Genomic DNA, 72,089 nt, shown 5'->3' with positions numbered 1-72,089 from the left:
ATATCCGAACCGTTCTTGGTGAGATGAGGTCACACTTCAGTGTTCATAAGAACCCGAGGTGACGTCACCTTAGAACAGCCCAAAACCAGTTGATTTCATGGTGAAAATGTAAGATTTGTTGGAGATGATGATGAGAAAGTGCGTAATGAAGATGGAAGTACAAGATTTAGGAAGAAAACTTACAAGAATCGTAAGAAATCGAGAGAAAAGAGCTTGAGAGTGCGTGGGTTGGATGGAGCTGTCACATCAATGAATAGTTGATGTGACAGGGGGTATTTATAGGTGAGAGAGAGAAAGGCGATGTAGGGTTACGTGGGTCAGACGGCCGTTCGATCAGGTGGCCATCCGATCGGATGGTCATCCGGTCGGATGTCCATTCGATCGAATGGTCGTTCGATCGGTTGGCTCGCGCGGGTTAGTTTTCCAACTTTCGTTTCGTGCGTTGAGCGTTACGTTGCGTTGCGTTAAGGCGAGTTGCGAGTAAGCGATGCGATAGTATTAAACAATAGTTACACAAATAACAACACATAAAAGCATACAAGTAAGTAAATTTGCGTTTAGAGTTTGCGAAGAGATTGCGCTGCGATAGAGTTGCGATTGCGTTGCGAATAACATCCCAAAACATATACAAACATGCACAGGTAAAACACTTAATAACACACAGAACACATACCAATAGTTGCGTTTCGAGTTGCGATGCGATAGCGATGACGTTTAGACTAACAAGCGATGCGATAAAATTCGTGAAATAGTATGCGTTGTAAATAAGCGTTATAAAATGTGTTGTAGAACATAGTTTAAAATATCGTTAATTAATATATCAATTATCGAGTTGAGAGTACAAGGAAATAATTAAGCGAGGAATGTCAGATCTGAATAACAACCTGACTTTGCCTTTGACTTTGACTTGTATTTTGACTTCCCTCAGAAAGTCGGGTTGTTACATCAGACCTCTTACTGGTTCAACACTTAACCATTCAGAAGTTGTCATACAGCCCCTTAGGATATTTAAAACCCCTCCTTAATATAAAAATGGTTAATGTCGTGTCAGTGTCCGTCTAGGTCTAGATAGAGTTTAGTTAACGTAATTAGCGAGTAGCGTGGTTCGATACTCGGACTTACTTTAGCTATACTGCATTGATCGGTACACTTGCTGGTTGTGTGGTTTAGATTTAGACCGAGTCTAAGTTTATAAATTTAAAGCTTAGAGTGTCTAGATTAGGGTTAATTTTAGTGTGTTTTTATTTGGCCACTTTTAGCACATCAAGCATACATAAGAAGGAGGAAGTGACAAGTGTCTTTGGCAGGAAGGGTAATTTTGTCTTTTCTCAAGTGAACTAGTTCCCCCCTTGATTTTCAAACGGCTATAAACTTTTCATGCGTTAATATTTTTTTAAATATACATCGTATTAATGTATTAATGAGCATTTCATTCTCTTTAATTCGAGCAGCCTATTGCTATAGTTTTCTTTAAAAAAAAATACAGGATTTTGAATATCTGTTACATGATTTCGTGATTTTGAATACCCAGTACCCATTATGTTATTTTTAATACCATGTACACGACTACGTGATTTTTGAATACCCATTACATAATTACACATTCAACATAAATCATTATGTGATTACACATTCAATATAAATTTGTTACGTGATTACACATTTAATAAGATTTGTTATAACTAATGTTATTACAATTATGCTTATTACGTGATTACACATTCAATAATAAGAACTTGATTATTTATGCTTTATTACGTGATTAAATCTCTAATATACAACATTATGTAATTTAGGTTGATTTTGGCTAATGTTTCGTATATAAGTTATCCTTAATACGTGATTATACCTGAAATATTAGGTATTCCATATGAAATATTATGTATTACATGTTTTGTTTTCACATAATTACGTAATCACTCAGTGGGGTTTCACACAATTACTATTATAAAATCAAGTAATCATGAAATGGGTATTCAAAATTACGTGGTCACGTAATAACACATAGTCATCTATTGTTACGTAATCACGTAATAACTTAGCGGGGTTTCACATAAAATACTATAATGAAATCATGTAATCACGTAATGAGTATTCAAAATCAAGTAGTCACGTACTAGGTATTCAAAATCACATAATCGCATAATGGGTACTAGGTATTCAAAATCCTGTAATTTTTTTTAAGAAAACTATAGCAATAGACTCCTCGAATGAAAGAGACTGAAACTTGTTAATACAGTATAATTTTAAAAAAAAATATTAACGTATTAAAAAGTTATAGTTGTTTGAAAATCAAAGGAGTATGAATTCAAGTGAGAAAAGACCAGAATACACTTTTCCATTTGTTTTTTTAGTTGTTTGAACCTCATATTTACCAAAATGTCACCACCTAATTTTGAGTCATTAATCTTGTGAGATCAATAGATTCTTCCTTACACTTCGTACGCTTCGCATTTCTCGTACAAATCTCAAAAGATGAATAGAGAAAACAATACTAACTCATAGGTTCCTAACATATGTGAAGCACTTTTTTCATAGATTTATCATAAAATTGGACGTTTAACGATGGTATGTGAATTGTATACTAATAAAACATAAAGTGAATGAACAGTAAAACATAAAGTGAATGAACAGTAGATTTGCTTTTAAGCTTTCTTTATATGTGGATAATAGTGGTTTTTTACATGTGTTATGGTTTTTTACATGTATTATGTGGTTCTTTTATATATCTTAGACCGTGGCGTATGGTGGGGCGTGGGTTGGGGGCATGGTGCGACACGTGGAGTATGTGGCACCCAAGACCGAAAGCCAATTTCAAAGGGGTATGGTGGGGCGTGGCTGGGGTGGCGTGGAAAAAAAACCAATTTCAAAGGGCTAGTGCTCTTGGCCAATGAGGTTCCGCCATGTCATGTCCGTAGCCCCGCCCAACGCTCGGGCTGAAACCCCCGCCTAAGGGGCCACGCCGAAACCCAAGCTCACCCGGGGTGGTGACGTGGGCGTTTGTACCCAACCCCCGCCCCATACCCCATACCCCATAGTCTTATGTAACTTGCGTTTGTTTTTTTATCGATGTAATTCACGTGTCAGTATTTTTTGATCATATCAAGATTTTTTTTCTCTATGGGTTGTTGTAATTAGTGTAGGTGACGTAACAAAATAAACCGATACCGATCAAATTCCCGCTGTGTTGGTATATTTTTAGTCATATCATGATTTTTTTTCTCTATTGGTTGCTATAACGAATGTGAGTACTGTAATTAAACGAACTGATACCCACCCACCGCGCAACGCGCGGATTTAATAACACTAGTTACAATAACACATCATATGAATTTACATTTAACTTTTCGGAGTAAATTCAAATAATGCAATTCTAAAAATATAAATACAGGACTTTATATATAACAATTATAATGTTGGCTGACTTTTTTGAATTTCTTATTTTTTGTTATATTTTATTATTGTAAAACTTTTAAATATATGTTGTTTTCTCTTATAACTTTTAAGATACGATATTTTAAAAAGTTTCGAGTCCGTTGTTGCGAAATGTTGATTTTTATCTATTTCTTGATATAAATTTAACGGGTAGATTATACCTTTTGTCCTTTATGTCAATACTTTTTTTCAGGCGGTGCCTTTCGGCGCAAAAATTAATAAACTATGTACTTAATGCTTCAAAATGTTGCATGTTACGTCCTTGGCTCTAACCTAGTTAAATTTTCTTGTTTCATCTGGTCACCCAATAGTATTTTAGTCTTTTTACTAAAAAATTTAAAAAATAAAACAAAACAGTTTAAAAATTATTGTTATTATTAGTTTCTACAACACTCTCTCTCTCTCTCTCACTCTACCACTCTTTTTTTGTCACACACACACTCAACCTTCTCCTAAAATCCCACCACCACCAACATCAACCAACCACCACCGTAGCCACTCGCCCACCTACCACCACCACAACAACCACCCGCCACCTACCCACCTGCCATCAAATATCCCACCTCCATCGCCCCCTTTCAATCCTCAATACCACCCACATGCAACCAACCTTAACACCACCTCCACCGTTGCCCCTAACACCACCTCCACCCACATGCAAACGAGTGATCCTGTTTTGGCAGAAGCTATTATCGTTACTGAAGAACAGTCCATCAGGATCCCAAATTCTTACGACCTGATGAGTTTTCATGAAGAAGACATCTTGGTTCTCACTCGTCACCAAATCAGAACTAACGAAAAGTATGAAGAGTGTGCTAAATCATGGACAAGTGCTGCTGCCAACATCTTGAGACATTATCTCTTTGTTGATCCTCCACCAGGTCCTCTTGATCCAAGTGTCTGATGCATCTACTTATCCAATAAACCTAGGGGGAGATTGTTAGGCCCTTAAAGGTTTATGGATAAGTGAGTTGATGGTTTAGTAGGAGTGTTGGATTGATTAAGGGTTTTGGGCTTATTTGGGTAGTGATGGTCCTAGTGTTTAGGGAGCACCCTCCCTAATCTCTTTCTATAAATAGTAAATGATGTAATAGGTATATGGTTGGTGGTTTTGGAGAATCTTCTATTAGACAACATTTTGTATGCAAGATTTGTTAATCATTGAATAGACAATCATCCTTCTTCTTCATCTCTTTGTTTCTGTTACAACTTGTTTGTGTGATTCCGCCACCTTACGAGTTGTGCGATATCATTGTGATCTTGGTTTCGGGACTTACACGGATGACCATTCGGTCGGCTGGTCATTCGATTGAGGAAGTGTACTGTAAAATGTTTGAACTTTTGAATTTTTCGTTGTAGTATAAATAAAGTCATTCGATCGGATGACCATTCGATCGAATGGCCATTCGATTGAAAGTTGATATTCTTTGAAATTTTCCAAAACTTCATGTTTTTAGCTTATAAAGCGCACAGTAAATGGATAACAAAACTTAGTATTTGTTATGAATACGGAGGAAGATATGTTGGAGAAAACTTTCTCCACATTTCATGCATCAAATATAAACTTGCAACAACAATATCGGTTGCAAAAGTTTTAAAGATATTCTTATCTAAATTCATTTCTCCTCGTAGCAGAGAAAAACAATGAGCTACTAAAGAAAAATCATCAAGCTCGTCCCACTGGATCATTAGCCATTCCAGAAGAAAATGCTGTTATTAATGATGATACTAAAGACTCAGGAAGAAAATGGGGACGAGGCCGTGGTCGTGGCCATTTAGGTAAAGGTAATGGTCGAAATTATTCCTTCAAAAGAAATAAGAACTTCCGAGGCAATTCCCATGGTCGTGGACGTGGTCGCGGTCGTGGTCGTGGTCGAAATCAAAGAACCCCCAATTACCACACTCCACAAAATACCAATCCCAACCAGTATAACAAAAGGAATGAAGCTGGTAGGTCCGAAAACAATGGCACTTCTTGTTTCAGATGTGGAAGTACAAACCATTGGTCAAAGGCTTGTCGTACACCTTCACATTTATGTGAACTTTACCAAGCCTCTCTCAAAAGAAAACAAAAGGAGATGAACCACGTGGATAATTTTAATAATATCAACGTCGAAATGAATGTCGCCGACTTTAACAATAACATGGAACTCTGAAACGAATGTTGCTAAACCATAATAATTATATGCAACAATTTATAATTTCCTTTATTATATGTATCTTTATTATGTTTCAGTAGTCTTTCTTTTCATGTAACGTTTTCAACTAATAAATAAACTTCTTATTATAAAATAATTCACAATGTCTTCGTTATACACTTATTATTATTTCTCTTTATATTTTCAAGATTAAAATGAATACCACTGGAGCACAAGAGCAGACAAATGATGCAGATATATGTATAGCGGATAGTGGAGCCACACACACTATACTTAAATCTAAGCAATATTTTTATGAGTTGAAACCAACAAAAGGAACCGTTGATACAATGTCAGGTCCTGCAAACTTGATAGAAGGAGTGGGAAAAGCTAATTTAATATTACCAAATGGTACAAAGCTCTTAATAGAGAACGCTTTATTTTCCCCAAAATCAACAAGAAACTTGTTGAGTTTCAAAAACATATATCATAACGGATATGATACTCAGTCAAGGACTGTTGATAATAAGAAATATTTACACATCATGATCAAAGACCATATATTGGAAAAACTGCCAATGCTCCACTGTGGTTTGCATTATACACACATTAATGTGCCTCAAGCACATATGGCAGTAAAGGAAAGTTCTTGTGATCCTGAGACATTTAACTTATGGCATGACAGACTAGGTCATCCAGGATATACAATGATGAAAAGAATTATTGAAAACACACATGGTCATCCACTGAAATATCAAAAGATCCCCCAATCAGATAAAATGCCTCTATGTACCTCTTGTTCACTTGGAAAACTAATTACAAGGCCTTCATCCTTAAAAGTTGATAAGGAATCACCAATGTTTCTTGAAAGAATTCAAGGTGATATATGTGGACCAATTCATCCACCATGTGGACCGTTTAGATATTTCGTGGTCTTGATAGACGCATCCAGCAGATGGTCTCATGTCTCTTTATTATCAACTCGCAATATTGCCTTTGCAAAATTTCTTGCTCAAATTATCAAACTACGAGCACATTTCCCTGATTACACTGTTAAAAGGGTGAGACTTGATAATGCTGGTGAATTTACATCACATGCTTTTAATGATTATTGCATGTCTGTGGGAATTGTTGTCGAACACCCTGTTGCTCATGTACACACACAAAATGGCTTAGCTAAATCATTGATCAAACGTTTACAGCTAATCGCTAGACCATTAATAATGAGAACAAAACTTCCTGTGTCAGTTTGGGGTCATGCAATTTTACATGCTGAATCACTGATTCGTGTGAGACCAAGTGCAATCATAAGTACTCTCCATTACAACTCATTTCTGGCAATGAGCCAGACATTTCCCACCTTAAAATTTTTGGGTGTGCAGTTTATGTTCCAATTGCACCACCACAACGCACAAAAATGGGACCTCAAAGAAGGTTGGGAATATATGTTGGATATGAAACAGCCTCCATCATACGATATCTTGAACCTTTAACAGGTGACGTATTTAAAGCCTGTTTTGATGACTATCGTTTTAACGAGGCAATGTTCCCAGCATTATGGGGAGAAAATAAAAAACGAGAAAATAATGTCTCATGGTGTGTGCCTTCATTGTCTCATCTTGATCCAAGAACAAAACAATGTGAGACAGAGGTTCAAAAGATAATACACTTGCAAAACTTTGCAAATCAATTCCCTGATGCTTTTACTGATACAAATAGAGTTACTAAATCTCATATACCAGCTACTAATGCTCCAGCTCGAGTTGAGATCCCAAGTAAGGCAATAGATAATAAGATAGCTCATGAATCTCAAAAACATTTAAAACGTGGAAGACCAATCGGTTCAAAGGATGAGAATCCACGAAAAAGAAAAGCACTTGTAAAAGAAATTGACCACAAAGAGAATGATCTTGATAAAACAGTAAATACCGAAACCTCTCATGAGAAAGATGTTGATGATACTAACAAAGAGATATCAATCAACTATGGTCATACACATATCATATGGAACCGATATGAAATGGAAAATATTGATGAGATATTTTCTTATTCTATAGCGAGTGACATCATGGGTGGAGATGATGATCCTGAACCAAAATCTGTCAATGATTGTCAAAATAGATATGACTGGGATAAATGGAAAGGCGCTATGCAAGCTGAATTAGATTCACTCAACAAACGAAAGGTTTTTGGGTCTATTGTTGTTACACCTAAGGCTGTAAAGCCTGTAGGGTACAAATGGGTTTTCATACGAAAACGAAATGAGAAAAATGAGGTTACAAGATATAAAGCGAGACTTGTAGCTCAAGGTTTTTCACAAAGGCCAGGGATTGACTATGAAGAAACATATTCTCCCGTTATGGATGCAATAACCTTTAGATACTTAATCAGCTTAAAAGTTTCTAAAAGGTTAGAAATGCGTCTTATGGATGTTGTTACAGCTTACTTATATGGATCACTTGATAGTGACATCTATATGAAAGTTCCTGAAGGATTTAAACTTCCTGAAGCGTTAAGTTCAAAACCCAAAGAAATGTATTCGATCAAATTACAAAGATCTTTATATGGGTTGAAACAATCTGGAAGGATGTGGTACAATCGTTTGAGCGACTATTTGACAAGTAAAGGTTATACAAATAATCTTATCTGTCCATGTGTCTTTATTAAGAAGACAACATCAGGATATGTGATCATAGCTGTATATGTTGATGACCTAAATATAATTGGGACGCAAAAAGAAATTCATGAAGCAATTATTCTTTTAAAGAAAGAATTTGTAATGAAAGACCTTGGAAAAACCAAATATTGTCTTGGTTTACAAATTGAACATATGAGCAATGGCATACTTGTGCATCAAACGAATTATACTGAAAAGCTGTTGAAACGTTTCAATATGGACAAGGCAAATCCTTTAAGCACTCCAATGGTCGTTAGGTCACTTAATGTCGAAAATGATCCATTTCGTCCTTGTGAGGACAACGAAGAAGTTCTCGGTCCAGAAGTACCATACCTCAGTGCAATTGGAGCACTTATGTATCTTACGAATTGTACGAGACCTGACATCTCTTTTGCAGTGAACTTGTTGGCAAGATTTAGTTCAGCTCCTACTAAAAGGCACTGGAATGGGATTAAACATATTTTTCGATATCTTCGAGTGTCATGGCCCCCGACCCGGTTTTACCCGTTTCAGGAGCCGTGGGACAGAAATCCTGCGGTATTTAATTTAGGCGACAGCGGAAGTCTTTTTTTTTAAAACAGGATCCTTCAATAATTTAAACTGCTCGTTTTATAACTGAGGGATAAAATCCCATAATTTACAATAATATGATTTCTCCGGGAAATCATTTATTTTCAAAACATGTTTCTTTTATTTATTTATACTGAGCCACTTTTCTAAGCTGGGAGTGCTTCACGGCACTTTTCTTTCTTTGCTCACATCATATCACCTGAAACATGTTTGAAAAAGGTTTTGTCAGCGGGGAAATACTGAGTGAATCATTCATTTTACTAAAATGACACATTAGTTATAATTCACAGTATTAAGAGCGATTACAATGTGTCTGATTATCAAACTAACTACCCACGGTACTTTACCACTCGACCCACTGGCCCACCTGTCCAGTGGTGTCTGTGATTATGGTCATATCACCCATTGGCTGCCCCAATGTTGAAGATTATCAAGTAATGTATACAAAACCCCACATACCGGCTGTAACTTGGTGATTACAAAGACTTAATCCCTGTAATTATAACTTTGAAAATAACTTGGAGTTTTGTAAAATAGTTGATAAAAAAGAGAATGACTCACATTGCAGATTTATGAGCAGAGTATAAGCTTTACTGATTAGCCTGCTAACCTAATTTAAATAACAATGCACACACAAACGGGATTAGTAACTAATTCAGCAGTTACATCAATTCACGAGATTAAACCCTCACAACTATTATCAAGTGCGATACTTAATAATCCAATGGATTCACAACGAATGACAGAGCATAGTCCGAATTCGAACAGCACTCAAACATTCAAGTTGAAATCACAATGAATAACAAAGTACAAGCTCAATTTGAGCAGCACTCGGACAATTGTTGGATAGTTATAATCGATCGGATGTTGAATCGTAATAGCGATCGAGTTATTACCCTGATTGCGGCAGCACCTCGTGATCGTGTGTGTGTTTAATTGTAGTGTAACAGCTATAACTCGACGTACAGACGAAATCTGTGCGACGTTTGAACAACAGAAGCTAAGTGCCAATGTTGGCTATTTATAGTGATTTTTGAGACTCGCTTACGGACCGTATGCCTAACCCCCTTACGGTCCGTAAGCTAAGCAGTCTAATTCATAGGTTGCCTAGCTCGGGTATAGCTTAGGTGACTCAAAAATCCAGCCAATCAGAACATAGCTACGTTTTATTTTAGATAATTATCAACTAGGGTTTGCCCCCCTCGAGTTTTAGGGGTCCTGATCCTAATTCCGATCGTTCTGAAAATTTTAGGGCTAGTGCAGAATTAATTGGGTGTCTCAATTAGGGTTTTCTTATTGACTAATTATCGTCCTAATTATTGATTTTAGTGGCAGTTGTTACATCCTCCCCACATTGAGAAAAATCTCGTCCTCGTGATTTACTGAAATAGATGAGGGTACTTTCGCTTCATCTCTGATTCCAGTTCCCAAGTATACTCTGGTCCTCTCCTGAATTCCCATTTGACTTTTACTAGCACTAGTCGTTTGTGTTTGAGGAACTTGATCTTCCGGTCTTCTATTTGTAAGGGTTTCTCTACGAATTTCAGCTTTTCATTTACCTCTATATCTTGAAGAGGTACTACCAGGGATTCGTCTGATAAACATTTCTTGAGATTGGATACATGAAACACATCATGTACTCCAGTCAATTCTTCTGGTAGTTGTAACCGATAAGCTACTGGTCCGATTCGTTGGATCACTGGGAATGGTCCAACATATCTTGGACTCAGTTTTCCTTTCTTACCAAATCGTATTACTCCTTTCCAAGGAGATACTTTTAATAGTACTTTGTCTCCGACTTGGAATTCTAATGGCTTGCGACGATTGTCTGCATAACTCTTCTGACGATCTCTAGCTGTCTTCAATCTTTCCTTGATTTGCGATATCTTGTCAGTAGTTTCTTGCACAATCTCTGGTCCTGATAATTGACTTTCTCCTATTTCCGCCCAACAAACGGGAGTTCTGCACTTGCGTCCATACAGTGCTTCGAATGGAGCAGCTTCGATGCTCGAATGATAACTATTGTTATAGGAGAATTCAATTAATGGTAAATGGCTATCCCAATTACCACCAAAATCAATTACACATGTTCGGAGCATGTCTTCCATTGTTTGTATCGTCCTTTCACTTTGTCCGTCCGTTTGAGGATGATATGCAGTACTTAAATTAAGTCGAGTTCCCATTGCCTCCTGGAAACTTGTCCAGAAACGGGAAGTGAAACGACTATCTCTATCCGATACAATGGAGAGTGGGACTCCATGTAAGGATACTACTTCATCTACATACAACTTGGCTAACCTTTCCATGCTAAAGGTTTCCTTCATTGGTAGAAAATGAGCTGATTTGGTTAATCGATCCACAATTACCCAAATAGCATCATTACCTTTTCTGGTTTTGGGTAACTTAGTAACAAAATCCATTGTTATGAGTTCCCATTTCCATACAGGCATTTCTAACTGTTGTAGTAGTCCTGAAGGTTTCTGATGTTCGGCTTTAACTTGTGAACAGGTTAGACACTTAGATACGTATTCGGCTATATCCTTTTTCATTCCTATCCACCAAAAATTATTTCTTAAATCTTGGTACATCTTATTATTTCCTGGATGTACAGTATACCTAGATTTATGAGATTCTTCTAAAATCTTATTTCTTAACTCTCCTTGCTTAGGTACCCAAATTCGTTTCTTGTGTAATCTCCAAATTCCATCTTTTCCTTGTTCTAATTCCTTTAGGTAACCTTTCATTCCTTCGGCATCGTCCTTGATTGCCGTTCCTTGAACTTCCTTTATTTGTTCCATTAATTCTAATTGTAGATTTAACCTAAGAGCACGGACTCGCTTTTGCTTTTCATGATACTTACGACTTAAGGCGTCTGCGACTACGTTTGCCTTTCCTTCGTGATATTGAATATCACAGTCGTAATCACTTAGGATTTCCATCCACCTTCTTTGCCTCATGTTTAACTCTTTTTGCCCAAATATATACCTTAAACTCTTATGGTCCGTATAGATAGTAAACTTACTTCCATACAGATAATGTCTCCAAATTTTAAGGGCAAAAATTATGGCTCCTAACTCTAGGTCATGAGTTGTGTAATTCTCTTCGTGCTTTTTCAATTGCCTAGAGGCATACGCAATTACCTTTTTGCGTTGCATCAACACACATCCATATCCTAATTTTGAAGCATCACAGTATACTTCAAAATCCTCGGTTCCTTCGGGTAAAGCTAAAATTGGAGCATTTGTCAATTTGTGATTTAGAATCCTAAAAGCTTCCTCTTGTCTAGATCCCCATTCAAACTTAACATCTTTACAGGTTAGTTTAGTTAAAGGTACAGCTATCTTAGAGAAATCTTTAATAAATCGTCTATAGTATCCAGCTAAGCCTAGAAAACTTCTAACTTCCATAACTGTTTGTGGAACCTTCCAATTTGTGATTGCTTCTATTTTAGAAGGATCTACGTGAATTCCTTCGCGATTCACCATATGACCTAAAAATTGCACTTCTTGTAGCCAGAATTCACACTTCGAGAATTTGGCATAAAGCTTTTCCTTTCTTAACAAAGTTAAGAGTGCATGCAAGTGCTCACAATGTTCTTCCTGACTTTTGGAATAAATAAGTATATCGTCAATGAAAACGATCACAAATTTATCCAAGTAGGGTTTACAGATCCTATTCATCATGTCCATAAATGCGGCTGGAGCATTTGTTAATCCAAAGGGCATGACTGTAAACTCATAATGACCATACCTAGTTCTGAAAGCAGTTTTAGGTATGTCCTCTTCTTGCACTTTCAACTGGTGATATCCTGATCTTAAGTCTATCTTAGAGAAATACCTAGCTCCTTACAATTGATCAAAAAGATCATCAATCCTAGGTAATGGGTATCGGTTCTTAATTGTAACTTTATTCAATTCCCTATAATCGATACACATTCTCATTGATCCATCTTTCTTTTTCACAAACAACACTGGTGCACCCCAAGGGGATGAACTAGGTTGTATAAATCCTTTGCTTAGTAATTCATCTAACTGCTTTTTTAATTCTAGCATTTCGGTAGGTGCTAATCGATAAGGTGTCTTAGCTATTGGTGTAGTACCTGGAATTAAATGAATTCTAAACTCTACTTCCCTATCAGGTGGTAAACCAGGTAATTCTTCAGGAAAAACATCTGGGTATTCTGAAACTATAGGGATGTCCTGGAGTTCCTTACTTTTAGTGTTGATGATTACAGAAATCATATACACCATTTCTTGTTTCCTTGAATAACTAGCCAATTTCATTACTGAAATGAATTTTAGTGGCTTTCGAGGTCTATCTCCTGAAATTGATATTACTTCTCCTGTGGAGGTACGAATTTCTACGGAATTCTTATCACACAGGATTCGAGCATGGTTGGTGACTAACCAATCCGTTCCTAATACTACATCAAATCCGGCTAAATTCATAGGTAATAGGTTTGCAGAAAACTTATGACTTAACAATTCTATTTCTCCTTCTTGCAAAACCTTGTCTATATTGACAGAATTTCCATCTGCCGTTTCGACAGTAAAGATCTGCCTAAGGGTAGTTAGAGGTAAGTTAAGAGCTTGGCAGAATGCAGTATTAATGAAACTTTGGTTTGCACCAGAGTCAAATAATACTTTTGCATAGACGTTATGTACTAAGAACGTACCCGCTATTACGTCTGGAATAAGTTCGGCTTCTTGAGTGGTCAATTGGAATGCACGCGCATTTTTCTTAGTTGCCCCTTCAGTTTGCTGGCCTTTATTATCTGTGGCTTTAACCAATTCAGGGCATTCTGTTTTGTAATGTCCGGTTTCTCCACAGTTATAGCAGACTATGGCTTTCTTTTTGCAATTATCTTCACTATGTCCTACTGATTTGCAAAAATTGCAGGTTATATAGCATCTTCCAAAATGCTTTCTTTTGCAATTTCTGCAGAATGGCGGGGTTGAGGATTGCCCTGTTCCTCTTCTTTTAAAGCGGTTATTATTACCCGTACGAAATCCTTGGGTAATCTTCTGAGCCAATTCCTTCTTACGGTCTTCTTCTCTTGTGCGGACTAGTTCATCGGTTAAGGTATTAGCTAATTCCACAGCATCGTCAATTGTGCGTGGTCTCGCAGCTTTAACGATGTTACGGATTTCTCCGATTAATCCCCAAATATAACGGGAAATGAGTACCGGTTCTGGCGAAGCCAGGTTAGGTACCACACTCGCATATTCGAAGAATGTCGAAGTATACCCTCGACAGTCTACTCCTATCATACGATGGCTCAGGAACTTGTTTGCCATTTGTTCCTTCTCGTATTCGGGACAGAATTTTCTTTCGACAAGACTCTTAAATTCTTCCTAATTCATCGCATAGGCCACCCTTCTTCCTTTGGCTTGTAACACCGTGTTCCACCATTCTAGCGCCCCTTCTTTGAACAAGTTTGACGCATACATCACTTGATCTTCTTCAGTACATTTGCTTATTGCAATTACTGCTTCGGTTTTCTCTTACCAACGCAGTGTTGCAGTTGCCCCTTCATTACCTGCAAATTCTGCGGGTTTACAGGCAAGAAATTCTTTGTAAGTGCAACCAGGTGTTGCAGCTTTCATTCTCTTAGGGAGTGGGGCCTGTTGCGGATCATGATCGTCATGATTGCCGCCTCCATTTATGCTGTTACTGCCGTTATCTTCCGGAGTACGTTTACTAGGAATTAATTGTGGTTCGGCAGGTTTCTGAACAACAGCCACAATTTCTGTAATAGCATTGGCTATCCCTTGAGCAATAAAGTGCTCAATATCTTGTCTAGTTATATATTGATCTTCCTGATTTTGCTCAGACTGATTTACTTCATTAACTGGTTCACTATTAGCGTTTTCCATCTGCTAATTAGTATTGATAGAAATTATTAGTGTCTAAGTATTGATAACAAAATTACAGATAAACACATAGATCAGCATAACATGCAAGCATAGCCAAAATTGTCGATGCCTCGACTTCTGTTTTGTTTTATACATTATACCTGTTTCAATACACACTGGTTATCTTACATTGTTTTATTGCCCATTTTACAAAGTCAGTTTTACTATATTAGTTATAATACAAACAAACTTTTCCAAATCCATCCTATCTTTTGGTTCACTGGCAGTTTCAGTAACGACGCTCCCTCTCGTCGTACTTCCAAGAGATCTGCTCCCCCATTTCCCGGATCCTATTCCCGGTGCCTATCAGTTCTTCACCAAACTGACGCAGTTCAGCTAAATTTTCATAGTTCATTGGCGGATTAGGGATAGGTTCTGGATCAAACTGTGGGAGAAAACTATAGGGACTATTGACTATATTTTGGAATTGCCAGTCATTGGTCCACCATTCCTCCATTTGGCCTAATGGTCGGGTGTGAACTAGTGGGTCTGGAATAGCTGGTCCTAGGTTTATTGGGAATTGGGCTGTAGCAGGATAAGAGAAGAGATTATCGTTGATAGGCTCTAGTATATCACAATTATCCAGTAGGCGGTCTATTTCGTTCTGGAATGTGATTTCCTCAGGCTGTTTAGAGCTTTCTCCGATCTCTATTCCCTTTTGCTTTAGGTCTATCCCTATTTCTGCTGGTTTGGAACTTTCTCCGATTTCTATTTCTTTTCCCTTGCTCACACTCACAGGATTTTCTATTTTAGGGAGTCTCCTAGGTTTCCTTCTGCGCACCTTTCGCCACCCTACATATCTTCTCCTCTTTTTAGGTTTTGCTTTTTCCAGCGGTGGAGCTTGGAATTCCAGAGGTTCCTCTATGTCAGCAATGTAACCAGTGAAGTTGTGGGAGACTTCAATTGGCACAGGATAGAGGTTGAGGTTCTGAAACGCCTCGTATAGCTCACTCATGCTGTGTTGCATATATGCAAAATGCACAAAATGTGAAGTTAAAACTTTGGAACAAAGTTTAAAAAATAAACATTTTTATTGCACACCAATTTGTACAACATAACAGTAAACGGAACACACTCAGATTTATTTATTTATTTATTTACTGGGAAGTACTTATTCCTAGATTTAGAGTTTAAAGATTTACATTTTCTGCTACAGTAGCGAGCAGATACAGATTTGCCCATTTTTCTTCAAAGTTATTTTCCCCTGGTGGATTACTGTTAATTTCCTGAATTTCCGGGTTAAACCTCACTCTCTTGGTTTGGGGTTTCTTTTTCTCTTGACCCTTCCTAATAATCAAATTCCTTTTCTCCAGTGTAAGTGGGTTTTCATAATTTGCCTTACGGACAAAGATTCCTTCCTCTAACTTGACAGGAGATTTGGAGGAAGAGGTTCCCGGTTCTTTGGGTGTACTATCTAATTTACGGTAGATAGCAGAAATCTTTTGTTTACCCATACTGTAATTTTAACAATTAGTCAGTTGATAAGCATATATTCACAGAATGACAAATAAAATTTTCCTAATTGTTTTTCAATAGTCTTAAATTAATTAGAACAGTGAGCTTAATCAGTAAGCTTAAAACAGTGGCTCTGATACCACCTTATTTCTGTCACGGCCCCCGACCCGGTTTTACCCGTTTCAGGAGCCGCGGGACAGAAATCCTGCGGTATTTAATTTAGGCGACAGCGGAAGTCTTTTTTTTAAAACAGGATCCTTCAATAATTTAAACTGCTCGTTTTATAACTGAGGGATAAAATCCCATAATTTACAATAATATGATTTCTCCGGGAAATCATTTATTTTCAAAACATGTTTCTTTTATTTATTTATACTGAGCCACTTTTCTAAGCTGGGAGTGCTTCACGGCACTTTTCTTTCTTTGCTCACATCATATCACCTGAAACATGTTTGAAAAAGGTTTTATCAGCGGGGAAATACTGAGTGAATCATTCATTTTACTAAAACGACACATTAGTTATAATTCACAGTATTAAGAGCGATTACAATGTTTCTGATTATCAAACCAACTACCCACGGTACTTTACCACTCGACCCACTGGCCCACCTGTCCAGTGGTGTCTGTGATTATGGTCATATCACCCATTGGCTGCCCCAATGTTGAAGATTATCAAGTAATGTATACAAAACCCCACATACCGGCTGTAACTTGGTGATTACAAAGACTTAATCCCTGTAATTATAACTTTGAAAATAACTTGGAGTTTTGTAAAATAGTTGATAAAAAAGAGAATGACTCACATTGCAGATTTACGAGCAGAGTATAAGCTTTACTGATTAGCCTGCTAACCTAATTTAAATAACAATGCACACACAAACGGGATTAGTAACTAATTCAGCAGTTACGTCAATTCACGAGATTAAACCCTCACAACTATTATCAAGTGCGATACTTAATAATCCAATGGATTCACAATGAATGACAGAGTATAGTCCGAATTCGAACAGCACTCAAACATTCAAGTTGAAATCACAATGAATAACAAAGTACAAGCTCAATTTGAGCAGCACTCGGACAATTGTTGGATAGTTATAATCGATCGGATGTTGAATCGTAATAGCGATCGAGTTATTACCCTGATTGCGGCAGCACCTCGTGATCGTGTGTGTGTTTAATTGTAGTGTAACAGCTATAACTCGACGTACAGACGGAATCTGTGCGACGTTTGAACAACAGAAGCTAAGTGCCAATGTTGGCTATTTATAGTGATTTTTGAGACTCGCTTACGGACCGTATGCCTAACCCCCTTACGGTCCGTAAGCTAAGCAGTCTAATTCATAGGTTGCCTAGCTCGGGTATAGATCAGAACATAGCTACGTTTTATTTTAGATAATTATCAACTAGGGTTTGCCCCCCTCGAGCTTTAGGGGTCCTGATCCTAATTCCGATCGTTCTGAAAATTTTAAGGCTAGTGCAGAATTAATTGGGTGTCTCAATTAGGGTTTTCTTATTGACTAATTATCTTCCTAATTATTGATTTTAGTGGCAGTTGTTACATCGAGGCACTGTTGATTTAGGCTTGTTTTATCCTAACGATTCAAAAGAAGGGTTAGTTGGTTATGCAGATGCAGGTTATTTATCTGATCCTCATAAAGCAAAATCTCAAACTGGATATGTATTTATGAACGGAGGAACCGCGATTTCATGGCGTTCTCAGAAACAAACATTTGTCGCAACATCCTCAAATCATGCTAAAGTCATTGCACTACAAGAAGCTTCAAGAGAATGTGTATGGCTAAGATCTATGTCACAACACATAGTGACTTCTTGTGGGCTAGAGAAAGATCGAAGTCCAACTCCTATCCATGAAGATAATTCCGCCTGTGTCTCTCAAATGAAAGAAGGGTATATCAAAAGTGATAGAATAAAACATATACCACCAAGATTCTTTGCATATACTCGGGACCTTATTAAAGACAATCAGGTCGAGATGAGATATGTCCAATCCAGCAATAATTCAGCCGATCTTTTCACAAAAGCACTACCTACAGCAACTTTCAGGAAACATGTTCATGACATTGGCATGCGTCATGTACGGAGAATGTGATGCCTTACAAATTGCAACTTGAGGGGGAGCTATAGACTGCACTCTTTTTTCCTTAGCTAAGGTTTTTTCCCACTGGGTTTTTCTTTAGCAAGGTTTTTAATGAGGCAGTACTTAATTACCCCAAAATTTGCAAAGTGTCATCCAGGGGGGAGTGTTATGAATATGGATGACTTGATGCGCACAGTAAATGCACAGTAAAAGCGCACAGTAAAGGAAATAATTCGAACGAATTATTATTTATAGGCCCCACCAGTTTTGTTTTTATTTCTTTTCTTTTCTATATAACGTTTTGTTTCGAAGAGAGCGACGAGATATAAAAATTGTATAGTCTACTTGTCTGTGTTTAATATTATTCAGTTATCACTCAGTTTTACAAAGAAAGGTTGATCTCAAGTGAAACTTTTTTTAGGCTAGTTTTATAACAGTATATTTATAATATAGTTCTGTGATAAATTAAAATTAGTACATGGGACCTATTGCTCTGGAGATATAATAATTATGAGACTACTAACATTTATTTATGTACCTAACATTTTTGTTTATGCATCTAATATTTATTTATGCATCTAACTTTTATTTATACGCACATACTAACATTTAATTTAGAGTTTACATTCATGAATACTAACATTTTTTCTTATTATACATCCTGATTTTATATCTTATAAAATAACATTTATGTAATACTTCATTTATTACAAATACATATATATGTATATAACGGCTATAAAACGGTAATATAACCGTTGCAAAACGGTTATAATTTACCATTATAAATTACCAATTATCAACCTCATTTTTTCCACAACAAACAGTTTTCTTTTCAAGGCTATTCAAGAAAAAAAATTCGAAGATGATTCACCCGGTTTTAATATTGGCCGGCATAATATTAATATTGTTGCCGACCTTAATGTATGAGCTTCCACCTCATCTTTTTAGTACTTATGTATTCATTTATTTGTTTATAGTTGTACCTTTGTATGTTATCTCATTTTTAATGAGTATTTAGATTTTAATATTTATCTTATTTATGTTTAGCAACAAAAAATGGCAAACATCGCAAAAATTGAATTCCCGGCTCTTAATATCACCGGAGAAAATTATATGCCGTGGACGGCACATGTTAAGCGACATCTCAAGTCAATGGGTGTTTTGGAAACGATAACGGAGTGGAACGAATGTAGCGATCAAGACAAGGCAAAAGCCGATGTCTTCCTCCATAAACACATTGATGAAATGTTGCAATTTGAATATTCAAATTTTGAGGATCCATACGTTTTATGGGAAGATTTAAAAAGCAGATTTGATAATCAAAGGGAAGTTTTACTTCCCACTGCTAGAGATGAATGGAACAATCTCAGGTTCCAAGATTTTAAAAAGGTGAATGAATACACCTCTGCTTTGTACAGGATATGCTCAACGCTCTGATTCTGTGGGCAAACTGTTACGGAGGAAGATATGTTGGAGAAAACTTTCTCCACATTTCATGCATCAAATATAAACTTGCAACAACAATATCGGTTGCAAAAGTTTCAAAGATATTCTGATCTAAATTCATTTCTCCTCGTAGCAGAGAAAAACAATGAGCTACTAATGAAAAATCATCAAGCTCGTCCCACTGGATCATTAGCCATTCCAGAAGCAAATGTTGTTATTAATGATGATACTAAAGACTCTGGAAGAAAATGGGGATGAGGGCGTGGCCGTGGCCATTTTGGTAAAGGTAATGGTCGAAATTATTCCTTCAAAAGAAATAATAACTTCCGAGGCAATTCCCATGGTCGTGGTCGTGGTCGAAATCAAAGAACCCCCAATTACCACACTCCACAAAATACCAATCCCAACCAGTATAACAAAAGGAATGAAGCTGGTAGGTCCGAAAACAATGGCACTTCTTGTTTCAGATGTGGAAGTGCAAACCATTGGTCAAAGGCTTGTCGTACACCTTCACATTTATGTGAACTTTACCAAGCCTCTCTCAAAAGAAAAGAAAAGGAGATGAACCATGTGGATAATTTTAATAATATCAACGTCGAAATGAATGTCGCCGACTTTAACAATAACATGGAACTCTGAAACGAATGTTGCTAAACCATAATAATTATATGCAACAATTATGTAATTTCCTTTATTATATGTATCTTTATTATGTTTCAGTAGTCTTTCTTTTCATGTAACGTTTTCAACTAATAAATAAACTTCTTATTATAAAATAATTCACAATGTCTTCGTTATACACTTATTATTATTTCTCTTTATATTTTCAAGATTAAAATGAATACCACTGGAGCACAAGAGCAGACAAATGATGCAGATATATGTATAGCGGATAGTGGAGCCACACACACTATACTTAAATCTAAGAAATATTTTTATGAGTTGAAACCAACAAAAGGAACCGTTGATACAATGTCAGGTCCTGCAAACTTGATAGAAGGAGTGGGAAAAGCTAATTTAATATTACCAAATGGTACAAAGCTCTTAATAGAGAATGCTTTATTTTCCCCAAAATCAACAAGAAACTTGTTGAGTTTCAAAAACATATATCATAACGGATATGATACTCAGTCTAGGACTGTTGATAATAAGAAATATTTACACATCATGAGCAAAGACCATATATTGGAAAAACTGCCAATGCTCCACTCTGGTTTGCATTATACACACATTAATATGCCTCAAGCACATATGGCAGTAAAGGAAAGTTCTTGTGATCCTGAGACATTTAACTTATGGCATGACAGACTAGGCCATCCAGGATCTACAATGATGAAAAGAATTATTGAAAACACACATGGTCATCCACTGAAATATCAAAAGATCCCCCAATCAGATAAAATGCCTCTATGTACCTCTTGTTCACTTGGAAAACTAATTACAAGGCCTTCATCCTTAAAAGTTGATAAGGAATCACCAATGTTTCTTGAAAGAATTCAAGGTAATATATGTGGACCAATTCATCCACCATGTGGACCGTTTAGATATTTCATGGTCTTGATAGACGCATCCAGCAGATGGTCTCATGTCTCTTTATTATCAACTCGCAATATTGCCTTTGCAAAATTTCTTGCTCAAATTATCAAACTACAAGCACATTTCCCTGATTACACTGTTAAAAGGGTGAGCTTGATAATGCTGGTGAATTTACATCACATGCTTTTAATGATTATTGCATGTCTGTGGGAATTGTTGTCGAACACCCTGTTGCTCATGTACACACACAAAATGGCTTAGGTAAATCATTGATCAAACGTTTACAGCTAATCGCTAGACCATTAATAATGAGAACAAAACTTCCTATGTCAGTTTGGGGTCATGCAATTTTACATGTTGAATCACTGATTCGTGTGAGACCAAGTGCAAATCATAAGTACTCTCCATTACAACTCATTTATGGCAATGAGCCAGACATTTCCCAGCTTAAAATTTTTGGGTGTGCAGTTTATGTTCCAATTGCACCACCACAACGCACAAAAATGGGACCTCAAAGAAGGTTGGGAATATATGTTGGATATGAAACAGCCTCCATCATACGATATCTTGAACCTTTAACAGGTGACGTATTTAAAGCCCGTTTTGATGACTGTCGTTTTAACGAGGCAATGTTCCCAGCATTATGGGGAGAAAATAAAAAACGAGAAAATAATGTCTCATGGTGTGTGCCTTCATTGTCTCATCTTGATCCAAGAACAAAACAATGTGAGACAGAGGTTCAAAAGATAATACACTTGCAAAACTTTGCAAATCAATTGCCTGATGCTTTTACTGATACAAATAGAGTTACTAAATCTCATATACCAGCTGCTAATGCTCCAGCTCGAGTTGAGATCCCAAGTAAGGCAATAGATAATAAGATAGCTCATGAATCTTAAAAACGTTTAAAACGTGGAAGACCAATCGGTTCAAAGGATAAGAATCCACGAAAAAGAAAAGCACTTGTAAAAGAAATTGACCACAAAGAGAATGATCTTGATAAAACAGTAAATACCGAAACCTCTCATGAGAAAGATGTTGATGATACTAACAAAGAGATATCAATCGACTATGGTCATACACATATCATATGGAACCGATATGAAATGGAAAATATTGATGAGATATTTTCTTATTCTATAGCGAGTGACATCATGGGTGGAGATGATGATCCTGAACCAAAATCTGTCAATGATTGTCAAAATAGACATGACTGGGATAAATGGAAAGGCGCTATGCAAGCTGAATTAGATTCACTCAACAAAAGAAAGGTTTTTGGGTCTATTGTTGTTACACCTAAGGCTGTAAAGCCTGTAGGGTACAAATGGGTTTTCGTACGAAAACGAAATGAGAAAAATGAGGTTACAAGATATAAAGCGAGACTTGTAGCTCAAGGTTTTTCACAAAGGCCAGGGATTGACTATGAAGAAACATATTCTCCCGTTATGGATGCAATAACCTTTAGATACTTAATCAGCTTAGCAGTTTCTAAAAGGTTAGAAATGCGTCTTATGGATGTTGTTACAGCTTACTTGTATGGATCACTTGATAGTGACATCTGTATGAAAGTTCCTGAAGGATTTAAACTTCCTGAAGCGTTAAGTTCAAAACCCAAAGAAATGTATTCGATCAAATTACAAAGATCTTTATATGGGTTGAAACAATCTGGAAGGATGTGGTACAATCGTTTGAGCGACTATTTGACAAGTAAAGGTTATACAAATAATCTTATCTGTCCATGTGTCTTTATTAAGAAGACAACATCAGGATATGTGATCATAGCTATATATGTTGATGACCTAAATATAATTGGGACGCAAAAAGAAATTCATGAAGCAATTATTCTTTTAAAGCAAATTTTTAAATGAAAGACCTTGGAAAAACCAAATATTGTCTTGGTTTACAAATTGAACATATGAGCAATGGCATACTTGTGCATCAAACGAATTATACTGAAAAGCTGTTGAAACGTTTCAATATGGACAAGGCAAATCCTTTAAGCACTTCAATGGTCGTTAGGTCACTTAATTTCGAAAATGATCCATTTCGTCCTTGTGAAGACAACGAAGAAGTTCTCGGTCCAGAAGTACCATACCTCAGTGCAATTGGAGCACTTATGTATCTTACGAATTGTACGAGGCCTGACATCTCTTTTGCAGTGAACTTGTTGGCAAGATTTAGTTCAGCTCCTACTAAAAGGCTTTTGAATGGGATTAAACATATTTTTCGATATCTTCAAGGCACTGTTGATTTAGGCTTGTTTTATCCTAACGATTCAAAAGAAGGGTTAGTTGGTTATGCAGATGCAGGTTATTTATCTGATCCTCATAAAGCAAAATCTCAAACTGGATATGTATTTATGAACGGAGGAACCACGATTTCATGGCGTTCTCAGAAACAAACACTTGTCGCAACATCCTCAAATCATGCTGAAGTCATTGCACTACATGAAGCTTCAAGAGAATGTGTATGGCTAAGATCTATGTCACAACACATAGTGACTTCTTGTGGGCTAGAGAAAGATCGAAGTCCAACTCCTATCCATGAAGATAATGCCGCCTGTGGCTCTCAAATGAAAGAAGGGTATATCAAAAGTGATAGAACAAAACATATACCACCAAGATTCTTTGCATATACTCGGGACCTTATTAAAGACAATCAAGTCGAGATGAGATATGTCCAATCCAGCAATAATTCAGCCGATCTTTTCACAAAAGCACTACCTACAGCAACTTTTAGGAAACATGTTCATGACATTGGCATGCGTCATGTACGGAGAATGTGATGCCTTACAAATTGCAACTTGAGGGGGAGCTATAGACTGCACTCTTTTTTCCTTAGCTAAGGTGTTTTCCCACTGGGTTTTTCTTTAGCAAGGTTTTTAATGAGGCAGTACTTAATTACCCCAAAATTTGCAAAGTGTCATCCAAGGGGGAGTGTTATGAATATGGATGACTTGATGCGCACAGTAAAAGCGCACAGTAAAGGAAATAATTCGAACGAATTATTATTTATAGGACCCACCAGTTTTGTTTTTATTTCTTTTCTTTTCTATATAACGTTTTGTTTCGAAGAGAACGACGATATATAAAAATTGTATAGTCTACTTGTCTGTGTTTAATATTATTCAGTTATCACTCAGTTTTACAAAGAAAGGTTGATCTCAAGTGAAAGTTTTTTTAGGCTAGTTTTATAACAGTATTTTATTTATTTTGAAATATTAATTTTTTTTTTTTTGAAAAAAGGAATAAAATATGACTGTTCTTATAACAACGATTATCCTAAAAAAAATAGTTTATTATTGACTTTCCGTTGAATCAATATAGTCAAAACAATCTGATTTTTATTTTTGTAGTAGTAGAATCACTTTTTTATTTATATAACACGAAATAATAAGTTTATTATTAACCTATAAATAAGCAACTTAATTGTGCTTAAGGTTGTTGTACCTTTAGCTTTGGAAGTTTTTCAAAAAAAATGGAATTTTCCTTTTTAACCCTAAAGTTTTAATCTTTGACAATTTAAGTTTAAAGTTTTAATCTTTGACAATTTAAGTTTAAAATTTTAATCTTTGGTAATTTAACCCATTTGATTAATTTGATTTCCCATTTGATTAATTTGATTTTACACTTCTAATTCAAAAGTTTCCATCTTATACAATTTAACCTCTTTGATTAATTTGATTTTTCACTTCTAATTCAAAAGTTTCTATCTTTTGCGATTTAACAACTTCGATTTTTTTTTACTTATGTGTTGTAATATTGGCTTTGGGGGGTTTTCAAAGAAAAAATGGTTATGCATATGGTTGTTGTAACCATGGCTTTGGGGGATTTTAAAAAAAATTGATTTTTTTCACTTTTCACCCAAAAGTATTTTATAAATTACTTTTAACCCAAAACTATTTATTTTTTTACTTTTAACACAAATTTTTTTATTTTTTGCAATCTATCCTCACAACTTTTTTTACTTTCAACTTTGGTCCTTTATAGTTTTCATTTTTCGCAATTTTTTCGCTTTATGCTTCGTTCTAAATTTTGTGACTTAACACATCGCAACGTGCGTCTTTAGTATTATAACAACACCCTGAACCGACACCCTTGATAATTTTTCCGACGCCCTAAAATTATTTAAAATATCCCAAAATGTCTTTAAATATACCCCGTATGTGAAACCCGAGCTTGAAATATAACATAACATTAAAAATAAATAAAAAACAAGAAATATTAAGTTCAGGCGGGTCGCGTAAGCTTAAGCTTACACTTACGCGAGCCGTGAGAGACTTAGAATGTGGCAAAGCCCGGTGCGGCCACGTGGCCCAACACCCGGCAGGCCTACGCATTGACTCAGCCCAGCTATATGTTTGACCAGGGTTGACGCAGGCCGCGTAACCCTTGTCTTTGTTTTACGCGAGCCGCGAGAGGCCCAGTTTTCAGCCCTATATAAGAAGGCCTCGGGATTTCATTCCGATCGTTCAACTTTCTTTTCTTACTCTCAAAATTAAATAGTAGGCATAATTCCCGGGTATTATACCCCCCTAAATAGCGAGGTTCTGCTACGATGTAAGTATTATAACCCCTGGAGACGTATTAGATACTCTGCCCGATTGATCTAGGGCTCCGTAACGGCTGTCGTGGTTCTGCCCGACGTAGTCGTTGGAATGCCGTCTCGGGGAGGGTATTACTAATGTTAAAATGGGTTATTATACTAACACACGTGCATTTGTGTAATTTATAGATTATTCCCAGGAAATCATTACTGAAAACCCTAAGACAACAATGTGAGTAATCTCCTTTTTGTAAACTGTTTTTACAAAACCTCATTTAGTTAATTATATATTACGCAGTTATTGAGTATTTGTAAGAATACAATTACAGTCGGTAAATTTGGGGTTTTGTATACAAAATTTGTTACCACCTGGTAAAGGAGTAACATGACCATAAGTCGGAACGACATTACCGTGTGGTGGTAATTGATATAACTTGGAAACAAATGTAATTGCGGATGCGCCCTCAATACTGTTCACTGTGACTTTTTATTTAAACTTGATTAAACTGGGATTCACTCACCAGTATTTCCCACTGACAAAATGATTTTAAAACGCGTTTCTGGTAATAAAATGTGAAAGCCAAATAGAACCCAGCTGGACAGCACTGAAGGCTTGGAAAAGTGGCAATAAAGTTACCTAAGAATAAAATAGATGTTTTGTTAAATAAAATAGGATTTATTCCTATAAAAGTGTATATGTTGAAAACTTGGGTTTTACCCATGTATTTAGTATTATAAAATGTGGTGGTTTACTCTGATTTAATATTTCCTAACTACGGTCCTGATGAAAATTTCCGCTGCCAAATTAGACAATAACGCGATACCACCGAAACTGACTCGCGGCCACCCGTTCCCGGGGATTAGGGATCGGGGGCTGTGACAGAAGGTGGTATCAGAGCTATGCCACTGATTCAGCCACAGAAGTGTTCTGCTGACATCAAAATTCAAAGTGTTAGGAAATAAATTACGGAAATAAGTGCATAATTGTATTTTCTTGTTATGTGTTATCTGACTATTTGTTAGTTTACAGTATGAGCGACCAAGGACCATCTGACGTGTATCGTCAATTATCTGCTTCGCCTAGAAGCGAAGGCACCTCCTCTTCTCAGCCTGCCCTCTCAAGGTACTCTGCTGATACGGAAGAAGGAATCTTTGTGTTTAAGGCTCAGTCTGAAGAGCCATTTCCTCAGAAAAAGAGGGGATGGTTCAGTAGGGGAGCACACGAGCGTAGGAAACGTATGAAAAAGTTGCGGGAACAGCGAGTGTTAGCCGCAGCCAAAAGAGAAACTGATGCCTATGCCCAGGATATGCTCAATAGGGGTATAGCCAATATCCATATCCTAGCAACCACTGTAGCTGACCCAAACCTGGAGCAAATGCTAGCACCCCAACCACAACTACCGATTCCTGACCAACCCATGGAGATAGAAAACCCTGAAAACCAAACAGAAATGCCCGATTACAACCCGGAGGAGATACCTAGGGTACCTGCACCAAATCCCCTAGACCCAAACAATTACGACCCCTGGTGGGACGATGTTAGGGACTATGTGCAACAAAACCCGATACAGGAAAATGTGCCAATGCCCAATCTAGGAGCCTACCCAGGGTTAGATCCTCAAGATCCCTATTACGTTAATGATGCATACATTAGGGAGACCTTAGAGAATCCTTACCCATACTAGGCCCCGTACCAGGAACCCGCACCTCAGATTCCAAACCCAGTCCTAGAACCTGCACCCCCAATGAGTGCCGAAAACGTACAAGAACTTAGGACTTTCGATGAGGAAATTTTAGAAAGCAGTGAGAGAATGAGACAGGTGGGAGAGCGTCTCCAATGGAAATACGACGAGCGCAATATGGATTTTTGGATGAATCCATATCAGTGAATGTGATGACAGGAACGGTAGAAATAATAATATAATAATAATAATATATGTGTGTGTGTTAGAAAAAAAACTACGGATGCATACTATTAGTATTGTAATTTTACATTTCAGTCGGTATTATAATTTTAATTTCTGTACTGGTGTAATAGATGCATAATATATGAATAGAGTAAAAGTCGCAATGCTCGACGCTTTTGACCAAAGTGCGTGTCATGTGATTGGCTATATTTAAACATTATTTGTGATATTAATAAGTGGTAAATGTTTAAAATTCTGATGGCCGACGAAGGAAATCAAGATAATCTGAATAACGATAACCAGAGTAACATTAACGTGGTTAATGAGAATCCAAACAACAATGGAAACCAAATGGATAATAGTGTCGTTCAGCACATAGTGGCACAAGGAATTATAGATGCAATGCCATTTATTATTCAAACAGTTCAAGAAGCGAATAATAAAAGTAAGCATAGCAATAAGCGACCAACTGAACCTGAACACAGCGTGAACAATGGACCCGTGCTTCAAGCACCCATTCCCAAAAGAAGAAGAACCATGCCATATGGTTGTTCTTATAAAGAATTCTGGTCCTGTAAACCAATTGAATTCTCGGGCAATGAAGGACCCATTGCAGCTCTACGATGGATAGAAAAGACTGAGGCTGTTCTAAAGATAAGCAAATGTGCTGAAGAAGATAAGATAATGTTTGCTTCGAATTTGTTTAAGAATGCAGCCCTAGAATGGTGGAACACTATCCTCCAGTCAAGGGGAAGTGATAGGGTTTATAACATGGAATGGGAAGAATTCAAAAACATGGTAGAAAGGAAATTCTGCCCTCCCAATGAAAAGGAACAGATAGCAAATAAGTTTCTGAATCTTAGAATGACCGGAGTAGACAGTAAGGGTTACACTACCACATTCTTTGAATATGCTAGGATAGTACCAACCCTTGCATCACCTGAACCGGTGTTAATCTCCCGTTACATCTGGGGATTAATTGGAGAGATTAGACATGTAGTCAAGGCAGCTAGACCCCAAACCATAGAAGAAGCTGTAGAACTAGCCAATACCTTGACTGATGAACTGGTACGAACTAGAGAAGAAGACCAGAAGAGAAACTTATCCCAAAGGCTTACTCAAGAATTCCGTTCTGGAAATTTCAACCATAGAAATGTAGGTTCTACCTCTGCACCATTCTGCAAAACCTGCAGAAAGAAGCATTCTGGAAGATGCTCTACTTACTGCAATTTCTGCAAAGCACCAGCACATAAGGAAGAAACCTGCAGAAGGAAACCAACCAATGGATTGTGCTTCAACTGTGGAGAAAAAGGTCACATCAAGCCAAATTGTCCAAAATTGGCTCCATCCGCAAACAACAAGAACCCTAAAAATGCTAGAGCATTTGTTCTAACTGCAGATGAAGCCAAGATGATCCCAGACGTCATTGCTGGTACGTTTTTAGTTAATGATATTTTTGCTAAAGTATTATTTGACTCTGGTGAAAACCAAAGTTTTATTAATACTTCGTTTTGCAAACTCCTAAATCAATCATTAACTAAACTACCACAAGAATGTCTAGTAGAAACCGCAAATGGAGAAACCGTTAGGATCTCTGAAATCTTGCAGGGAGCAAGAATAGAAATTTTTAATCAAAAATATATTGCAAACCTTTACCCAATGAATCTAACTGGATTCGATGTCGTGTTAGGAATGGATTGGTTAATAACCAATAAAGCCAATATTTTATGTGATCAAAATTCAATTCAAGTAAAATCACCAAGGGGTGAAAAGATCACAATTAAAGGAAATAAATCATCTAGATCCACTAAATTCATCTCTGTGATGAAAACTGCAAGTTATATAAGAAAAGGATCTATAGTGTATTTGATTTCTATAATCACTAACACTAAAGGAAAAGAATTAAAATACATTCCAGTCGTGTCCCAGTTTTCAGATGTCTTTCCAGAATAATTACCAGGACTACCGCCAGACAGGGAAGTTGAATTCAGAATCCATCTATTACCAGGAACAGCACCGATTGCTAAAGCACCTTATCGTTTGGCACCCGCCGAAATGCAGGAACTAAAGAAACAATTAGACGAATTGTTGGAGGAAGGATTCATACAGCCAAGCTCATCGCCATAGGGAGCACCGATATTGTTTGTTAAAAAGAAGGATGGATCATTGACTACCGTGAATTGAACAAAGTCACAATTAAGAATCGGTATCCATTACCGAGGATCGATGATCTGTTTGATCAACTTCAAGGAGCTCGATTTTTCTCTAAAATCGATTTAAGATCAGGATATCATCAATTAAAGGTACAGGAAGAGGATATTTCTAAAACCGCATTTAGAACAAGGTATGGTCATTATGAATTTATTGTCATGCCATTTGGTTTAACTAATGCCCCAGCTGCATTTATGGACATGATGAACCGAATATGTAAGTCATATTTGGATAAATTTATAATTGTCTTCATAGATGATATTCTAATTTACTCTAAAAGTAAAGAGGGGCATGCAAAGCACTTGCACTTACTTTTAAGTTTATTAAGAAAGGAAAAGCTTTACGCTAAGTTTTCAATGTGCGAGTTTTGGTTAGAGCAAGTACAATTTCTTGGACATTTAGTGAATCATGAAGGAATTCATGTAGATCCAACAAAGATCGAGGAGATTACCAAATGGAAAACCCCTGAATCACCAACCGAGGTTAGAAGTTTCTTAGGATTGGCCGGTTATTATAGAAGATTTATTCGAGATTTTTCTAGAATAGCCATTCCTTTAACTAAGTTAACCTGTAAATCTGTTAAGTTTGAATGGGGACCAAAACAAGAAGAAGCCTTTAGAATCCTTAAGCAAAGATTGACCCATGCACCCATACTAACATTACCAGAAGGAACTGAAGACTTTGTAGTCTATTGTGATGCTTCTAAATTAGGTTATGGATGCGTATTGATGCAACGTCAAAAGGTCATAGCTTACGCCTCTAGACAACTTAAGAGTCATGAAGAGAATTAATCAACCCATGATTTGGAATTAGGAGCCATAATTTTTGCCCTTAAGATCTGGAGACATTATCTTTATGGTAGTAAGTTTACCATATTCACAGATCATAAGAGCTTAAGATATGTTTTCGGGCAAAAAGAGTTGAATATGAGACAAAGACGCTGGATAGAATTGCTTAGCGATTATGATTGTGATATCCAGTATCATGCAGAAAAAGCCAACGTAGTGGCAGATGCTTTAAGTCGAAAGTATCATGAAAAGCCAAAAAGGGTACATTCTCTTAAATTAAATCTACAAGTAGATTTAAACGAACAGATTAGAAAAGCACAAGAATCAGTAATCAAGGAAGATACTGAAAAATTAAAAGGAATGATTAAGGAATTAGAACAAGGAATAGATGGAATTTGGAGATTCCATAAAAAGAGAATATGGATACCTAAATTAGGAAATTTACGTCGCCGTATATTAGAAGAAGCTCATAAATCTAAATATACGATGTATCCAGGAAATGATAAAATGTACCAGGATTTAAGGAAAAATTTCTGGTGGATAGGAATGAAAAAGGATATAGCAGCTTATGTTTCTAAATGTTTAACTTGCTCACAAGTTAAAGCTGAACATCAAAATCCCGCAGGTTTATTGCAGCAGTTACAAATGCCAGTTCGGGAATTGATAACAATGGATTTTGTTACCAAATTACCCAAAACAAGAAAAGGTAATGATACAATCTAGGTGATTGTAGATAGGCTAACTAAGTCAGCTCATTTCTTACCAATGAAGGAAACTTTTAGTATGGAACAATTAGCCAAATTGTATGTAAATGAAATTGTTTCATTACATGGAATACCTTTATCGATTGTTTCTGATAGGGATAGCCGTTTTACCTCTCATTTTTGGTCAAGTTTCCAAAAAGCAATGGGAACCAAGATGAATCTAAGCACCGCTTATCATCCTCAAACGGACGGGCAAAGTGAAAGGACAATTTAGACAATGGAAGACATGCTTAGAGCTTGTGTAATTGATTTCAGAGGTAATTGGGATGATCACTTACCTTTGATAGAATTTTCTTATAATAACAGTTATCACACAAGTATCAATGCTGCACCATTCGAAGCACTTTATGGACGAAAGTGCAGAACCCCAGTCTGTTGGGCAGAAATTGGGGAAAAGCAACTATCTGGACCTGAGATAGTACAAGAAACAACTGACAAAATCATTCAAGTCAAAAAACGACTGAAAACAGCGCGCGATAGGCAGAATAGCTACGCTGATAATAGACGTAAGCCGTTAGAATTCCAGGTAGGTGACAAAGCATTGTTAAAAGTCTCTCCTTGGAAATGAGTAGTAAGATTCATCAAAAGAGGAAAGCTAAGTCCCAGGTATATTGGACCTTTTGAGATTATTAGAAGAACATGACCTGTAGCCTTTCAGCTACAACTGCCAGAGGAAATGGCAGGAATACATGACGTATTTCATGTATCTAATCTCAAAAAGTGCCTAGCTGATGAATTACTCGTAGTACCTCTTAAGGATATAGAGGTAAATGAACAGCTTAAGTTTGTAGAGAGGCCTCTACAGATTGAAGATAGGAAAGTTAAGAATCTCAAGCACAAGAGACTAGTTTTGGTCAAAGTGAAGTGGGACTCCAAAAGAGGACCTGAATACACATGGGAGCTTGAATCAGAAATGCAAAAGAAATATCCGCACTTGTTCCAGTAGATCTCGAGGACGAGCTCTAAAACTAGGTGGGGAGGATATAACAACACCCTGAACCGACACCCTCAATAATTTTTCCAACGCCCTAAAATTATTTAAAATATCCCAAAATGTCTTTAAATATACTCCGTTTGTGAAAACCGAGCTTGAAATATAACATAACATTAAAAATAAATAAAAAAACAAGAAATATTAAGTTCAGGCGGGCCACGTAAGCTTAAGCTTACACTTACGCGGGCCGCAAGAGACTTAGAATGTGGCAAAGCCCGGTGCGGCCACGTGGCCCAACACCCGGCAGGCCTACGCATTGACTCAGCCCAGCTATACGTTTGACCAGGGTTGACGCGGGCCGCGTAACCCTTGTCTTTGTTTTACGCGGGCCGCGAGAGGCTCAGTTTTCAGCCCTATATAAGAAGACCTCGGGATTTCATTCCGATCGTTCAACTTTCTTTTCTTTCTCTCAAAATTAAATAGTAGGCATAATTCCCGGGTATTATACCCCCCCTAAATAGCGAGGTTCTGCTACGATGTAAGTATTATAACCCCTGGAGACGTATTAGATACTCTGCCCGATTGATCTAGGGTTCCGTAACGGCTGTCGTGGTTCTGCCCGACGTAGTCGTTGGAATGCCGTCTCGGGGAGGGTATTACTAATGTTAAAATGGGTTATTATACTAACACACATGCATTTGTGTAATTTATAGATTATTCCCAGGAAATCATTACTGAAAACCCTAAGACAGCAATGTGAGTAACCTCCTTTTTGTAAACTATTTTTACAAAACCTCATTTAGTTAATTATATATTACGCAGTTATTGAGTATTTGTAAGAATACAATTACAGTCGGTAAATTTGGGGTTTTGTATACAAAATTTGTTACCACCTGGTAAAGGAGTAACATGACCATAAGTCGGAACGACATTACCGTGTGGTGGTAATTGATATAACTTGAAAACAAATGTAATTGCGGATGCGCCCTCAATACTGTTCACTGTGATTTTTTATTTAAACTTGACTAAACTGGGATTCACTCACCAGTTTTTCCCACTGACAAAATGATTTTAAAACGCGTTTCAGGTAACAAAATGTGAAAGCCAAATAGAAGCCAGCTGGACAACACTGAAGGCTTGGAAAAGTGGCAATAAAGTTACCTAAAAATAAAATATATGTTTTGTTAAATAAAATAGGATTTATTCCTATAAAAGTGTGTATGTTGAAAACTTGGGTTTTACCCATGTATTTAGTATTATAAAATGTGGTGGTTTACTCTGATTTAATATTTCCTAACTACGGTCTTGATGAAAATTTCTGCTGCCAAATTAGACAATAACGCGATATACCGAAACTGGCTCGCGGCCGCCCCTTCCCGGGGATTAGGGATCGGGGGCTGTGACAAGTTTAACATTTTTACATTTCGTTCTAAATTTTGAGAGTTAACACGATGCAACGTGCGTGTGTGGGTGAACGTTTTTACATAGTCTATTTTTTTCCCGTTAGACAGGTTTAACATAACGTGCGCGTCCTAATCGACTTAGTTATGACTAAAGAATCCCCGCCGCATTACGGCGGGTCGTAATTCTAGTTATCATAAATAATTTGATTATGAAAAGCTACTAAAACTACAACATTTGCAACCATCTTAAAAAAATAATTTTCAAGTTTCTTTTTACGGTTAGTAGGCGTGGAGATGATGTCATGGGACCTGTAGTCGAATCTCCTGCGTGTTGCGACGGGAATCTGACTGGTATCGATTTGTCTTGTCATAGTCCTCGTATGCTATCGACACGGTTTTGCACTTGATATAATAACCGGAAAGGGAAAACCCAAAACTTAATAAAGTCTTGATATGATCAAAAAAAAATTCAAGCCAAATTCATAAAAATCAACATCAATAGCAATAATTAAATGAATATCAAGAGCGGAAAACACAAAATGAGTACAATACATTATCTAAAAAATAATACATATCCACGAAAGGGAAACGTGAGAGGAAAATGAATTGAAATTTAATTTAACAAATTTTTGAAACAAAGTGTTGTGTTTGATACTTAAAAGAAAACTCGTGCATTTGAAATTTATAATAAAGTGTTGTGTTTATGAGAGAAACTCTTGCATTTGAAGTTTATAAAACAATTATGTGTAAATTCTATTTTTTGGAGAATGAAAACACTATCAGTTACAACATAAAAAAAACAACTTACATTTTCAAACCATATAAAGATTTATAATAAAAAAAACACATTGCATGTTTTCATACCATATGAAGATTTATAATAGACTTGAAAATTATTTGAAAGAATATTCTTCTAAATCAAGTTTTATGTAGAGCTTTCTGTTTACTTATTTCATTTCGTATTAAAATTCATAATAACGTTATTTTAGTTGAACAATTGTATCTCTACTCTCTTTTTTTTTCCTTCAAAACCAACAGACTACGGTTTTGAAAACCATCAACACCACCATTTATAATACCATTTTCTACTGTAAAAGGTACACAAAACACACATGAAGACTTAGATTCGTATCAGTGTACACAGGACACACACATAACCATTTTAGAGAGAGATCAGACATTTAGAGAGAAATCCGAGCGGTGGCGGCGGTCGTGCAATTCAGACGGCGTTCCGGTGATGTCCAACGAAAAGTTAAGACGACTCAGGCGGACGACGAAAAGTTCCGGTCTGACGATAGTGGCAGCGACGGCTTTCAAACGAAACAGAAAATATCATCAATACCTCCGTCCCGACACAAATGGTTATATGGCAATTGATTTGAAAAAAATGCGGCGTTGGGTTTGGTTTATATTTCAGTGATGAAGAACACAACGTGGAGGGCATGGGAAGAAAATAAACAGGCACGGTGGGTTGGTTTATATATGGGTGTCGGTTCGTTCTTGCCTAAGAGATTTGTCTCCTTGTTATCCCTTGATCGCCTCGGTTTATCGACAGAAGTTTTTATCTGAATGAAGTGGATTGGATATTATTTTGTTATAACAGTCGCGTCGATTTATTGACCGAAGATGAATGTGTTTGATAAAGAAACACGCGGTGGAGAAAAAACCAAACGGTGTGAATTTGTTTTTAACAATGTTTTGTTAGATTTTAAATAAATGCAAGACGCAACCCTTTAAATGATAATATAATGTATAATGCATATAATTTTTCAAATGACACGACTTTTAAATAAAAATCATGACCCAAGTTGATAATTGTATAAGAATAATAGTCCCTGAATATAAGTTATTTACATAATAGTTCATGGGAAGGTGAAAATGTGAAATGACAAGAATGCTATGTGCAAGTCACATGCTCATACTTAACCAAAAAAATAACTATGTTAGGGCTAAATGACGTAACGTGCAAGATTTTGAAACATTCAGTACAAAACTTATCAATTTTTGCACCAAAGGACACCGGTTGAAAAACAATATTAACGTAAAGGACGAAACGTGTAATTTACCCAAATATTATTTTATTCAAAACCTAGTTGTGAATAGTAATGTACAAATATTCGAAGTAAAACGTACATGTCATCAAAGCTAAATAACAATTTATCTTTTATTTCGTATAAAGTTACACAATTTACCCTTTTCATTATTCTAATAATATAATATCACACGTTATTGAACTCTGAATGTATAGTTACAACGTATTTATTTATATCTACGTATGGATAAAATTTTTGTTCAAAGTCAAACTGGTCAAACATAAATGTTCTTTTCTTTATTGTTACCATTAGTGTAAAACAAGGTCTCGAAGGCCGAGTACTCTCCGAGTAATTGCTACAAGGTAGATTTCCGAGGCCAGAGCACTCTCCACCTAAGCCGAGTACTCCCCGAGTACTCTCAACTCCAACTAGGGAGCGTCTAGCTACTTTTGCTACCATGCTCGTTACGAACCGAACTGATATCATCCGAACAACATCGGTACTGGCATTCGTTTTATACTTTTCTCGACGTTACAGTGTAAATTTCGTTAAAAACTTAATTGTATTAGCAATGAAGTACTTTTGTGTTGTATGTTCTATCCAGTACCAGTACCGATGCCGTATCCGTATTGTGGCAAACCAAACAAATACCATCCAAACAACATTCGTACCCATACCAACATTCGTTTTTATGACTTTTTGATCGATGTAAAACATGCGTTAATTTCTATACCAAGTGTCAGTACAATAGTATTGTAACAAGCCAAACCAACACCGACCAATCGGGTGATCACTATAAAGGTTACAAAACACAACCACTTTGTTCCATGATCTCCTTTTAAAACAAAGTAATATCTCCACATACGCAATCAAATCCACCATTACGACCACTGCTGACTCTTCTTCTCCCCCAAAATCTCGCATTTTGCAGCCCTAATTCTCCAACTTCCACCATTCACAAACCCCCTAATTTCCACTACAATGAAATTCTTCAAACGGATAGCAGGATTTCTCGGATTGGGAACTCACGAAGTCAACAAAGACTCTGAAGACGAAATCGACGATGCAAACGCACACAATACTTCCAATTCTACCGATGAAATGCATCATTATGTTGATCCTAATCTTCCTCGTAAAGGTTTTAGTGTTTCCGTTCAAGTTCCGGTTGATAAAACGGTTCAAATCGGGCCGGTTTTGGTTCCGTGCCCCGCCGGTGACGGTGGCGTTCAGGTAGTTTTCTGGATCTGGTTTCAGTTTCTAGTTTTGTTGATTGGTTTATAACTTTATATTACTTGTTTATGATCCAATTTGGTGTAGGAATTGTGGAAATGATAGATTAGTGGAACCCTAGGTTAGGAAAGTGTTCTTGATTTAAGATGTTTTTTTATTAGGGTTTAGGTATGGGTTGTGAGGGTGTGATTAAGAGATTAGATGTTAATTGTTTTAGTTAGATGTTGTTGGGAGTAATGTTTGGCGGTTTTTTTTTTTTTTTTTTTTTTGAAGATGTTTGAGGCAGTTTAAAACCGACGCGCAAAGCGTAAAGAGTAAAGATGCGTGTGCGCAAGGCGTGAAGGCGTAGGAGGGAGAGAGAGATGATTTTTTGTGTAACTTTGAATATTGAATTTTAATAATCCCAACTATACGCCGTTGACCGCCAACAATCCCAACTTAAAAAATAACCATTGACAGTCCCAACTATTAACATATTGACCTTCAATGGACCCTGACTATTAGAACCTTAACGTTGTTAGTCTCTGGTCGCCGGAAAAATGTTTTTGGTCACACAAAGTTTTCTAAAGGTCTAATCTAAGGGTACAAAGAGGTTTGACCACTAAAGGCCAATATGTTAATAGTTGGGACTGCTAGTGGTTATTTTTGAAGTTGGGACTGTTGGCGGTCAATGACCAATAGTTGTGATTATTGAAATCCAATATTCCTTTTTTATCGATTCTTGTAGGTTTTTGGTATCAATTATCTGAATTTAGATATGAATAAGCACTGTATATGGTTTAATATGTGAATAACTTATAGTGTAGAAAGCTAATATGTACAATATTCTTGTGCATACGACTTTCCTGTACAAAAAGGTTAGAAAGCTATATGTACAACAGGTGCACACGACTTTCCTGAACGGCTGTACAAAAAAGCTTAGAAAGCTATATGTACATTATTCTGGTATACACAACCTTCCGGTACAAAAAGCGTGCCTTTTGTGTCAACACACAAGAAAGGCGAAACAAGCCTAGAAAACTTCACATACAACATTCTGGTGCACACAACCTTCCCATACAAAAAGCATGCCTTTTGTGTCCAGACAGAAGAAAGGCGCACTTCATGACTGTGCCTCATGCTTATTTTTGTGCTATTTGCAACTCGTGCACTTTCTGTAGGTGAAGCGCAAGCCTATGTGAGCTTTTAAGCGCACAAGGACCTCAGGCGCGCATTTTTAGAGCGAATCCTATGTGGGATCATCTTGTTTATTTGCAGGCTGAACACTAAATGACTAAACATTCTGTGATTCTTGAATGTTACATGATTACAAGCTTATTTCTTTATGGTTTCATGAGCACACTGCAAACAATGTTATGATGATAAATTCATTGTTTCAGGGTCTGCAATGGTATACACGTGGCCTAAAGATAGACGAAGACGGAGATGTTGCAGACCAGTTTCTTGAAGAGGTGTTAACTGAAACAGTAGCAGGGGATGTACCTCAGAACACATGGTCAAAGTTTGAAGTCAAATTGATCACTAAATCTGCAAAAGCTAGGAACCCGTGTCTATCCAAAGAAGGAACAGTCCAACACTATGTCAGATACCATGGACAACGGCAGCTGATTGGATGAAAAGCTTTTTTTATCTGGTTGGTTGTTTGAACATGTAATTGACTTGTGATACAAGATAATGAACTTTTGTTTCAAGGTGTTTAAAGTTCTGGCATATATTTATTTGTTTTGCTTTTGTAGTATATTAATAATCTAGATAATAGAAAATGTAGCATAAAAATTACAACAAGAACACATGAAAACAACAAAAGGGAAGGAAACTAGTGGTGTTTATGTCCATGAAGATGTCCTCCCAAAGGAAAGGTCGGTGCCGTGGTTCCGGTAATCGGGTCCATGGCACCGAACGGTTGCTGGTGGTGGCCTAAAACGTGGTGTTTACCATGTAGCTTCTCGGCGGCGTGTTGGGCTTTTTCATCATGGAGGTTCATGTTCCCCTCGGCTTCCTTGGCTTTTCTTCGCTGGTGCGCTATCTCCTTCTCCTCATGCGTTCTTGCAGTTGCTTTTTCGGCCTACGTGCAAAATCGATTAACCCAACCGAACCAAATTAAACCGAAATAATCGAGCGATACAAATTACAATTCTGTTTGGAAAACCTAATTTTTACAACTGGAAATAGTTGTAAAACCCGTAAGCTTTATAATTTGATGTATTAAACCCCATGAAAATAAAATAAGATAAAAAATGAAGAAGGATGTGTAACCACAAGGAACAAGTGGTAATAACCTTTTCTTCGACATTGGCTTTGTAGGATTCAACATGCGCCTTTGCAGCACTGGCTGCATTGCTCACCTTCTCTTTTACTGAATGCATTCTTTCTCTCTCTCTCTCTGCCTTTTTGGGTATCTTGTGCTTCAAATACGATTTTATAGAGGATGCTTTGCGTTGGAGTTTGACACGTTTCCTCCATGCAAGTATACAGCTGGTACTATAGAAAGAGGTCAATCCAAAGAGGGATAACAATCAACTCAAAACTCGATGACAAAATCTAAATCGAATGGATATTCTAAAAACTAGTATACTAAACTTGATATCTTTAAAGTTATATAAATATTATTAGAAGTCTACTCAAGTAATAATATTTTAAGTCGATGTTTGCATACGCCCATGGCATTATAGCTAGTGGCATCTTAGTGGTGAGATAAGGCTTTGTGGCCATTAGGTTCTGTGTTCGATTCTCACAAAGGGGAGTTTTCTCAGATTTATTGGGTTTCCTCCTGAATTGGTGTATAGGCATTATAGCCTAGTGGAGATGGATATGATTTATTGGGTTTTCTCCTGAATTGGTGTATAGGCATTATAGCCTAGTGGAGATGGATATGATTTATTGGGTTTCTCCTGAATTGGTGTATAGGCATTATATCCTAGTGGAGATGGATATGATTTATTGGGTTTCCTCCTGAATTGGTGTATAGGCATTCTAGCCTAGTGGAGATGGATATGATCGGGTGATTCTGCTGGTGACACGATTATACTCCAGTGGTCCGTCAATAATCCTAATTTGTCTACAGCTAACTTTTAACCATTTAAGATGATAAAGTGATATTTTATGTAAGTTTAAGATTGGATTTCGGGTACAGTACCCGCAAACTTGATGGTTTGATGATTGAATAATAGATAACTAACAGGTATAACATCGTGTTTGAGACAATTTTATAATCACACGCAGGGCCGACCCATGGGAGGAACCGCCCAGAGCCCACTCTCCCATGCGGTCTATTTTTTTAATATATATATTTTATATATGATTTTTTTAAACAAAGCATATAATTAAATTTAAAAGTTATAAATCGCACGTATGCGCGTGTACACACGTGCACATGACGTGCATGCGCGCAAACAAACACCGATTGTATGGCCACTGTAGGCCTTTAAAACACCTGTTGAGGTACCTTCATGACTCATAAGTATTTACCCATTTCAATCTACAAAATAGCTTCTTTGTAGAGATATTTAAAACAACCCATGAAAACACTAACAACGGGACAAACAAAGCACTAATAGCAAGACAAACAAAGTACCAACAGCAGGACAAAAAATCAATACATCTACCATTAGTTTTATAACAACACCATATATATTTTCTATTTTATATATCTATTTTGAATATGCCTCCAGCAAGATAGAGCGCGCAAAAAAGCCGTATAGTGCAGGAGCGCTCACATTTTTTTGGCTTACTCTTGCACTTGAATTTCAAAATCCAGCCTTTGGACCCTTGGCCCGCTTAGAAGTGGATTCAAACCACTGACACAAGGATTTTCAGTCCCTTGCTCTAACCAGTTGAGCTAAGTTGAGCTACCTGAACCACTTTCCTAATAAAAGAGCCAATTTGTTTTTATACCCATTAAGTTATTATATTTTGATGTAACTTGACAAATTTTGTAGTGAAATATATAAATGTATTTTTACTAAAAAAAGTTTTGCGTAAATTACTTTTTGAGTCCCTGTGTTTTATGTGTTTTAACCAGTTGAGTCTAAAAGCAAAAAGTTTAACGACCTGAGTCCCTATAAGCATTTTCTTTAACCATTTGAGTCCAAATTGCTAACACTGTTAAGATTATTCTGTTAACTTTTGTTAAATGACCAAATTACCCTTTTAATTAAAAAACCACTTTATTATTAAATACATATACATGTTATCTAGATCCAGATCATAAACCATCTACATCCCACCACCACACCTCAAAAACTTTCTCTCTCTCTACCTAAACCATCTCCATCCCACCACCACACCTCCACCATTAACACCACCGTCGCCACTACACCTCCACCGTCACCACCACCACTACACCGTCACCACCAAAACACCCACCACCGCTGTATCTCCACCGTCACCACCACCATTACACCTACCGATTCCCCATCTCCCACGTCTAACCCTATTTACCCCTAATTGGTTGCTGAACCCTCAATTTTCACAATTCATTCTTCTACTATCATCGACCTTATGTGATTTGTTCTTTATTTTCTCCATTGTTCTTATGCAGTTCGTTATTTATACTCCAATCGATTGTTTTTCTTCAGAAGGTTCTTCTGCAATCGTTCTTCTGGGCATTCACAGAATCAATTTTGATATGGTTTGGGTAATAAGTGTTCTTCAGTTGTGATTGTGGATAGGGGTGTTCAAAAAACTCGTGGCTCGCAGCTCGCTCGAAACTCGCTAGAAAAAAGCTCGAAGAAAGCTCGGCTCAAAATTGGCTCGGTTGTAAACGAGCCAGCTCGGCTCGTGAGCTCGTGAGCTGGCTTGATAAGGTTTACATCCTTCATTTTTTATCCCACATCGCTTAGAAAACAAAAACTAAGGGGGTATCTCCCCTATAAAAGAAGGTAAAGACAATGTACAAAGTGAATTAACTATTTATACTTGCATATTTAGCCATATAGTTAAATTAAATGGCAATTATGGCCCTTAGTCTATGAAGAAATTCATTTTTAAGAGTTTTTTAAGTAGTAAATTTTGCGGTTCTTTGTTAGTTCGAGCTAGATCGAGCCGAGCCGAGCTAGCTCGAATTCTAATCGAGTCGAGCTCGAGCCGAGCCAGCTCGAATCGAGTTCGAGCCGAGCTCAAGCTGGGTCTAGCTCGGCTCGACTCGGCTCGTTTACAGCCCTAATTGTGGATTGTATCATTGGAACGCCCACTAGGTGTTTGATGAAAGTCCAAGGATAATTATGGAAAAGAATTAGTATATTTTGGATGAAAGTTGAATGTGGATGTGTGAATATGAGTTGAATTGATGAGTGGGTAACGGGTAACATGGAGATAAAAATGATTTTAAAGTCTGCGCTTTTAAGACCCGTATGGATTGTTGGTGCTCCCTGACTTCACCACCAACGAATCATTTTTGGTCTTTATGCAAGCAGGTTGTTATGAATGATATGCATTGTGGTGTTGGGGAAGGGTTTCCTAGCAGTTGTTAAACTACCAGTGACTCAACCTTATGGCTTATACACATGTGAGTTAGATTGTTTTACCCTGTTTTATTGATGTGATTTTTGTATTTCTGTCGCAATTGAACACATTAGGATTACTTTTGCCAATTGAACTTGCATTTTTCTTTGCACCATTTCAAGATTTGTTGGATAATTTCACTTGTTTTAATCTGTATATTTGTAACCATTACACTTGATTGTAACTTTAAGAAGGGAGGTGGTGGTAGTGGGATGGTGGTAGTAGTGGGGCGGAACTGGTGGTGGAGGTGAGACGGTGGTGGTTAATGTTTGGAGGTGGCGGTAGTGCAATGGTGGTGGTAGTGGTGGAGATGATGGTGGTGGCAGTGGTGGGATGGTGGGGATTGTGTGCAGGTGTGTTTATTTACTTTTCTCTAATAATAATAATAATAATAATAATAATAATAATAATAATAATAATAATAATAATAATAATAATAATAATATAATATAGGGGTATTTTAGTCTTTTAATGAAAAACTAACGGAAAATTTAAACAGAGTTAGAAATTTTGACTCAAATGGTTAAGAAAAGTGGCTATAGGGACTCAGGGCGTTAAACATTTTGATTTTGGACTCAAGTGGTTAAAACCAATAAAACACAGGGACTCAAAAAGTAATTTACCCAAAAGTTTTAAAAGCACAAAGGTTGAAAGTTTGAAAATTCAAAGGTTGGCATATTGAAAGTATGAGAATAAGACATATATATTTGAAGAAACACTAGATAAATGGTCGGAACCGAGATATCTAGGGGGTTTGAATCCGCATAAAAGGGTTAGCTCTCTCTCGGTTGATTCAGTTGCTGTCGAATTTCTTCTCCGGTGATTCTGCAAAACAGAGCACCGTTAGCCTCGCCAAGGGGAGAAGAGGGTTTTCTCCTTGACCCGACTCCGGTGTGAGAATAAGTATCGGTAATGGAGAAGATAAAGTTTGTGAGAAGTGAGAGTGATCTGAGTTTATACCTGAACAGTTCTCGTATTTATAACCGTGAGTTTGGGAGGGAAAACCTGTTATTGAGAAGATAACGGAAGATGTTAACGCCGTAGCGGTTATATTTTCTCCCCTTAAGTTCTTTAATCCACGTTAAGTTGCTTCGATCCGATGTGAATGCACACGGATCGTGATGTTGATCTATGGCTGGGGTATTGCCACGTGGAAAGTGATTTAAGTGGAGATCATTCTCCAATTGCATGCCTTTGTTGTGATTTCAGGGATGATTGTGGTAATGACACGTGTCCAGACGGTTATTGTCACACCCCGAAATATCAGAGCTGGCGTGACTGGACCGGTATCTTCATTGCACAGCGGAAGCAAATAAGTTAAGACTTCTAGAAAGTGAACGCCGCTAAGTACTCGAATTCCCATAGGTTCTCCTATTCCAACCGTTCCATAGTTTTGAAAATGCAACCTGAGAAAGAACATGCGAAAAAGTCAACACAAAGTTGAGCGAGTTCATAGTTTGTTTTGAAAAGATTTAAAATAAATCTTTTTGGTAACCGGTTTAAAAGTTGTTGAGAAAATATAGTAAAATCATTTTCTCGGCATGATATATGAAAACTGTGAGTCTAGCCCACGAGAGACTTTGTAAGCAGGACCAACACGTCCTCTTACTTGTACATAAGTTGAAAACGTTATCAAAGTTTGTAAATACATGTATTATGAGTTTGCGTCAAATGAATATTAAAAACATTTGAAAGTTATAGTGTTGTAAGTTGGTATGTAAAGCGTCTATGAACATGTTGATCATTAATGTTTCGCGAGGACATTAATATATGCGACGACATAGGAGGTACTCAACCCGCGTAGGCAATTTAAGTGTCGAACTCTCGACGCTGGACACAACAGCACTCTAAGTGGTCACCCATGGACCGTGAGTGGGGCTCGCCCGTACCCATTAGATCTAACCTTTGTTCCTTGGTCCTCAAAAGGATTAATGGCACCTCAGTTACAGCCTATGCTCACATGATCTAAGAGTTCATTCCATAACTTAATCATACCCTAGTTTGACATGTATTTCCCCCGAAAGTTGTAAACCGAAACGTTGAAAGAAAAGGGGGACATGATCTCACTGAGTTGTCTCGTTTTTCGTACGCAGGCCAACCCAGTCCCGTTGTTGTAACTAGGACACTCTCGTCACTAGTCATGAAAATCATGCATGTTTTGTAAAACCGGTATGTTTAGTATAAATCGTTCGTAAACCATTCAAGTTCGTTGAAAATCATTTGCAACATGGTTTATAAATATGTGTTTTCGTTCATCGAAATAGTGTTTTCTTTTGCAAAAACTTGCATGTCTTTCCACCCCCGAAAACATTTATAAAAATGTAAAACCGTAAAAAGTGGGGGTTATGAACTCACCTTGACATTCCTGTGCAAAGCTAGCTTAGTATGATTGCGTGATGTCGTTCCAAGAACATGAACTCGCTAGCGTGCAATTACGACATTCCTACGAAGGAATATTTATAAGTTTCTAAATAAACGACATAGTTAAACTACGTGTCCGAGCTCTACCGAATCGTTAACTAAACGATTCTAGGGTGTTATTATTTCGGACTTAGAATAACCAATCTATGGTTATTTGATCCCGTTCATGATCAGGATAAAACTAAGTCGCGAAATAAATTAGTTCCCGAAGGGTGTAGTATGTATATGTTTATATATACATGTATAGACATAGCTATATTAATGAAGTCGTATTAGTCATTGTACATAGAAATACGTAGAGAGACAACGATATGTGCCGTGTTCGGTTTAGACGTTTGTAACGAATAATTTTTATGACAATATTCGAAGTCCCGACATTTGAAATAAATATAAACATCATATTTATTTTATATAAGTATTCAAAGTTTCGAATTATCGACGTTTTAAAAAAAATGAATATAGAAAATTATATCTACCTTTTTAAAAGCTTACGGACTAACGTCATTTGTAATAAATATAAACGGTTATATTTGTTTTGTATGAGTATACGAATGTGCGACGGTTGAAATAAATATAAACAATTATATTTGTTTTGTCATAGGATCGAATTTCGTTAATTAGTATCTCGTTTTTATAACTCGTGAAATGTCGCCAAAATAAATATGCTTTATTTTTATCTTTAAAAGAAATACTCTAATCTTCGATAAGTGTCGGATTTTTACGAAAATCGGGCAGAGTTTCCTCTGTTTTTCGAATAACCCGACAATAAAAGTCGTCATATTTTGTCAAAACTCAACATTAAACAAATCACAATTATATATATCTTTCGCAAAATATAACGACCACTAAAATAAGTAAACTAGAGTACGACGGTTCAAGCTCGGTTCGCGTAGACTAAAAAAAATCTAACGAATCCATATATAAAGTCTAACGCATCGTTAAAACTTTACCGGGTCTTGACTGACTACCATTGACCAAGTTTGACCATTTTGACTGTCGTTGACCGAGTTGACTCGGTTTGACCGAGTTGACTCGGTTTGACCGAGTCAACTGAAACCGAAGCTGACCCGTCTGACCGAACCGCGAGACCCAGACTAAGACCGGGCCGAAGCTGAGGTTTGACCAGCTTTGACTCGAAACGAAACTGTTGACCCGAACCGATCTGGACCGTAACTCAAATCACCACCAAACTTGAAATTGAACCAACTTGAATCTGACCCAAAACGAATCTGCACAGATATCGAACCACGACCCGAACCCGAAGTGAAACCTGAACGTAACAGAATTGTCTTGAACCACCATGAACAAGAGCTGGCCTGAACTATCCGGACCTGAATCTCCCATACCGCGGCTGACCCGAGACCCGAACTCCACCGACATCAACCCGAATCGAACAATGAGACCCGTGCTCCGAACCACCGCCATAACCGCCACTGCCATCGCCTGTCTTTACTGCCGCCGTGAAAGTCGATCATCCGCCGACAGTCACCGGCCGGCTCCACCGCCGCCGCCGGTTGTGCTTCGTCGTCGCCCCGTTCTCTCTTTCCTTTCCTGTAGCTTCTTCTTTCAATCCCCCTTCTCTTTTTCTGTTCTTGTCGTCTGGCACCACCCACCACAGCGCCGTCACCTGTGGTGATGGTGGTGGTGTTGTTGTCGCTGCTCTAGCCCGCCACCACCAAGAATGGTGGTGGTCGGCCGATAATCGAGAGGGGGGGTGTTGTAGGTTGCAGGTGACATGGAGGGGGAGGGGTTGTCGTCGACTGGAACAACCGCCACCGGCCGGTGCATCACCGGTCCGACATCGAGCAGAGAGAGATGAGAGGTCAGTGATGTGTGGTCTGAGTGGACTCAAGATGAAGATGGAGACCATGTTCTGTGCTTTTATTTGTCTGTGTATTGTTTAGAGAATTAGGGTTTTCATATGAAGGAGAAGTAAGGGATATGAGGGCAGTAGTGTGCGTATGTATGGATCTGAGTTTTTAAAAGAAGATAAGGTTATCACTACCTTTATATAGGTAGGGTTTGCTTAGTGGGCTTTGGGCTTGGGCCCAAGGCGCACAAGCCCAATCTCTGTGTTTAAGTGGCCCATAATATTCCCGAAGCCCATATGCACTCCCGAACTCCGTAATATGTCGTAGACTAAAATGTTTGAGCCGAAACCCTCAAAAATTACGTCGGAAAGTATAATTGAGGCGCTCGATCGTAGGTTGCGTTGAAATCGCGTAAAACGTGTCGTTCATCATTTCTTGTCCGTTTTGCGATCCGTTTTCAACTACGGATAGACAAATTTAAAAGCGACGCTAAATATATCAATATATATTAACAATTTGATATCGAGACGAAATTTGAATCCGGTACTTCCGTTTCGTTGTCGGTGCGTTCCTGTTGTCACGTTTCCGCTCACGTTTGCATTTTGTATCTTTCAAAAGCATGAAAATTTCTCTAAACGAAATCCATAGTTTTAAATTATACGTATAGGATTTGTATTTTTCGGCGTTGTCAGCATTTCGTACAGTTTCAGTTCGTTATCACTTAATTTTCGCATTTTTCCCCAAAATCCTTATATCCGCATTGTAACGTCTGATTAGCGTTCCTAGGTATTCCAATAGCCTAATTTAGTTAATCTGCCTTAATCACTCTTTCATATCGTCTTAAACGTTTGTTAATCGCGTAATTAAAAGGCGTTAATTACCGGTTGTCACATTCTCCCCCTGTTGCAGAAATTTCGTCCTCGAAATTTAGTCTATGTTATCTCCTCAGAGTCGTGATATAAATATATACTTTCGATGTCGTGTCGTTCGCAGGTAAGTCCGACAATACCAAAGTGAATGACCGCATAATAGAATCAAGACTTATTCGAAATACGTGAGTGTAAAGACATTCTGCATCAATAAGAACCCAACGGTTCAACTGAGTTTGTTCCAGAAATCGATGTCAAGTGAACGGAGCGTAGTGATACTATCACCAATGCAATCAAGTTTACGGGGGTCTAACAAAGGAGGAATTTCGACCAATAGAATTTCAAATGAACATTCACAAATTGCAAATCAATTTTTGAAACAACAGAATTTACTACCAACGGAATCTTGTGTTGGTTGTTGTATAAATGAAACTCGAATTCAACAAACTCAAATAAATAGCATCATAAAAATGATTTATCAACCCTCGAACAATTAAATGAATAAAATCAACGTGTTGCAAGGATACACCGAAATGAAATACAACCGAACTTGGTGTGTCATCGTCTTAATACATAGTTGCATTAAGACTACTTAAATGATATGTCAAACGAAAAGCATATATAGTTTCGCATGAGACGGCTGATCGTGATTAGCACAAGCTACAAGTGTATACCGACGCCACAAGGTGTTATAGTGAATGAAACAATTCAATAATAACGGTGATCGAACAAGTATCACCTGTGTTTTGCATGAAACGCTCGATTATGATTAGCCCAAGCTACAAGTTTATACCGACACCACAAGGTGTCGTAGTTATTAAAATAATTCAATAATAGAGGTGATCAAACAAATATCACCGTGGTTGAAATCGACTGAAGGCTCAACGACGTAAATTTGAATGCCCGTTTCAACAAATCTCATAGGATTTTCAATTGATCATGAAATAAATAAACAATGTTTTCGAGCGAAGATGAAAAGCAATGAATATCACAAAATGTTCGCTCGGTGGTGAAAGAACCATTAAGAGGTACACCGGAATATAATATGAATTTGTGTACCATTGTCTTAACACACGATTGAGTTAAGACTGCTTTAATATGATAAATCGAAGTGGATTTAAAATAATTAAAGAAATAACAATTAAATCCTTGCATGAGACGTATAAACGAGATTAGCGCAAGCTTCAAATTAGTGAAAACACCACCGCAAGGTGTCGAAATCAACAAATGATTCAATGAGGTCGAAGATCAAACAAGCATGTTATGGTTCTAAGCGAATGAAGTGCTTGTTAGGATTATTTCGAATATGAGGACACAAGTCCATCATATGTGGCCCTGAATTGAATATGCACTGCGAGTAAGTTCAAACAATTGAACTTGGTTTAGACACATTCCAACAATGAATGCATGTATCAATAAGAAAGTTTCGACATTGTTACAATGAAAAGCCATATATACCACACAAAAGAAACTGAGTTTTCCAAGAGATCCGTTGACTCGATACCAAGGAGTCAACACTTAACAATAACGGGGTCATTTAGATCACAATGCAATAATTGGATGTAGCGAAATGGTATTTGTACTTGGATAAAGCAACAATTTAGAGTGAAGCCACCGATGGTCTTCACGAATCAATTTAACCGCATGTGTAACAAACAAAACATGCGTAACATACGTATTTGTCAATGAGCGAAGCAATCGAGTGTTCGCTATTATGAAATAAAATTCTCGTGATGCAATGACCATTAGGGGGAGTAGAAATGCGAAAATCTACTCGTTATATGCAAAAGTCAGAATTTCAATAAAAGAAATTTAAGGACTTTACCTGGAACTTCGCGTGATAACCGTTTGTTAGTTGACATTACCATGGAATGTCGAACATAGCGTAATCACCATTAATGAAGTGGGGGGATGCAGAGACATGTGACTTCTCTTGCAGCGCCAATAGTTGTGAGTCTCATTAGACTAAGTACCAATCGTTGTGGAATCTTGTTTAAACGTACCTCAGCGTGATTCGTGTCGTTTGCAGGGTCACGTGGCAAAGTGCCGCATTGCGGTCGGTAGTTCTCCCGTTGCTGGGATTAGCATTGTCGTTATCGTGCTCAATCATGTTTTCCAAAGGCCTTGCCTTGAAAGTTGTGTGTGATGTACTTCGACGTCCGCTGACGTATAGTTTATGTTTCATGCATACTTGTGCACTAGCGTTTCGTTCCGCGTAGAATGTGATGTGCTCCAACATCCGTTGACGTATAATTTAAGTTTCATGTATTCTTGTGCGCTAGTGTTTCGTCCCGTGTAGGTTACCTGCTCGGGTAAGTAAGATAGCATAGACGACATAATATAATGGCATTTGCCCGAGTTAACAATCATGGTTCCTACGTAAGGACCTTTAATGAATTTCGGCATAAGTTTTCCAAAGGTCCTGAATGCATGTTATCAAAACCCTCAAGGTTTTTCTTACTGTGTGTAATCGTTTCATGTACCGGGTATCAAACACAACACTTGTCTATGTTTAAAAACAAAACTGTTGATTCATTGTTTTCGGCAACGGTTGGAACCCATATTCGAGTCCTAGGCGTTCTGTATGTGCTCAAGTCTTAATCATCTAAGTCCCCACAGGAAAGTGAGGTTAAAGCCTAGGTATCTCTACAGAAACCTAATTCGCTGAAACCTATAGCTCTGATACCAATCTGTCACACCCCGAAATATCAGAGCTGGCGTGACTGGACCGGTATCTTCATTGCACAGCGGAAGCAAATAAGTTAAGACTTCTAGAAAGTGAACGCCGCTAAGTACTCGAATTCCCATAGGTTCTCCTATTCCAACCGTTCCATAGTTTTGAAAATGCAACCTGAGAAAGAACATGCGAAAAAGTCAACACAAAGTTGAGCGAGTTCATAGTTTGTTTTGAAAAGATTTAAAATAAATCTTTTTGGTAACCGGTTTAAAAGTTGTTGAGAAAATATAGTAAAATCATTTTCTCGGCATGATATATGAAAACTGTGAGTCTAGCCCACGAGAGACTTTGTAAGCAGGACCAACACGTCCTCTTACTTGTACATAAGTTGAAAACGTTATCAAAGTTTGTAAATACATGTATTATGAGTTTGCGTCAAATGAATATTAAAAACATTTGAAAGTTATAGTGTTGTAAGTTGGTATGTAAAGCGTCTATGAACATGTTGATCATTAATGTTTCGCGAGGACATTAATATATGCGACGACATAGGAGGTACTCAACCCGCGTAGGCAATTTAAGTGTCGAACTCTCGACGCTGGACACAACAGCACTCTAAGTGGTCACCCATGGACCGTGAGTGGGGCTCGCCCGTACCCATTAGATCTAACCTTTGTTCCTTGGTCCTCAAAAGGATTAATGGCACCTCAGTTACAGCCTATGCTCACATGATCTAAGAGTTCATTCCATAACTTAATCATACCCTAGTTTGACATGTATTTCCCCCGAAAGTTGTAAACCGAAACGTTGAAAGAAAAGGGGGACATGATCTCACTGAGTTGTCTCGTTTTTCGTACGCAGGCCAACCCAGTCCCGTTGTTGTAACTAGGACACTCTCGTCACTAGTCATGAAAATCATGCATGTTTTGTAAAACCGGTATGTTTAGTATAAATCGTTCGTAAACCATTCAAGTTCGTTGAAAATCATTTGCAACATGGTTTATAAATATGTGTTTTCGTTCATCGAAATAGTGTTTTCTTTTGCAAAAACTTGCATGTCTTTCCACCCCCGAAAACATTTATAAAAATGTAAAACCGTAAAAAGTGGGGGTTATGAACTCACCTTGACATTCCTGTGCAAAGCTAGCTTAGTATGATTGCGTGATGTCGTTCCAAGAACATGAACTCGCTAGCGTGCAATTACGACATTCCTACGAAGGAATATTTATAAGTTTCTAAATAAACGACATAGTTAAACTACGTGTCCGAGCTCTACCGAATCGTTAACTAAACGATTCTAGGGTGTTATTATTTCGGACTTAGAATAACCAATCTATGGTTATTTGATCCCGTTCATGATCAGGATAAAACTAAGTCGCGAAATAAATTAGTTCCCGAAGGGTGTAGTATGTATATGTTTATATATACATGTATAGACATAGCTATATTAATGAAGTCGTATTAGTCATTGTACATAGAAATACGTAGAGAGACAACGATATGTGCCGTGTTCGGTTTAGACGTTTGTAACGAATAATTTTTATGACAATATTCGAAGTCCCGACATTTGAAATAAATATAAACATCATATTTATTTTATATAAGTATTCAAAGTTTCGAATTATCGACGTTTTAAAAAAAATGAATATAGAAAATTATATCTACCTTTTTAAAAGCTTACGGACTAACGTCATTTGTAATAAATATAAACGGTTATATTTGTTTTGTATGAGTATACGAATGTGCGACGGTTGAAATAAATATAAACAATTATATTTGTTTTGTCATAGGATCGAATTTCGTTAATTAGTATCTCGTTTTTATAACTCGTGAAATGTCGCCAAAATAAATATGCTTTATTTTTATCTTTAAAAGAAATACTCTAATCTTCGATAAGTGTCGGATTTTTACGAAAATCGGGCAGAGTTTCCTCTGTTTTTCGAATAACCCGACAATAAAAGTCGTCATATTTTGTCAAAACTCAACATTAAACAAATCACAATTATATATATCTTTCGCAAAATATAACGACCACTAAAATAAGTAAACTAGAGTACGACGGTTCAAGCTCGGTTCGCGTAGACTAAAAAAAATCTAACGAATCCATATATAAAGTCTAACGCATCGTTAAAACTTTACCGGGTCTTGACTGACTACCGTTGACCAAGTTTGACCATTTTGACTGTCGTTGACCGAGTTGACTCGGTTTGACCGAGTTGACTCGGTTTGACCGAGTCAACTGAAACCGAAGCTGACCCGTCTGACCGAACCGCGAGACCCAGACTAAGACCGGGCCGAAGCTGAGGTTTGACCAGCTTTGACTCGAAACGAAACTGTTGACCCGAACCGATCTGGACCGTAACTCAAATCACCACCAAACTTGAAATTGAACCAACTTGAATCTGACCCAAAACGAATCTGCACAGATATCGAACCACGACCCGAACCCGAAGTGAAACCTGAACGTAACAGAATTGTCTTGAACCACCATGAACAAGAGCTGGCCTGAACTATCCGGACCTGAATCTCCCATACCGCGGCTGACCCGAGACCCGAACTCCACCGACATCAACCCGAATCGAACAATGAGACCCGTGCTCCGAACCACCGCCATAACCGCCACTGCCATCGCCTGTCTTTACTGCCGCCGTGAAAGTCGATCATCCGCCGACAGTCACCGGCCGGCTCCACCGCCGCCGCCGGTTGTGCTTCGTCGTCGCCCCGTTCTCTCTTTCCTTTCCTGTAGCTTCTTCTTTCAATCCCCCTTCTCTTTTTCTGTTCTTGTCGTCTGGCACCACCCACCACAGCGCCGTCACCTGTGGTGATGGTGGTGGTGTTGTTGTCGCTGCTCTAGCCCGCCACCACCAAGAATGGTGGTGGTCGGCCGATAATCGAGAGGGGGGGTGTTGTAGGTTGCAGGTGACATGGAGGGGGAGGGGTTGTCGTCGACTGGAACAACCGCCACCGGCCGGTGCATCACCGGTCCGACATCGAGCAGAGAGAGATGAGAGGTCAGTGATGTGTGGTCTGAGTGGACTCAAGATGAAGATGGAGACCATGTTCTGTGCTTTTATTTGTCTGTGTATTGTTTAGAGAATTAGGGTTTTCATATGAAGGAGAAGTAAGGGATATGAGGGCAGTAGTGTGCGTATGTATGGATCTGAGTTTTTAAAAGAAGATAAGGTTATCACTACCTTTATATAGGTAGGGTTTGCTTAGTGGGCTTTGGGCTTGGGCCCAAGGCGCACAAGCCCAATCTCTGTGTTTAAGTGGCCCATAATATTCCCGAAGCCCATATGCACTCCCGAACTCCGTAATATGTCGTAGACTAAAATGTTTGAGCCGAAACCCTCAAAAATTACGTCGGAAAGTATAATTGAGGCGCTCGATCGTAGGTTGCGTTGAAATCGCGTAAAACGTGTCGTTCATCATTTCTTGTTCGTTTTGCGATCCGTTTTCAACTACGGATAGACAAATTTAAAAGCGACGCTAAATATATCAATATATATTAACAATTTGATATCGAGACGAAATTTGAATCCGGTACTTCCGTTTCGTTGTCGGTGCGTTCCTGTTGTCACGTTTCCGCTCACGTTTGCATTTTGTATCTTTCAAAAGCATGAAAATTTCTCTAAACGAAATCCATAGTTTTAAATTATACGTATAGGATTTGTATTTTTCGGCGTTGTCAGCATTTCGTACAGTTTCAGTTCGTTATCACTTAATTTTCGCATTTTTCCCCAAAATCCTTATATCCGCATTGTAACGTCTGATTAGCGTTCCTAGGTATTCCAATAGCCTAATTTAGTTAATCTGCCTTAATCACTCTTTCATATCGTCTTAAACGTTTGTTAATCGCGTAATTAAAAGGCGTTAATTACCGGTTGTCACAGTTATAACCGTCTGGGTGGTGCACGATCATATTCTTTCTAGAAGATTACTGCTGTAATATAGTGTGACACCTTACTGTGTGTACACAGCTGCATAAATCCCAAGTCTGGGTAAAGTGATATCCAAGTTTGGATATTTGGGCGGAAGTATTGATCTTTAGGATTTTAATCCTTTGCTGATGGAGGAAGGCGCAAGGACTTTATGCTTTCCTTTGGGCGCGCGACCATAGCTTGTTGATTACTCTCTCCCTTTTGTAAGACCAATGTGCGGCCGCGCAGGGTTAAAAGGTTGAAAGTCTAATTTGTGGTATGGTCTCAAATCCTTTTTGTGAGGTTTTTGGGACCTTACCCCTTCAAGTCCCCCCAGTCTAGTGTTGTACTTATGCAAATAAGTGGAGCACTGGACTTAGGAGAGAGAAATGTTTTTTGGGCGCGAAAAATAAGAAATCTTCTGTGAGAAGATTGAATTTTTTGTAAAGATTTTTTATGGAAAATCTTTGATTTGACAACCTGTCACTGTCAGTTGTTTTTTACTGTTCGTGCTTTACACGCGCGCGTGTAAACGCGTGTGTGTTCTGACATTTCTTTTTTCTGTTGCTTGGGGAACTGTGATACCCGGAACAGTCGCTGTGACGGTTACCGATGCTATTTATTGCGATAAGTATATATAATGTTTGGGTAACTTCTTTGTCATCATTGTTTTGTTGATACCTTTCCCCTTCCTTTCTTCTTTAATTGAAAATCCACTATTCCCTTCTTATGTCAACCGGAGCACACCAAGAAGGTCTTGCTGAAGAGACGTCGACTGAACTTCCACCGTTGAAGTGGTCCAGAACGTCTTTTGATGGCTTGGTTCAGAATTTCAAATTTCCAGAAAGTTGGGGTGCCCTGTACCCTGAAGAGGGGCAGACGGCGGCAGATGCTCCGGCTGGGTATATTACCCTCTTTTGAGATTTTTTCTGCGATGGTAACTTTCGTTTGCCTGTTACCAAGTTTTTTCTTGAAATCCTTGAGTTTTATAACTTGCATATCTCCCAACTTCACCCTATTGGTATGGTTAGGGTTCGACATATTGAATTTGTGTGTCGGACGATGTATGTTGAACCGACCGTCCCTCGATTTAGGGTTTTTCATCAAATGCATTGCACCCAAGGGTTCTATTCTTTCATTCATAGGGTTTCTGCTAAGAAGATTTTACTGCATCCCCCAAAGTCTTTTCATGATTGGAAGCAAAAATTCTTTTTTATCAAGGCCGGAGTGATTCCGATGAAGATGGTTCTAAGGGGGAAGGATGATGTTCCGATTGAAACTCTTCAAACCCCCGTTAGTGAGAGCTGGTATCAGGATTCGAAAGATGTGCCTAATATTGTGCTGCCGGAGAAAGCTCTTGTTGGAGCCGGTATGAGTTTGAACTGGAAAATGGAGCGTGACGACAAACCTGTGTATACAGAGAATGGTCATAGTAAGTTTGGGATTCTTCTCTCTTTTTTTTTTTTTGACCTGTTGCTTTCTTCGAATGTAGTTGTTTCTTTGTATGTCGTTGCCTTTAAGAGGGAAGGCGGCCGAATGGGTACAATCAAGAAAAAACCAGAAGAAGAACTTTGGTACCACCGCATTGTGGGAAATTTTGTTCTTCCGCGGGATGCGGATTTATCTGTTCACTCTGCTGCTGGTGCTGGTAAGTTACTTTTGTATCTGTTTCTTGTTCTTGCGCGTTGTGGGTAAATTCTTTATTCTATGCCTTTGTAGGTGAGTTGTCAAATTTGGGCATAGGCCCTGAGAAGAAAAGACGCGTGACGACGAGCAATGTTGCGCCGAAGAAGAGTGATGTTGAGAAGACTCAATCTTCTAAAGCTAAAAATGTTGGGGAGAAGAAAGGTATGCACCATTCTTCTGACAAGTGTGATTATGTGGTGGTTTCTGATACTTTGGAGGGTCTTGCGCCTGCAGTTACTACTAGGCGACCGAAACCAGAACCAAAGGACTCTGCTGACATTCCCCCATCTAACCCAGATGATCCAATTGATTTGGAATCCAGCCCTGAGCATTTGGTGCAAAGGGGAAAAAGGAAACAAACTGATACTGACGCGGAGGGTCAACCTCCTAAAAAAGTTCAGAGGAAGAAAATTACCCGAAGAGGGAATCTTGATGCTTTTGTTACGGAATCTGTTCCTGGTAAGTAGCATCTTCCCTTGTTTTCTTTATGTGGGGTAGATTCTTATGGATTTTTATTTTTACAGAAATTCCTGTTGCTCCAATTCCCACGAACTTGCAATCCGTGGTGAATGAAGAACTTCCTCCTACCCCTCCACATGCTTCTGTCGCTGATCTGTTGAACCCTACAGAGGGTGTAGACGATGGTGTGGGGAAAACTGTTGAAGTTGAGAAGCCTGCTGATGTTGACTTAGGTGTGGTTAATGATGCTGATAATCCCCCGACCCCTGAGGTGGTTGTTCAAGACCTGGGGGAAGGGGCAACTGAGAAAACTCCTACTCCTTCCCCTTCGGACACTATGCCGGAGCATACTGAGAAGGTGACAGTTGAAGAGCAAGATTCGTCTGCTGATGTTAGTAAACAATCTCCCATCCGCCCAGAGGAAACTTTGGGAGATTATTACTATCGGACCTATACGGAGAAGGATGCTGCTGACCCTCACGCCCCCGTTTGGAATTTAAAGAAAGGTGATACTTTCGCAGATTGGCATGTGTGCCAAGATTGGTTGCAGGGGATACTTCCGCCTGGGGAGGTCAAGTTTCAGGAAAACCGGTCTTATGAGCAGACCTTCCAGTCTTATTTTGCTGAGACTGCTTCTCATGTCTCTACCACCCACCGTATTGTTCGTGAGTGGTACAATATGCATAAAGAGCAGAAATCTTTTATGGCGGCTCAGAAGAAGTTCGCCAAAGATGAGAAACGTGTGGCTCAGTTAATGGCTAAATTAGAAGCTGACCAAGCCAAGTTTGAAACTGAGCGCAAGACTGAGGAATGGTCTGTTGCTGGCTGGAAAAGAAAGGCGGAAGCTGAAGCTGCCCTTCTCTCTGAGGAACGTAAAAATTGGAGGAAGATTTGTGAAAAAGATAATGCTGAGAAAGCAAACCTTCGTAACATTGTTAATAACCTCAAGGATGAAGTTGAAAAATTAAAGAACCAGGATGCGGAGGTAGAAAAATTGAAGAAAGAAAAAGCGGATATGGAAGCTGCACTGGCGGAAGCACGTTCGCATAGGGAACGGAGCGAGCAACGGGAGGTACAAGCTTTAACCACTCTTGCCATTAGAGATAAAGAACTAGAGGAACTTACTGCTTTGGTTTCTGATCAGGAACAATTGAAAAAAAGACCTGGAGCTCGCGCATTCCGAAAATACTGAAACCTCCCGCCGTTTAACTGAGGTTGAAGAGAAACTGGAAAATTCAGAAACGGCGCGGGTCACATCGGAAAGTGAGCTTGACCCTTTAAAGAATGATATGGCCTGGCTGAAGGATCGTGGGATTGCTTGTGTAAGTTTCTTTTCCCTTTTTTGTTTGCGAAACCACATATGCGCTTTTTTATTTGATGTTTATTTTCGCTTGATTTCATAGGTTGCTGAGTCTGTGTTGAATTCTAAGGAACTGGATAAAACTGTTGCGAATTTGGTGGTTGCTGCGCGGCGAGATGGGTACGCGCAAGGTTACGCGGAATGCTCCCAGCATGTGAATAGCGCGCTGAAGGTTACCTGGGATGATAGCAAGTCTGTTACCTTTGGCGTAGATATTGCCGCCGCGCTTGGTTCTCTGAAAACAGAGTTTAACAATTTGCAACTTCCAGTTATGGAATTGATAAACGTGGCGCTGCAATCGGATGATCCCGTGGCGCAGCTTAAAGAAATCTTCCCTGATGAGGGTGAAGATTTAGAGTAGGATGAAATTGTTTTGAACAATTTGTTTGTTGTTTTTTTTTGTGGGATGTAAATCCTTATTTTGTCGATGCGCTGTTGCGCAAGAATTCGAAACACTGCTGTGCTTGAATCTCTTTAGGGCGTATTTGTACGCTGAATATAGTATGTTTCTATTTGTTTTGTTATGTGACTTTACAATATTTTGCATGAGTACAATTACTTTTATTTGAGTAAGGCGAATGAAGTTGGTATGAAGCTCATGTGTGAATTTATGGTCGTTTGTGATGTGATCACTGACCACGCATGGAGCTTATTTTATACTACCATAATGTTTTTGCGCTTACTAAAAAGAAATTGCATGCATTTTGTAAACACAAAAATAATAGAAACTTTGTAATTTTATTCATGGATAAAGCTCAAAGGCGTTACAATTTTTTTTTTTTATAATTAGATGGAACTTAACTTACTCCCTGATAATTCCTCCGCATTTGATAAGTCACGTCTTTTCTGCGGGAAACTTATAGGGTCCTTTAAGTTTTGGCCCGTTTGCTTGAGCTTTCTTCTCCCCGGGTAATCTGCTTAATCTCCCTGCGCATATTCTGGAGTAAATGCGTAAGTTCTCCATTTTTGAGAGCTTTCTCTATTTCCGTGCGCAGGGATATGCAGTTGTTCGTGGTGTGCCCGTTGTCTTTATGATATTCGCAGTACTGCGCCGGGTCTTGACCACGTTTACTCTTCATCGGGATCGGAGGTTTGAACTGGTAGTCCTCAGTACTCAGAACCTCTGCTGGGGTCTTTGTTAGGGGAGTCCACTGCCTCTCCCTATTTTCGTGCTTGTTTTCTCTTTGTCCAGAGAGCTTGTTAATTGTTGTGCGGGCATCTTCAGAGGAACGGCTTCTTGATGACTCACGCCATGATTTTTTGAACCTTCTCTCACCGGTTGCGCTTAAATCTGTGGGTCTGTTGTGTGGTGGTGGTGGCCTGTTTGTAGTAAGATTTTTCTCGGTCTGCGCATAAACTTTGGCCGCCGCCATTATCTTTTCCCAACTTTTGGGAAGGCCCTCTGTTCCAGATAATACTTTTACCATGTCGTCACATCTAACCGCGTACTTAAACTGAGCACGGATTAGTTGTTCGTGAACACCACCAATCTCCAACACTTCCTTATTGTATCTGGTAATAAAATCCTCCAGATTCTCATCATCGCGACGCCAGATGTTCATGACGTCGGATGTATCACGCATGGACCGCCTTTGCTGGCTGAAGTGTGTTAAAAACTTTTGGCGCAGGTCTTTCCATGACTCGATTTGCCCCGTCGGTAGGTTGTCAAACCAGATTCGCGCTGGGCCAGTTAGTGTTTGTACAAACAAATGACACCATAGCGGAAGAGTCCAACCGCCAACCAACCCTGCACTGGTGAAGATTCTCAGATGATCATCGGGGTCAGTTAACCCATTGAATTTCCCGACGTTAGAAGGTAATTTTGCCCTTTCCAATGGAGCCAGAGCTATCTCCAGTATAAACTTCGAGTTTTCCGCTGCTTCTGCAGGGCGGTAAACTAAGTCATAATTATGCTCTGCCTCAGGGTTATAAAACCGCTCGAGGCCTGGACTTAGAGTTTGGCTGTAGTCTGCTGAATACGCTAGTGTTTGCACTCAAACGATATGTTTGATCTGATTCATCGGTGTGAGTGTCCCATTGGGACCCCAACCTATCATGAACCGACTGCCTTTGACGAGGGTGTGGTTCATGGTATTGTCTCTTGTAGCTGCTTGTACCATCATAAGTTGATTCTTCTCGCTGGGAAGCATGAGCTCTAGATCTCGGCCTTCGTGATTGGGTCACAGGAGCAGTTTGAGCACACAACTGTGTGTATACTGCATTTAATGCCCCTTGGGACCGGACATACCATGATATCGGAGTTTCTCCCGGTGGTAAAATTGATTGAGCAGGATTTGTGGGTAACATTCCTGGAGTAACAGGATCGTTTGCTCCATTGGATTGGACCTCATTATCGTCTGAGGTCTCCTCTACAATCCCTTCTACTAGTAAATTGTTTCCGACATTTGGTCGAGGACCAGGTTGTCGGTGAGAAGAAGAATTTTCTGCCATGTGTAAAAACAGAAAAATGGAATGAACTGAATCGAAACGAGGAAGAAACTAGAAAAACTGAGAAAACGGTGGGCGCCAATGAAGAAACACTAGATAAATGGTCGGAACCGAGATATCTAGGGGGTTTGAATCCGCATAAAAGGGTTAGCTCTCTCTCGGTTGATTCAGTTGCTGTCGAATTTCTTCTCTGGTGATTCTGCAAAACAGAGCACCGTTAGCCTCGCCAAGGGGAGAAGAGGGTTCTCTCCTTGACCCGACTCCGGTGTGAGAATAAGTATCGGTAATGGAGAAGATAAAGTTTGTGAGAAGTGAGAGTGATCTGAGTTTATACCTGAACAGTTCTCGTATTTATAACCGTGAGTTTGGGAGGGAAAATCTGTTATTGAGAAGATAACGGAAGATGCTAACGCCGTAGGGGTTATATTTTCTCCCGTTAAGTTCTTTAATCCACGTTAAGTTGCTTCGATCCGATGTGAATGCACACGGATCGTGATGTTGATCTATGGCTGGGGTATTGCCACGTGGAAAGTGATTTAAGTGGAGATCATTCTCCAATTGCATGCCTTTGTTGTGATTTCAGGGATGATTGTGGCAATGACACGTGTCCAGACGGTTATAACCGTCTGGGTGGTGCACGATCATATTCTTTCTAGAAGATTACTGCTGTAATCTAGTGTGACACCTTACTGTGTGTACACAGCTGCATAAATCCCAAGTCTGGGTAAAGTGATATCCAAGTTTGGATATTTGGGCGGAAGTATTGATCTTTAGGATTTTAATCCTTTGCTGATGGAGGAAGGCGCAAGGACTTTATGCTTTCCTTTGGGCGCGCGACCATAGCTTGTTGATTACTCTCTCCCTTTTGTAAGACCAATGTGCGGCCGCGCAGGGTTAAAAGGTTGAAAGTCCAATTTGTGGTATGGTCTCAAATCCTTTTTGTGAGGTTTTTGGGACCTTACCCCTTCAATATTGGACATTATTAACAATTCAAGCAAAGTAGAGATTAATTTGATCGATGCATCATAGGTTCGAGCGGGAAAAGTGGGATCGGTGTTTTCACATTAAGCAGTGATTGATTTACCATGGGTTCGAGTAGGAAAAGTGGGACCGATATTGTCAGATATCTGAGAGTAGATGAGGATGAGATAGATATCTAAGACATTACAATTAAAATAACAAGTAAAGTAGGAATCAATTTGACGCGTCATACATCGAAGCCCAAAAAGTAGGATCGGTGTTGTCACTAAGTAGGGATCAAATTGAAGTGTCGTTGGTTGCATTGGGAAAGTGGGACCGGTGTTGTTAGATATCTGAGAGCAGACACATATGACACAAATTTCTTAAATATTTGAGACAATGCAATTAACAAAACAAGCGAAGTAGGGATGGATTTGATGTGTCACAGGTTCGAGCATGAAAAGTGTGATCGATTATGTGAGAGAATACTAGATATATGAGACAATTACAAATAAACATAACAAGCGAAGCATTGACCGATGTTGTCACATGTTTAACTTTAAAATAGTAATGTGTATACCCGAGAATATACTAATCAATTGTTGCTAGTAAAAAAAAAACCCATGAACTTTAAAACACCTATTGGAATGGAGAAAGTTTTAGGTTCAAATCACACAAACGACAAATAGTTCTACATAGGGGTGTGTACAGTTCGATTCGGTTATTAGCATTATCCGTAACCGTAACCGAAGTCATCGGTTAATCGGTTCGGTTAATTAGTCGATTTTCGGTTCGGTTCGATTAATTTTCGGTTAACAACCAATTCAAACAAGGGCTAATTTTTTTGCTTAGAAATACATGTAATGGAGGTATAAATATATGAAATAGATGTATAAATACATGAAATGGATGTATAAATAAATGAAATGGGGGTATAAATGCATGAATAGATATTTAAATACATAAAATGGAGGTATAAATAAATGAAATGAATGCATAAATAAATGAAACAGAGGTATTATTACATGAAATGAAAGTATAAAAGATTAAATACATGAAATAGAGGTATAAAAACTAGAAATATACAAAAAATAAATAAATGATTCGGTTTGGTTCGGTTAACCGATGGTAAAAAAAATCCATTAACCGACTTTCGATTAATTCGGTTTCGTTTAATTTCGATTCGGTTTTGTCGATTTTCAATTTAGTTTCAATTAACGGTTTGGTTATTGTATACCTCTACTTCCTTGGTACCATGAGGCAAACGCATACAACATTAAAATATTCCAAAATAAAATAAAAAAGATTTATTATTAATTCAGAAATATTGCCAAACAAACAAGCATGGACTACTGATACAGATAAGAGGAACAAACACCACCACAACTACTCATCGGAGCTTCCACCACCAAATTCCGATGGATCTTCAAGCTTCCTGCAATATCTTCTGCACCACAAACTACCCGACCCCATCACTTTTCCGCCAGTTCTCCCCGTCAAAAAACTCCATCAATTACACCACCAAATGCCGCCGCCATACGACGTCGTCGGAGCTTCAAACCTCGCCGGAAGTACCTCGCATTTCTGTCGCTTCCTCTGCTCCAACCCATAAAGTCACCGTTCACGACAGACAACGAGATGTTGTTCACGAATTCTACGTTCCAGAGGTATTAATTAATAAATTGGGCGCAAAAGTGGAGGATGAGAAATTTTGTACCAATTACTCGTACCGTACCGTACCGAGCAAACATACTCAATTTCGGTTCTCGATACTATGGGGGAGTTTGGGATTCCTTCTTACAAACAACTTATTAACTTATATAAGTCATAGTTATAAGTTAGAATTTCTAACTTCTTAAAAAACAATTTTTTCACACACAAAAACAACTTAAATAAGTTAAACCAAACACTATAAAAACAACTTATTAACTTTTATAAGTTAATAAGTTATAAGTTGCTCCAAAATAAGCTAACCCAAACACCCAATATGCGGTATGGTACTTGCTACTTTTAATGGTACCATACCGACTAAAGCACCGTATTTGGTTTTGACTTTAGCTCAATTTCGGTTGCCTGCGCTATGCAGTGCAGTACAACACTCGTACTTTTAGCGGTACGGTGCCGGTACTTTTAGCGGTACGGTACCATATCCTACCGGTATTGACCTAACATCACTAGGCGGTATGGCACGGGTTTGGGACTTTTAAAGGGTATTTTACCATACCATAACCGGCCAAACATACGGTACGATATTCAGTTTTTGAATTTAGCTCAATTTTGGTGGCAGAACTACGCGGTATGGTACGGGTTTCAGACTTTTATTGGTACCATGCCATTCGGTTTTGGTTTTAGCTAAATTTCGGTATTGGTACTATGCGGTATGGTAACGGTTTGGTACGGTACCGGTACCAGTCTCATCCCTAAATTTGATATTAGAAAGTATTGAAACAGTTACTTTTGTTTATGTATGAATTTGGACAGAGTATTGTTTTTTATCTGTCAATTGTTTTGGTTATGATTGTGTAAAATTAAGGGTTTTTTTTTATATTATTATTGTATGGAGGTAGAATTGTTTTTTGAAGGTGTTGTTTATTGGTAAATTTTGCAGGATCAATACATATTGCACACAGCTGAAGCACAGAACATATCATTGCCGTTTGCTTGCAGGCACGGTATTGGTTCTATAATTCATGTTATATAATTTGCAGCGATATTTTCTTTGACTAATAGACTGATAGCATCTATGACGCTGAGCGGAAGGTAATATAAGAGATAATCTTGATAGGAAATTATAAGTTTGATAGGTTTTTCCAAATCTGAGAAATTAACCTAGATAAACGCATACGCGTTTTTACTTTTTACAATCAAAACAAAATAAACCAAAGCCGTTTGAATTTGAAATCAGAGCCCCATATGAAGATAGTAGTCAACTGCGGTCGCTATAGTCGCTATAGCGAATAGCGTAGCGTATAGGCTGAAGGTCGCTACAGGGTATGTAGCCATAAATAGCCGGATTTCAGTTTTTTTTTTAAATATAAATAGCGATTAAATATAGCTATAAAATAGCTGGATTTTAAGTTTTTGTTAAATATACATGCAAAATAGCGTATATATCAGGGTATTTTGATATAATATACAGTTTTTTTCTGGTGAATCGCTATTTATAATATAGCGCCCGCTATTTATAGCTATTCGCTATGTAGCATATAGGTACATTATCGCGATTTGTCGCTATTTGCCATTAACAACTATGAATTGAAGATATCTAGCATGTATAGAATACTATATTACGTTTTGATATTATATGCTATTTGCCCACAGCATCATAAGATATCTAGCATTTTTTTTTAATTTTATATCATGTATAATATTAGCTGCATTAAGAGTTTAAGACTGTTTTTATGTCTTTTTGCATTTTAAGGTTGTTGTACTAGTTGTGCTGTTCGTATAAAATCTGGACAACTTAGACAGCCTGAAGCATTAGGGATATCCGCAGAATTGAAAGCTAAGGTATGTCGTTTCTCATCCATTATTTATTCAGTCTATTTACATTCAGTACACATTCAAAACACCTTTTGCGTGTTTTTCTAGGGTTATGCGCTCCTTTGTGTCGGTTTCCCAACTTCTGATATCGAAGTTGAAACACAAGATGAGGATGAGGTAAATTACACTTGCAAGATACACATCTGCAGCATTTAACAAGACTAGGGGTGTGAATTTTTGACATGACCGGAAAACACGACACGAACCTAACACGAAATTTACGGGTTTGGGTTTAGTCTAAACGGGCTCGGGTCAGTTTCAGGTAGAACCTGCGAACCCCGTTTAGCTAAATGGGTCAGGTTCGGGTCAACCCGGTCGGGTTGGTGGGCTGACCCGTTTAACCCAATTATACAATATTATATTTTTTACAACATGTTTTATGTCATAAATTAAATTGAGTTTTTTTATGCCATAATTATAAGTTATAACTTAGATTTTATAATTTAAATGTAATTGTATTATATACATTTGTGTTTTTTAGTAAATTTCAGATTTAATATATTAATTTGCGGAAAAAATAACAACTAAACACATTTGGGTTGAACGGGTTGTGTTCGGGTCAACCCGTGAATATTTGGGTCGTGTTTGGGTTCATATGTATGACACGATTTTTGGGTTCGACCAGTTTTGCATCATTTCATCTTCATTTAACTTTGTTGTTTCATTCATGGCTTCTACAGGTATACTGGCTTCAATTTGGACGATATTTTGCACGAGGACCTATTGTAAGTTTTTTTTTTTTTTTTTAAATTATGTGGGAAAATTCTTCTCATTTTCTTACAAGAACATAATAAAAATAAGTAAATATAGTATCTTACATTTGTTATATCAATGATTGGTGCAGGAAAGGGATGACTATGCACTTGAACTAGCGATGGGCGACGAGTAAACCCCTTAGTTAAATTGTAAATTGTAAGTAAAACGTCATTTGGATCAATGATCTCGCCGTTTTTTAAACACTGTTAGGATATTTGAGAAGGTTTGAACTTTCAAAAGATTAATATATGACATATTTGACCTCTTGATGATGCATTTTCAGTAGAAGCTTGTGGTTGTAAGAATAATTTATTCGTTGTGAATTAGGCGGTTACATTACCGTCTTATGTATGTATTACACTTAGTACAAGTGTTTTTGCACATTAGGTTCACATTTCTCTAAAACTAAAAACCTTAAAATTGAAAAAAATAAAAACAATGTCCATATTTGTAGCAGCTGCAAGGATTTTGAGTTACTCAAAAAACAGATAGAAACTTGTACACAAGAGATTCCTCAAGCTGTATACATCTTTACAACATTCTATGCATATGATACAATATGCCACACAGTCATCATGTCACTCTATATTGCTTACAGTAAAATGAATTTCAATCTAAAATCAGTCAAGATAGAGTCCAAACATATATGGTCCAAACCTACAGATTTACATCAAACTGCACTTCTCCTTCGATCGCTTTGATTCCTTCCTTGGCGGGTTCCTTAGTGGGTTCCTTGTCGGGTTCCTTAGCGGGTTCCTTAGCGGCTTCCTTGTCAGGTTCCTTAGCAGGTTCCTTGGCCTTATTGAACTGTGATGCTGTAAAATCATTAAATAGATCAAAATTATATTACATCAATGGACAACATAAACCATATACATACATACTTATCATGGTTGTTAATAACGAATAGCGGACAATAGCGACAAGCTACCTATACACTAGGAGAAAAGTTTAGAAACATTTTATATGTATATTATATCCAAATAAGCTGTCTTATACACTGTTTTATATGTATGCTTAACAAAAAACCTAAAATCCTGCTATTTTATACCTATAATATCCCTCTATTTATGTTAAAGCAGAAAAAAAATAAAAAACCTAAAATCCCGTTATTTGTCCGCTATCGAGACACCAAAATCAAATGGCGACACATGAGTGCTACGCTATTCCCTATAGCGTTTGCTATGAGCGCTATTAACTACTATGATACATACATACATATTTGATATTTCATTTCAACAAATGTTTTTAAAACGACCGTGAAATGATAAAGTCAGAAAATTAATAGCCTACCTCGCGCACATTAGACCCTGTAGGGGGAGGCGTAGGTGAAACACGTTGCGGCTGTATTTCCTCTATTTCTCGTTGCGACTGTTTTTCCGCTAAGCTTTGTTGATGCTGTTTTGCCTCTAAAACTAGTTCCTGCCACACTCCAGCGAGTGGTGGTGACCGTTGTTCTTCCTCTTTTTCTTTTTCCCGCCGTTTTGCCCTTTCAGTTAGATCCTGAATAACTTTTTCAACATCTTCTTCCTCTAAGCCTTTTTGCCGCTGTTTTGCCTCCGGAACTACTTGCTCAGAGTCTCCAGCAAGTGGCGGATCCGAACTGTCACATAACATAAACATTTTAATAAAACAAACTTCTTTCTCTTCATTTATGTGGCTATAACTTAATAATTACCTTTTATCTGTGTTTCTGCTTGTGCTCGCCTCTGCTGTATAGTCTGTCTCCGGATAAGCCCGAGACCAGATGTGCTCAACACTCTTTTTATCCCGTGTGTATCTCTCTATCTCCGGCTTATATATCTTGAAGTACTGGTTCACAAACACCGTATCACCATTCACCTGAGGCCGCACCATATATATTATTACCACATTAAATCTCGATAATGGTATTTTGTTAACGTGTATTCATCACCGAAGAATAGTTAATAGTTAATACCTCACTTAGCTTTTCCCATATCACACCGGGTTCATCTTTGTAACCGAGATCTGTAACTAAAAGGTACAGTGCCCCTCCATACTTGAGCATCGTATTGAAGTGATTATTGCGAAAAAACGCACAAAGTTCGCGTTCTTCTAGACCTTCATGCAAGCAAAATAAGCTGCAACCAATGCAGCAATATAAGATATCGTAATCTTGTTTTAATAGACAAAAATAACATGTTGAATGAGCGATACATAGTTACATACCCGTACACTGTCAACTGACTCACATTGTTTTCCAAAAAGTCTCGTACCAGTTCCCCTTAAACGAAAATATCAGTCACTTTAAGCATTGCTTAAACAAAAGTCGTCAAAGAGAAACATTTTAGTTTTACGAATTTCACGAGTCATATACTCATACCTTGTCTTGCAGTTAAAGGACGGGATATCAATTCTTTTATCTGCGGCGATCTAGCAGTAACGATGTTAAGTGTAGATGAGCTTGCTTCACTTGATGTCGTTTCTCCAAAAGTTACCGACTTTTCTGTTATTTTCACCTCCTCAAGGCTAGCTTCCTCAATTCTATCTTTACTTTCACGCTTCTCCGGTTCACTAGTATTCGTTTTTCCATCCCGGCTCGCCTTGTCAGGATCGGTTTCAACAGTTTCATCTTTACTTTCATGCCTCTCCGGTTCACTAGTACTCGTTTTTCCAACATGGCTCGCCTTGTCAGGATCGGTTTTAAACGTTACGCAATCACCAACTTTTTCCGAACTTGAATAAACGGTTTTTGTTAGTTCCAAGCCCATCAACGGTTCATGTAAATCTTCTTCCGAACTCTTCGTAGTAACACCTTCTGTGTTTTGAGTTTCTAGTTTCGCAAGATCGGCCGTCAAGGTATCATACGACTTTAAGCCAATGGCATTTGAAGTTTCAACATCCTGACATCAATGGACCGAGATTAATAGTAGTTCATGTTGAGCAGATTCGTATTGCGTATATAGATTTACATGCGTAAACAAATATACCTGTGGATCGATAATCCAACCGTGATATACTGGAATGTTCAATAAACGAAATACCGCACACTTGCTTGTGAACTCAATATCCTTAATTCTGCAACAGCTCATACATATTTATGTTTTCAACTTGAAACAAAGGTAACCCGAAACAAAAAAAAAAAAAAAAAAAAAAAAAGGTAATAAATACCTTGTGAATCTAACGTTCACATCCAAGCCCTTTGCAACAAGTGGCAGTATATCGATCGTATCAGATATAGTCTTTTGTGTTTCCTGCAAAAAGGACAAAAACCAATGAAGACAAGAACGACGAGAAATACTGCGGTTTCTTCAATTATTAGGTTTCGTTTCTAGTTTAGAAACATATTACAAAACCTCATCTTTTCTATTTGAAATGAGTAAATTCTCAGCCACCAGTCTTAACAGTTCCCTCTCTGATACGGAAGTTTCATACGGGCTCAGACGCAATTCGTTTCTCAGCGACAAGATGTTGCCTAACATAGATTACAAAATACAATCACTAACCGATCTTTAACAGAATACAATCAAGTTCATTAAAAAAACTGTTAGAATTTAACCTAACTACTACTACTACTACTGCAGAACACTGTTGACATTCGGTCCAAAACTTAGTTACCGATGATCAAGTAATTAGCAATGAAATCAATCAACCGTTTAAGTTAATAAATATAAACAGTTTTCTACAGAACCGATTTCATCAAACCCTAAAAAACAGTATTAGAAACAAACAAATTCAACCAAAAACACGAAGGTTTTTTCTCTATCTTCATAATATTTCACAATCAGTCCCAAGAAACTTGAAAGTCAGTTTACAGTTAAATCAAGAACATCAATCTTTTATTACTGTATTCAAGAAACTAATTGATCACGGTTATATACACTCATGTGATTCATCATTATTAACGAATTATTAACGAAATCAACTGTCGAAAGTGTCGGATACGCAAAAATAACTTCCAAATGAAGACATATAAACAGTTTTCTTTACAGAAACAATGTAATCAAACCCTAGAAAAAAGAGTAAACGAGTTTTAGAACATTACAAATAGCAAGAAGAGGACAAGGTCCGTTTTCGTTCTGGAGTATGATCGGAGTAATGTTTCCGAAGAAGCGGATTGGTTTTGTGTAATACATCGTTTCTTTAATCTTCTGCTTCTTTCCCCATTCCAACAGCTCTTTTGAGACCGGAGCCATTTCAGATGATCACTTTCACTCTTTCAGCAGATTTTACAAGTCTAAAAACAGAAGAATTCTATACGTACGTATAGGTGCGTGTTTTAGTGTGTGTTTGTGCGTGTTTTATGGAAGATGAAGATGCCGGAATGAGAATCCGGTGATCGGACGGTGAGATTTTATATAACGAGCTGAGTGAAGGAGGGAAATTCTGTTATTTGATTTTTTATTTGAGGCAGATATAGCCCCTTTAATTTGTAAAGTTGACACTTTTGGCTTCTTAGTTTAGTTAATTGCAACTTTAGTTTTTTTTTTTCATATATATTTGTGTTGATATTAGTGGTTGTTAAGGAATTAAGTGATAATTAAATTGAAGATAAGTATCTTAAGAGTGAATTGGAATTGTAAATTGGGGTCGAAATTCTGTATGAGTGTAAACGAGCTGGGTTATTTGAGAGCTACATAAAATCAATTCGTGAAAAAATCTAAATAGTCAATAGAGCAAACTTAAATGAGGCTGAGCTCAAACATAAATTTGAACCTCATTTAATAAACGGGTTTGAGTCAACATTTTATATATTGAACCTAATTAGGTTCGCGATCCTATTATTTATATATTTGTAATAAGTTTTATATAATGTGTGGTTTGATTGGTAACCACAAAAAATGGAGAATTAAGGAGCCGTGTAAAAAACTCATATAAAATTCATTTTAATTTTTACTGAAATTTTTTCAGAGTTTTTGTATATAAACATATGTAGACGTTGTTTTAATAAAAAAATTTAAAAATAAAAAAGGTTTAAAAGCAGTTTAAAAAAGTAAAACTCTTTTTTACAAATATTAATTTTATTTGAACGACTTCTACATGTGTTTTTATGAAAAAGTTCCGAAGAAATTATGTAACACCGGTGGTTCCCACATAAATGTATATAAATGCGTAATAAATTATAACTAGCAGATTACACCCACGCTTCACGGCGAGGGCGACTTGGTTTTTAATAAATTTTACATGGATCGTAGACGCAGTGGAAAAAATAACGTGAATCGCTAGAATCTGGTCGATATTGGTCCGGTTCATTATGTTATCGGTATCGATATAGAACCAACACTCGATATAGCAACAGAAAGGAAAAACTTAAAAAATAAAGTCGTGTTAAGTCCATAAGGATGTCAACACATGGTTTACATCGATTGAAAACATAATATACGGATACCATTAACAGTTATAATAGTATCAATACGATACCGATGTTTTTCGGTGGGTATTGACTCAATCCGCTTAAAAATGTTATATCGCGTATTTAATTTTTTGTGAGAAAAAACTAATGAACGAAAGTTATACAGGAAAATAAAACTATCCGGTTGAAGACGTATATTATTTTGAGTGTCTTGGGTAAATTTAAAATAAAAAAACGAAGTCACTATTCATTCACGTGTTATGAATTAACATGTTATGAATAGGAATTAATATAGATAGATAATAGAGAAAATGCAATTTGCGTCCATGTGGTTTGTGTGAAACATCAACCTGAGCCCCTAAATTCATTTTTTGGTTTTTTGAGCCACTGAGCTTATGAATTCATAACACTTTGAGTCCCTCCGTCACACTTCCATCTGTTTGACTGTTTGAGCCAGGGGTAAGACCGTCTTTTGGCATATATTAATAACACTTTGCGTCCCTGTGGTATGAGTGAAACATCAACCTGAGCCCCTGAATTCTTTTCTTGCTTTTTTGTTAAGAAATCATTGATTTAATAATTCAAATTAACTCTTTTTAAATAAACTTATATAAACTTAACTACCTGAGCCCCTAAATTCAACGTTTGTATTAATTGCATTCATTTTTCAAACAGTTCAATTGTATAATTAATATAAACTTATATACTTGTTAAGAAATCATTAATTTAACAATTCAATTAACTACTCTTTAAATAAATGCAATCTAATAATTAAATGGTTTCATTTTATATCATATAAATGGCAATCTAATAGTTAAATGGTTTCATTTTGTATCATATAAATGGAATATATAACAATTAACTACCCCAAAATTCTGTATTAAGCCCTAAGTTAAACAGTTAAGCATCAAACATACAATACAGAGACAAAACGTCATACCAAGAAAGATAGAAGGATATCCAACTTGGTAGACTTGACGGAACTTACAGACTCGATAACAAAAGACCGTAACATACAATACAGAGACAAAACGTCATACGAAGAAAGAAATTGTGGATCTTTACTGACTGGTGCACTTCGGAATGTAGATGATAACCCCTTTAGTGTAGCTCTTCGATTTTCCTTGAAATTTCAGAGCTCGCTAATTACATATCTGCCACTGGGGTTATATTCATTCATATGCGATTGATCGTTCTGATCAATCACTTCCTTATGTTCATCGCACCATCTTCTAGGAGGTTGTCAAGTATTCTCGCCTTCGTAGTTGGTGTTTT

The 72,089-nt window shown here is 37.7% G+C and overlaps 5 protein-coding genes and 1 long non-coding RNA gene across 6 annotated transcripts; 3 read left to right on the top strand and 3 right to left on the bottom strand.

Moving 5' to 3' along the window:
• Positions 1-19,181: 19,181 nt before the first annotated feature.
• LOC118485975 lies at positions 19,182-19,943 on the top strand. The gene is made up of 2 exons (XM_035982529.1): positions 19,182-19,680; positions 19,874-19,943. Exons 1-2 carry the CDS (start codon positions 19,348-19,350, stop codon positions 19,892-19,894), a joined length of 354 nt encoding a protein of 117 aa, XP_035838422.1. The 5' UTR covers positions 19,182-19,347; the 3' UTR covers positions 19,895-19,943.
• A 16,746-nt stretch (positions 19,944-36,689) lies between these two features.
• LOC110918151 lies at positions 36,690-38,819 on the top strand. Its single transcript, XM_022162514.2, has 2 exons — positions 36,690-37,088; positions 38,468-38,819. The coding sequence occupies exons 1-2, from the start codon at positions 36,840-36,842 to the stop codon at positions 38,702-38,704; spliced, it is 486 nt and encodes a 161-aa protein (XP_022018206.1). The 5' UTR covers positions 36,690-36,839; the 3' UTR covers positions 38,705-38,819.
• Positions 38,801-39,502, bottom strand: LOC110918158 (late embryogenesis abundant protein 6). The gene is made up of 2 exons (XM_022162517.2): positions 39,368-39,502; positions 38,801-39,153 (listed from the first exon to the last, which is right to left on the bottom strand). The coding sequence occupies exons 1-2, from the start codon at positions 39,452-39,454 to the stop codon at positions 38,905-38,907; spliced, it is 336 nt and encodes a 111-aa protein (XP_022018209.1). The 5' UTR covers positions 39,455-39,502; the 3' UTR covers positions 38,801-38,904.
• Positions 39,503-44,940: 5,438 nt separating this feature from the next.
• LOC118485974 lies at positions 44,941-52,550 on the bottom strand. Its single transcript, XR_004877830.1, has 3 exons — positions 52,508-52,550; positions 51,492-51,579; positions 44,941-45,033 (listed from the first exon to the last, which is right to left on the bottom strand). It is a non-coding gene; the product is annotated as an uncharacterized LOC118485974 (long non-coding RNA).
• Positions 52,551-62,478: 9,928 nt separating this feature from the next.
• LOC110918142 (ferredoxin C 2, chloroplastic) lies at positions 62,479-65,782 on the top strand. The gene is made up of 6 exons (XM_022162506.2): positions 62,479-62,868; positions 63,810-63,873; positions 64,623-64,711; positions 64,793-64,861; positions 65,425-65,469; positions 65,589-65,782. The coding sequence occupies exons 1-6, from the start codon at positions 62,620-62,622 to the stop codon at positions 65,631-65,633; spliced, it is 561 nt and encodes a 186-aa protein (XP_022018198.1). The 5' UTR covers positions 62,479-62,619; the 3' UTR covers positions 65,634-65,782.
• A 205-nt stretch (positions 65,783-65,987) lies between these two features.
• LOC110918130 (ubiquitin carboxyl-terminal hydrolase MINDY-2) lies at positions 65,988-69,693 on the bottom strand. Its single transcript, XM_022162499.2, has 10 exons — positions 69,507-69,693; positions 68,818-68,936; positions 68,633-68,715; positions 68,452-68,539; positions 67,845-68,364; positions 67,691-67,745; positions 67,440-67,602; positions 67,179-67,342; positions 66,794-67,103; positions 65,988-66,315 (listed from the first exon to the last, which is right to left on the bottom strand). Exons 1-10 carry the CDS (start codon positions 69,655-69,657, stop codon positions 66,166-66,168), a joined length of 1,803 nt encoding a protein of 600 aa, XP_022018191.1. The 5' UTR covers positions 69,658-69,693; the 3' UTR covers positions 65,988-66,165.
• Positions 69,694-72,089: the final 2,396 nt, after the last annotated feature.

This window comes from Helianthus annuus, chromosome 13 (assembly GCF_002127325.2).
Source record: "Helianthus annuus cultivar XRQ/B chromosome 13, HanXRQr2.0-SUNRISE, whole genome shotgun sequence".
Lineage (NCBI taxonomy): Eukaryota > Viridiplantae > Streptophyta > Magnoliopsida > Asterales > Asteraceae > Helianthus > Helianthus annuus.
This window is presented reverse-complemented; position numbering and strand designations above follow the sequence as displayed.

Bases quoted from the DNA above. Each gene is read 5' to 3' on its own strand.
- LOC118485975 (XM_035982529.1), top strand. From the start codon at position 19,348: ATGGCAAACATCGCAAAAATTGAATTCCCGGCTCTTAATATCACCGGA. The intron at 19,681-19,873 runs GTGAATGAATAC...TCCTCGTAGCAG, and splicing joins GGTTCCAAGATTTTAAAAAG to AGAAAAACAATGAGCTACTA.
- LOC110918130 (XM_022162499.2), bottom strand. From the start codon at position 69,657: ATGGCTCCGGTCTCAAAAGAGCTGTTGGAATGGGGAAAGAAGCAGAAG. The intron at 68,716-68,817 runs GTTTTGTAATAT...TCCTTTTTGCAG, and splicing joins TTTCAAATAGAAAAGATGAG to GAAACACAAAAGACTATATC. The intron at 67,746-67,844 runs GTATGAGTATAT...TTTTCGTTTAAG, and splicing joins TCCTTTAACTGCAAGACAAG to GGGAACTGGTACGAGACTTT.
- LOC110918151 (XM_022162514.2), top strand. From the start codon at position 36,840: ATGAAATTCTTCAAACGGATAGCAGGATTTCTCGGATTGGGAACTCAC. The intron at 37,089-38,467 runs GTAGTTTTCTGG...TCATTGTTTCAG, and splicing joins CCGGTGACGGTGGCGTTCAG to GGTCTGCAATGGTATACACG.
- LOC110918158 (XM_022162517.2), bottom strand. From the start codon at position 39,454: ATGCATTCAGTAAAAGAGAAGGTGAGCAATGCAGCCAGTGCTGCAAAG. The intron at 39,154-39,367 runs GTTATTACCACT...TTTTGCACGTAG, and splicing joins AAGCCAATGTCGAAGAAAAG to GCCGAAAAAGCAACTGCAAG.
- LOC110918142 (XM_022162506.2), top strand. From the start codon at position 62,620: ATGGATCTTCAAGCTTCCTGCAATATCTTCTGCACCACAAACTACCCG. The intron at 62,869-63,809 runs GTATTAATTAAT...TAAATTTTGCAG, and splicing joins ACGAATTCTACGTTCCAGAG to GATCAATACATATTGCACAC. The intron at 64,862-65,424 runs GTAAATTACACT...TGGCTTCTACAG, and splicing joins AAACACAAGATGAGGATGAG to GTATACTGGCTTCAATTTGG.